The following is a 72,089-nucleotide window of genomic DNA, read 5'->3' as shown; positions in this document are numbered from 1 at the left end:
AATTTCAGAGTTTAAAAAGAATTCTTCATCCCTGTTTGGGGGCATTAAGTGTATAAAATGTAGTTTTGTGATATCATCACTAAAAGGGAGTAGTGATGGACCTGTAAAGAAACAAAGCCTTATATGTTGTTGAAGTTAAGCTGGTATAAATTCAAATGTTATAACTACAGGATATTGAATGTAATCTCCATTGTAATCATAAAAAATAGATCTATAGGATTTACAAAAAAGGAAATTAGGAATTTAAATATTTCACTACAAAAATCAATTAAACACAAAAAAAAGGCAGTAATTCAGGAAATAAGGGACAAAAAACTATAAAACACATAGAATACAAAGAGCAAAATGACAGGAGTGGCTCTTTACCAGTAACTGCATTAAATGTAAATATATTTAACTCCTGGATCAAAATACAGAGACTGGCAGATGGGAGAAAAATGATACAACTATATGCTGTCTACAAAGCACTCAAATTAGGTCTAGACACAAACAGGCCAAAAGTGAAAGTATATGCAGAAATATAAAGGATCATGAGAGATTACCACAAGCAACTATATGCCAATAAAATGGACAATCTGGAAGAAATGGACAAATTCTTAGAAATGCACAACCTTCCGATACTGAACCAGGAAGAAATAGAAAATATGAACAGACCAATCATAAGCACTGAAATTGAAAGTGTGATTAAAAATCCTCCAACAAACAAAAGCCCAGGACCAGATGGTTTCACAGGCGAATTCTATCATTTAGAGAAGAGCTAACACCTATCCATCTCAAACTCTTCCAAAATACAGCAGAGGGAGGAACACTCTCAAACTCATTCTGTGAAGTCACCATCACTCTGACACCAAAACCAAAGACGTCACAAAGAAAGAAAACTACAGGCCAATATCACCGATGATGCATGTACAAAATCTTAATATGAATCCCACTTCCAGTACTTACTGAGTAATGTTAAGCAAGTTAGTTAACTTTTCACGTTGTTCAGCTACCTCAAATTTAAAATGAGGAGAAATCAGCACAATGCGTGGGACAGACAGAGCTCCTAAAATGTATTCATAATAATAGTGAGAATTTTCTTAGGTTTTATCACTTCTAACTCTTTCCACATGCATGATGATAGAACTCAAAAAATGATTTTTGTATGAATTTGAGAAAAAAAGGGTGGTTTGTTCATTTTATCAAGAGTTGATTAAAGAAGGTAATGTGTATTAAACTCTGGAAAGATGACACAAACTTCAGATGTTCTTCCCTCCCTTCCCTGTCTATGCCCTTGATTGATGAATGCCTGTTTCAATGTCCTCCCAACAGATTCCAACACTATTTCCATAATCTTATACACTGCTATTTTTCCCCTCACACCTCACTCTGCTATACATACTGTATATATAGACATATATACATATATATGTATATAGTAAAAATAGTATCTAATATAAATATTTCATATATAATATAAAATTTATAAATATAGTCATATATAAAACATATTTGTATATATAATACATAAAATATTTACGTATAATAAAAATGTTTTTAAAATATAATAGTAACTTCATGACCCATGACCTCAGGATGGACAAATATTTCTTAAAACACAAAAAGGGATAACTAACAAAGAGGAAGATTGATTAATTGCATTTCACTATAGTTAAGATACCATTAAGACAGCGAAAAGATAAGCCACAGGATGGGAGAAGATACTTGAAATATTCAGAAAATATATGCAATAACAAAAACAGAAAGACAGATAACTCAATAGAAAAAGAGGAATTTGAACCAGCACTTTGTAAAAGGATATTCAAATGGCTAATAAACATATGTAACAGTCCTCAATTTGATTAATCATCATAGCACTGCAAATTAAAACTACGATAGGTGGGGCTTCCCTGGTGGCGCAGTAGTTGAGAGTACGCCTGCCGGTGCAGGGGATGCGGGTTCGTGCCCCGGTCCTGGAGGATCCCACATGCCGCGGAGCGGCTGGGCCCATGAGCCATAGCCGCTGAGCCTGCGTGTCCGGAGACTGTGCTCCGCAACGGGAGAGGCCACAACAGTGAGAGGCCCGCGTACCGCAAAAAAAAAAAAAAAAAAAAAAACTATGATAGGTTCTCTCTATGTGCTCACCTCAAAGGCTCAAACAAAGAAGCAGGAATATTTGATGACTAGATCTCTCACCACGGAGTACAGATTGGTACAGTCGCTCTCGGTAACACTTTGGCAGTTTACTAATACAGTTGTTCCCCCTTATACGTGAGAGATGTGTTCCAAGACACCCTGTGGATACTGCAACTGTTGATAGTACCAAACCCTATATATACCATGCTTTTTCTTATACATACCTACGATAAGGTTTAATTTATAATTAGGCACAATAAGAGATTAACAACAATAACATAGAACAATTATAACAATATACTGTAATGAAAGTTATAGGAACGTTGTCTCTCTCCTTAACCTCAACTCTGTCAGAAATGTGGTAGCAACTTCTTCATTGGCAGACACAGCCTCCTCAGTAGCTTTTATATTTTTCAATCCAAACCTATTCCTGAATCTGTGTAACCATCTCTGACTGGCAGTAAATGGCTTGGTGTCACTCATTTCAGGGGACCCTTTACTGGAGTCTTTGAAGAGGCTCAGTGTTTTATGGCACAACAAGTTGCCATCAGCTTGGAACACGTTTTCTGTTCATGTCTTCCATACATAATTTTAATGCCTTTTTCATCTTAACTAAGTACTTATCATGCACTGGACAGTAACTTTGCAGTTTGAGTTGCGACAGCAAAGTAGCATGAATTTCTTTTTCCTCCTTGACAATTTCACAGATAGAAAATTTGTTCTTACTGTAAATCTTAGCAACCTCATCATATGATTTTTTTTTCCTTTCCTTATTAAGTCAAGACAGAAAGACAGATAACTCAATAGAAAAAGAGGAATTTGAACCAGCACTTTGTAAAAGGATATTCAAATGGCTTCCTTTTCACTTAAAGGAAGCATTTTATGGCTTCTCTTTGCCATACCTGAATTGCCAGCATCATTACCCTCTCACTTTGAGGCCATTATTAAGCAAGGTAAGTATTACTTGCACACAACCACTGTGATACTCCAACAGTTAATCTGATAACAAAGAAGTCTACTAAGTGACTAATGGGTGGGTAGCGAGTGTATACATCCTGGATAAGCTGGACAATGGGATGATTCATGTCCCTAGAGGAATGGAGCAGGATAACATGAGATTCTATCGCACTACATGGTAACAGTTAGCAATTTAAAACTTATGAGTTGTTTATTTCTGCAATTTTCCATTTAATATTTCCAGACTGTGGTTGACCATGAGTAAAACAACAGAAAGTGAAACCCTGGATAAGGGAGAACTATTGTACCAAACATAGAACATACAGGTTCCCTATGATCCCACAATTCCATTCCTAGTATATACCATACACAAATGCATAGATACGTTCATGAAAAGACACGCATAAGGATGTTCTCTCCAAAATTCTCTCAAACTAGAAACAACCCAAATGAGTATGCATAGTAAATGGATGAATATGTTGTGGAACTCATAGACGATAACTCTATATAGCAATAAAATGAATGAACTACAATTAAAACAAAAATCACAAATGAATTCCAAAACCAAGTTGAGTAAAATAAGCCATTCACAAAATAGAACACATTGTATGATTCCATTAATATAAATTTCAAAAATAGACAGTTATTCTAAAGTGTTAAAAGTCAGAATAGTAGTTACTCTTCGTGTGGTAAAATGAACTGAGACTAGATATGGCCTGAGGGTGCTCTTGGGTAATTTTCTGTTTTTTTATCTGCTGCTAGTTACAGGTGTTTACTCTATAAAATTTAATTGGAGTGTACATTTATTCTGTTTTTTTTAATTAAACAAAAAGTATAGTCAAACATACAGTTAGCCATGATTCTGCTCTAGAGTTTCATACAAATTCATAATCTATAATATTCACATAATCTATAATATTCACATTCTAAGTAGAATGTTCAGAAATTTGCTAAGCCTTTTCTAACACCATTTTCATTATGCACAATCTTACAGTTTACTGTGCTATAATTTAACAAAAAATTCCTAGTAACAAGAGAAAGGAATATTTGATAGTTGCCAACCACAGAAAAGAGGTTCAAATATATGAGCCATAATGTCTCTGTGAATGAAATGATATGAGATAACATATGAAATATGTATACTTCATCAATATATTATTTGAACTATCGAATGTGAAGGGTATTTTTCATTTTTTTTCTTTTAACTATCAAGCTTTAGAACTGGACCAATGGGATTAGGAAGAAGTGATACTTTATCACAAATGTACAGTGTTATATTGAATACATGCATCTTTTTATTATTCTTGAAATGAATACATAAGACCATGTAATATAATTCTCTTTTAAAGTGGGAATGATCTTCATAATTCACCAGACATTTTTTAGTCTGGCTCTGAAAGCAAATCTCTCTTGGCTGAGAAATTATGTTGGGAATATTTAAACAGCAGCACAGCCATGTGCCTGATTTAATTCTGCACACCTTAATAGAAATTAGATGGTCATACTGGCTATGGCTATTGACGATATAGTATTATCCATTTTTCCTCTGGGCATAATTCCTATTATTACAGAGAAATAGACTCGACATAATAAAAGAGAATAAACTATATTGCCTCTAAGATTCTAACCTATAAAAATTAGTCCTTCTTGTTAAAATAATTTATTTTCAGAAATCTAAATCTCTGTAGGCCTAAGAAATTCCTCAGATTACAGTTTCATTTAGTGGAATTTCTTTCTTTCATGTATACATTCACTGAAGAGATATTTATCAAGCATCTACAATGCACCAGGTACGATACTAGGTTCTGTGAATACAAAATGGATAGGACACGATACCTCAGTAAAAGAGTGGAAAATCATGCCAGCAAGGGAGAATTAGTTTGGACTCTGTGCATGATCTAGATAAGCCTGAATGGAGAAAAGGGTGTTTGAGCTGATTCAAATGTTTTTCTATCCAGTTCCCCCCAAGGGGGATATCTTGCATAAATATAGCACAATATCACAACCAGAAAATTGACAGATATAATCCACTGACCTTACTCAAAACTCATCAGTTTGCGTATATGTGTGTGTTTGTGTATTTAGGTCTAAGCAATTTTCCCACCTTGTAGATTCATGTGGTCACTACAACAGTCAAGATACGGAAGAATTTCATCACAGGGACCCCTCACAATACCCTTTTATAGGCACAATTACTTCCCTGCTCCAACTTCCCCTCTTCCTAATACCTGGAACCACTGTTTGCTATCTGTTCCTAAACCATTCTCTTTAATTTTGTCATTATCAAAAAGACAACCTACTGAATGAGAGAAAATATTTGCAAATGATATGACCCATAAGGGGTTAATATCCAAAATATATGAACAGCTCATACAACTCAACATCAAAAAGAAGAGAAAAACTCGATTAAAAAATGGGCAGAGGACCTGAATATTTTTCCAAAGAAGACATACAGATGACCAGTAAGCACATAAAAAGATGCTCAACATCATTAATCATCAGAAAAATGCAAATTAAAACCACAATGAGATATCACCACACACCTGTCATAAGGGATATCATCAAAAGACCACAAATAGGGGCTTCCCTGGTGGCGCAGTGGTTGGAAGTCCGCCTGCTGATGCGGGGGACGCGGGTTCGTGCCCCGGTCTGGGAAGAACCCACATGCCGCGGAGCGGCTGGGCCCGTGAGCCATGGCCGCTGAGCCTGCGCGTCCGGAGCCTGTGCTCCGCAACGGGAGAGGCCACGGCAGTGAGAGACCCGCATACAGCCAAAAAAAAAAAAAAAAAAAGACAACAAATAACAAATGTTGCTGAGCATTTGTTATTTGGGAGCAAAGAGAACCCTTGTGTACATTGTTGGTGGAAAGGTAAATTGGTGCAGCCACTGTGGAAAAGAATATGGAGATTCTATGGAGATCCAGCAATTCCACTCTTGGGCAAGTATGGGAAGAAAACAAAAAAGCTAATTCGAGAAGATACATGCACCTGAAAGTTCATAGCAGCATTATTTACAATAGCCAAGATATGAAAGTAACTTAAGTGTCCATCAACAGGTGAATGGATAAAGAGGATGTGATATATATATATATATATATATATATACATACACACACACACACATATCATGCAGACAAATATACATACATATATCTATATCTTTCTATATATGGATTAATACTGCTCAGTCACAAAAAAGAATGAAATTTTGCCACTTGTAACAACATGGATGGACTTGGAGGTTTTGATGCTTAGTGATATGTCACATAGAGAAAGATAAATACTGTATATTATCACTTATATATGGGAATATGAAAAATAAAACGAATGTGCATTACGAAACAGAAACAGACTCACAGATATAGAGAACAAACTAGTGTTTACCAGAGGGGAGAGGGAAGGGGAGAGAAGCAAGATAGGGGTAGGGTCTTAAGAGGTACAAACTACTATGTATAAAATGAATACGCTATAAGGATATATTGTACAGCACACGGAATATAGCAAATACTGTATAATAACTTTAAATGGTTTATAATGTATAAAATTTTTGAATCACTACGTCGTATACCTGAAACTAATATATCATTGCAAATCAACTATAACTCAAAAGAAATTTTTGCCATTCTGATATACATACATTTTTCTTGACAGATAAAGATTAAATGATTGTGTATGTTAGTTATGACTTACAATTGGATATTTTAGATAACAATCGTTATTTGATATAGTGCAAAATACCTTAGAAATCATATCATGAAGCAATAAATAAGAGAGTATAAAACATTCCTGCTCTCTTTTTTGTTGAATGGACATTTTGTCAATAATGCTACAAAATCAACAATGGAAAGGAATACATTTTAAGAGTTCAAATCACATCATTTTAAGTTTTTAAAAAATTAACTTCCCTAGCACTGTCATAACATGTGTATGTACGTGCGTCCACATAAGCCACAAAACACACATCCACCCAAGTAGGTATATTTGCAAATTAAAAATTACCACATTTAAGAAGTTATGTTCTGGATTTCCTTAGAAGCCACTTTTAATGACTCTGGAAGCCTAAGAATCTCTGAAACCCTGGGTGATCATAAAATGTTTGCATTTAGTACTGATTGCTTTACCTGCAGAAAAGAAACCTCTTAGAATCACTCAGAAATGTCTACGTCTGATAGAGCATAGAGTCTGAATTCTAAAAGGTATTTTCCATTATTTATAATTTATGAAATGGATAGCTAATAATATCTATAATCTTGGTAGTTCTGAGAATAATACTACAGTCTACACAGTATGACTTAATGAGTATTGGCTGAAAGCCCTGTAAGTATAATGTGCCCTTTCCATTGCTATGAATAACTCCCAAGAAAATGTCACTATTTCACATTTGAATCAGCTACAGTTCTCACTGAAGGCTTTCCTGAAACCATGTCAAGGTATTATTTATATGTAGGCAACTACAGGTTTCTTAAGGAGGCTGTGTGTTGAGATCATTAATTGAGAAAGCAGACAGATGTTTTTATCCTGGTAATTTATAAAAGTACCAATTATTACTTATGATACTGCTTGGATAGGTCCAAATCTCATCTTTGAGAGGAAATAAACACAGCAGGAACATTAGAAACATGCCTGTGGTTAGAAGACCAATCCCTTTTTTCATTCCCAGTGTCACTTTCTATTCATGTATCTCATAGTGCCAGATCTTTTTGTATCTACAATGTTGTTAGATGAGAATTATTGATGTAACCTTATCAACTAATGCAAGTATAGAATACTGACACAGAGGCTTCTTGCTGCTTGGAATACTCCCCAGTAGGAAATCCAGTATTTCAACCAGTATTTCAACCAACACACAATCCAGATTTTCAATCCAGTATTTCAACCAACACACAAAATTGTTCATTATTCTAGGTAAACAGTTCTCTACTCACTTGTAAGGGTAATTTCAACTTTATCAAGCACCTGACCCTCTACACTAACTGATTCAAATGAAACTAAAAGATGTCCTGAATCTCTGTCTGTTAGAGTCACATAACAAATGGAAATCAGTAGAGTATATATTGAATACAGTGGACAAGACTAGATGATATTAATAAGTACAATGGGGATAAAAGTACACTTGACGATGCTGGTGAAAGAGCATTTCTCCAAGAGTGACAATGGTGCAGATTAAATAGTGTTTCCACTTTGCACTATACCAAATAACCTAAAATAGACCAGATGATACATAAACTAGAAGTACAAAATATGTCAGAAATATGCTATAATTTATAGCATTTCAAAAAGCAGATTAATTCCAAAACTTTTAGTTTTGATTCCTACAAATTTAAAAGTGAGTAGGCAATTTTTACTAAGACTTCTTCCATAGCAGTTGGAAATGATATTATCTAATCTCTCACTTTACTGATTCAACAGTTACACCTCATTATCTAGGGTGACATATGTTTGTTCATCCAATTGTGTCCAATTTTGAGAGAAGGAATATCAATAATTACATAAAGACAAGAGGTATAAACAGGGACTGTCCCTGGACTGGGACATATGATTATCCCAATGAACCAGGTTTACCTTTGGATAACAAGCAAGATGGTCAAGCACTAGCAGCAGCTTGAAAAATATCATAGACCATCCATCAATGTATATGAGCTAAATTAGTATGACCATAGAAATAATTTAAACAGATTCTAAATGTTTAACAGTTTGTAAACATTTGATGCTGACTTGCCAGGAAAGTCTGCAAATAACCAAAGAAATCTCAGAAATCAAGACTTTTCCTTAAATCTCACGAAAATGAAGCTTCCCATAGTCCTTTTAAAATAAACAAGGAGGACATAGAGACCTCCCATAATCACTAAATTACAAAGAACAGATGTGAACCATCTTCAGGTAAACGTGCATGCCGGCAGAGAAAATACTATAAAACAGCATGCACAGAACCAGCCAGATTGGCTTTTCAATGACTCATACATGCGTGATTACTAAAGACAGCAACAAAAATAAAAGTGTTCACTTGACTAGGGCTAATACACTTTAGTTACTCTAAATTAACTGCTAATTATGCCATTTTCTTGTGTAATATATTCTTTTTTGACAGCCAAATATAATAAGCCTTTTCCGAATTTATAAGAACAGAGACAACTACTGATTTGTTTATGTCAGGTCGTTATTGATTTGGGGAGTAATTGTTCCTCTGGATAAATGTATTCTTTCTTAAATTATAAACTTTCTATTCAGAATCATTTCTGAAGTTCAGATCACAAGTAATGTTATATTTAGTTACCTTTACAAATCTCTTATGTTAGTATTCATTTTATATTTTGAAATAAAGCAGAGATTTTACATCTAAAGTATGTCAGAAATACAACTTTAAACTAGAGTTGCTGACCAGGCCAACTCTGTTTTCCCTGGTTATCTTCCATAACCACCCCTACGCCAGTTCACACTATCCCTGTCATACAATGCAACTGACCTCACTCTTAAGTATCCTATTACTTCTCATCACGCCAAATTTGAAAAATGGGTCGATCTCTAATGATGTTATCACTTCTTGAAAGAAAAAACAGGTACTGACCAATGGCATGTAGCTAAAATTTGGGGGTGCATCTACATTTGGGTGTGTGTCAACAGAGAGAAGCTAGTAGTTCAATTATTTGGCTGGGGGTGGGAGGAGAGGCTAATCACTTCAGGAGTGATTATGGCATCATGGTTTTAACACTGATTTAAATTTCACATCATAATAGGGCCAAATGTGACTCTGAAAATAATTTTCAGGAATAATAGTGTTTAAAGATAGGATAGCAATAGGTAAGGCACAGATTGAAAGGATAGGGAATTAAACTCAACCTAAAATGAATTATAGGTTGACTCAGGGAGAAAACTATAGATCAATGGTTCGCAAAATGTGGTCCTAAGACCAGTACTTACCAGCATTACTTGAGAATCTGTTAGAATTAAATTCTTGGACATCACCCTAGATCTACTGAATGAGAAATTCTGGAGGAGGGACACTGCAATTGCTTTTAAAAACCTGCCAGGTGATTCTGATGCATGCTAAAATGTTTAAGAACCACTGTTACACAGTTTCCACTCCAAATACATGGAGAAAAAAGTTTTTACTAAGTCAGATGGAGAAAGATAAATACTGTATGATTTCACTTATATGTGGAATATAAAAGCCAAACAAACCAAAAACATAATAAATTAACAAACCAAACCAAAAGAAAACAAATTTGTAGATATAGAGAACAGAGTAGGGGTTGCCAGCAGGGAAAGGGCAGGAGGGAGGGCAAAGTGGGTAAAGGGGATCAGTTGTATGGTGACAGATGGAAACTAAATTTTTGATGGTAAGGTCACTGTAGAGTATGCAGAAGTAGAAATATAATGTTGTATACATGAAATGCACATGTTATAAACCGCTGTTATCTCAATAAAAATACATTTTAAAAAAGTTTTTAAAATAATTTCACTTCTGAGTTTTTAAAATATTTTCTTAAGGGAATATGTAGGTAAAGGCAGCCAAAAAAGAAATTTGTATCTGCATAAAAATTTAAGAAAGTCTAAAGTAACATCCCTAAATAGAAAGTTGTATCATTTAGCTTCAAAGACTTCAGGCAAGCTGGCAGGAGGAATAGTAATTTAGTCCCTTGGGAAAATGATGATAATTAAACCAATCCTTGAAAATTATTGAAATTAAACTCACAATAATTGAGTGCTTAATATAATCATACCATCCATGCTCCCATTTGATCCTTATAATAAAGGTGAGAAATATATAGGGCCCATATTCATAATCTTTTACATTTATAGAGAAATGCATGGATTTATGCCGGATTACACAGCTCTTAAATGACAGAGCTCACAAACCACACATTTCTCATTTTAATTCAAATGTTCTACCTCTCTCTGCTACCCTGACTCCAACCCTAATGGTAGGCACCAACTCAAGAATTTGAACTTCTGAATATGTGAAATTGGAGAAATGACGTCTTCACAATTTTGTAGAAAGTATTAAATTTTAAAAAGTATTCAAATAAAAATGTCCTTACCAAAACAAAACACAACAACAACCACCACAAAAACCCGAGAGGTACAAGGAATCATTTGGAGGTGATGAATGTGTCTATTACCCTGATTATAGTGACGGTTTCTCAGGTGTATTTGTAAGTCAAAACTCAAATTGTATACACTGAATATGTGCAAATTTTCTGTATATCAATTATACCTCAATACAGTGTTTTTAAAAATTTCTTTATGATCACTTAAGAACCAAACAACCAGTGGATACCCTCAGGTAATTAAAATTCAGTTAGGTAAGCAATACTCAGACTCAAACATATATGTGAAGTGACTATGAGGGATACTAGTTAAGACTGTACATATTAAAAAGAATAAATGCTATGTGAATTCAGAGCAAAGATAGGGCTTTCAAATGTTTCATTCAAATTTCAAATTCCTCACATTGGTGACAAAGTCAAACTTAAGCCAAAATGATGACATGTCATTACACTTATGCTCCCAGTAAACAAATATCCAGGACCAGATGTCTTCACAGGTGAATTCTACCAAACATTTAGAAAAAGAGTTAACACCTATCCTTCTCAAACTATTCCAAAAAATTGAAGAGGAAGAAATGCTTCTAAATGTTTTTCATTCTACAAAGCCAGTTTCATCCTGATACCAAAATCAGTCACCACACACACAAAAATTACAGGCCAATATCCCTGATGAACATAGTGCAAAAATCCTCAACAAAATACTATGAACCATATTCAACAATATATAAAAAGAATCATATACCATGACCAAGTGGGATCTATTCCAGGGCTGCAAGGGTAGTTCAATATCTGCAAGATCAATGTGATACACCACATTAACAAAATGAAGGATAAATATCACACAATCATCTCAATAGATGTATAAAAAGCTTTTAACAAAATTCAAAATCCATTTATGATAAAAACCCTCCAAAAGTAGGTTCAAAGGGAGCATACCTAACATGATAAAGGTCATATATGACAAGCCCACAGCTAACATACTCAAAGGTGATAAGCTGAAAGCATTTTCTCTAAGGTCAGGAATGAGACAAGTATGTTCGTTCTCACCACTTTTATTCAACATAGTACTGGAAGTCCTAGCTACAGCAACTAGGCAAGAGAAAGAAATAAGAGGCATCCAAATTGGAAAGAAAGAAGGTAAACTGTCACTGTTTGCAAATGACACGATACTATATATAGAAAATTCTAAAGACGCCACTGGAAAACTGTATGAACTCATAAAGGAATTCACTAAAGTCATTTTGTATATACTTTTGCAGGATACAAAATTATACAAAAATCTGTTGTGATTCTATACACTAACAATAATCTATCAGAATGACAAATTAGGAAAGCAATCCCATGTACAATTACATCACAAAAGAACAAAATATCTAGGAATGAATTTAACCAAGGAGGTAAAAGACCTGTACTCTGAAAATTATAAGATATAATGATATAATGAAAGAAATTTAAGACAACACAAATGTAAAGATATCCTGTGCTCACGGACTAGAAGTATTAATATTGTTAAAATGTCCATACTACCCAAAGCAATCTATAGATTCAATGTAATCCTTATCAAAATACCAATAGAATTTTTCACAAAACTAGAACAAAGCACCTTAAAATTTGTATGGAACAACAAAAGCCCCCAGATTACCAAAACAATCTTGAAAAAGAAGAATAAAGCTAGAGATATCATGCTCCCTGATTTCAAACTATACTACAAAGCTAGAGTAATGAGAACAGTATGGTACTGGCACAAAAACAGACATGAAGATCAACAGAACAGTGAGCTCAGAAATAAACCCGTGCTTACATGTTCAATTAATCTATGACAAAGTAAGCAAGAATATACAATGGGAAAAAGACAGCCTCTTCAATAAATGGTGTTAGAAAACTGGACAGCTACATGCAAAAAATGTAACGACCACTTTCTTACACCATATACAAAAAATTTCAAAATGGATTAAAGACTTAAATATAACAACAAACTATAAAACTCCTAGAAGAAAACATTGGCAGTAAACTCTTTTACATTGGTCTTAGTAATATTTTTTGGATCTGTCTTCTCAGGCAAGGACAACAAAAGCTAAGATAAACCAATAAGACTATATCAAATGAAAAAGCTTTTGAACAACAAAGAAAAACGTCAAGAAAATGAAACAGCATCCTGCTGAATGGGAGAAGCTATTTGGAAATGATATGTCCAATAGGCATTAATATCCAAAACATATAAACAGCTCATACAAATCAATAGCAAAAGAACAATCTAATTAAAAAATAATGGGCAGAGGACCTGAATAGACATTTTTCCAAAGAAAACATACTGATGACCAACAGGTGTGTGAAAATATTATCAACATAACTAATCTTTAGAGAAATGCAAATCAAAACCACAATGAGATATCACCTCACACCGTCAGAATGACTATCATCAAGAAGACAACAAACAACAAGTGTTGGTGAGGATGTGAAGCATAGGGAACTCTCATGCACTGTTGGTAGAAATGTAAATTGGTACAGCCACTATGGAAGTTCTTCAAAAAACTAAAAGTAGAACTCCCCTCCAATTCACCAGTTCCACTTCTGATTATTTAGCTGAAGGAATAAAAAACACTAATTTGTAAATATATATGTACACCCCTTTGTTCAGTGCAGCATTATTTATAATAGCCAAGGTATGAAAGCAACCTAAGTATCAATTCACATATGAATGGATAAAGAAGTGGTATATGTATACAATAGAATATTACTCAGCCATCAATCAGAATGATATCTTGCCATTTGTGACACCATTGATGGACCTAGAGGGTATTTTACTATGTGAAATAAGTCAGACAGAGAAAGCAAAATATTATATGATTTAACTTACATTGGAATTTAAAAAACAAAATAAATGAATTAAAAAAACCAAAGCAGAAATAGACTCATAAATACAGAGAACAAACTGGTGTTTGCCAGAGGGGAAAGAATGAGGGGTAAGGAGTTGAGTGAAATAGGTGAAGGGGATTAAGAGGTACAAAATTCAAGTTACAAAATAAGTTACAGGTCTGTATTATGCAGCATAACGTCAACAATACTGTAATAACTCTGCATGGTGACAGATAGCTACTAGACTTATTGTGGTGGTCATTTCATGATGTATTTAAATGTTGAACCACTATGTTATACACCTGAAAGTAATATAATATTGTACATCAACTATACTTCAATAATAAAAAAGAATTGCTTGTAATTGTGATTGTAAATGAATAAACTGACTTTTCAATTAGAAAAGTAAAATTTACTAGAGCAAAGATATACAGTAAATATAGTCTCATTACCTTTCTACTTGCCATATATATATATATATATATATATATATATAGAGAGAGAGAAAGAGAGAGAGAGAGAAAGAGAGAGAGAGAGGGAGAGAGAGAGAAAGAGAGAGAGAGAATTAGATGATAGATAGTTCACTACAAGCTATGTTGTCTAGTGAAATGCTCTTGTCGAATGAGCACAATTCCTCAAGGAGGAATTTCATTACTGTCTCCTACTGGCACTGGACAAACTCCAAGACTTAAGTCAGACCAAAGTCAGGATGTATATCGACCTTCCAATGTTAATGGGTCTAAAGTTCTCTCAGCCATGGTGCCTATGAAATTGAGTTTCTGAACATTTAAATTAAATTTTAATTTAAATTAAATTTAGTAAGCAAGCAATTTTTGAGTACATTCCATACGCAAAGCATGATGTCAGGTATTGCCAGAAATACAGAGATAAAAATTCTCTGAGTTAGGTCATAAAAAATACCAAAAATGTATGGTTAAAATATCAAAGCCATATTAATACAAAACACTAGCAATATTTTTCTATATTTATTACTGTTTTTCTTTAATATTTATTAATTGCAATATAACAAAAGATCATTTATTTTAAAGACAATCTAGTATAGCTATAGGAAATGTCATTAGTTACCCAATCTTCATTCGACATAAAATACTGTAATTTTTGTGGCCTCCTTTTTGATATTTCTTGACTCATTTTCCTTTCACAGTATTTGGGTGACACCAGAATGATCTATTTAAACTTTCAACAAATACTTATTCACTACTGAAGTCAGAAAGGTATGAAAGATTCCATTTGTTCATTAATTGATCCATTCCTTCCACAATGTTTTACTAAGGAAGTATGAGAGGGCACTATGTTACACATCAGGATGCAAGGGTGAATAAGACAGTCTTGTCTTTATAGATCTTATTGGAGTATGGAAATATAAACAATCTGCCACATTAAAATATGATAAATGCTATTCAAAATTTTATGCATTTATGGAAATCTTTTAGCCCAGGATTCTGTGTTTTATGGGGGCTTAGCAATAAAAACTGCACCTACCTTGAGACCCAAGAAGAAATTAGCCAAGCAAAGAAGATGTATAAAAAATGGTCCAGGAATGGGCCATTACTAGAATGTTGGGTAGGGTGATTCTTCTTGGTATGCACCCAAAGTCCCTGACTACTTAAATTCAAAACTTCCTTTAATTATGTTAATGATTAAAATATAAAAACAAACAAACAAATCTTCCCCTCACATTTCCAAATGTTCTCTAGAGGGAATGAACTACACCATAGTAACCAGCAACAGCAAATGCTCAAAGATGTGTGAACACGACTTACTGGGGAAACAAAAAAGAATCTGTACACAATTTGTGTGCCCTCAGTAATCGTCAAAATCTTAAAAAATGCTACAATGTTATATTACTCTACTGTTATTGTAGTAGTCCTCTTGTCTTCAGAGTATTTTTAAAAATCTCAGATAGCTTTCCTCCACTACAGAACACTTCATACACATTCACTTCATTTACATTCACTCCTGGCAGTTAATAAACACAAAAAACATGCAATTCTCCATTCAAGAGCTTTGAAATATTATGCACATATGAGGGAAAATGTTTTAGAGAACAGTTTGTCTACATGGTATTAGTTTTGATATACAGTATTTATTAACAGCATTTATAAAGGCTAATGTAAGTTAAGTTGAAACAATGAGAGAAGGCTGTAACTCTACAAGGAGATGTTTTTGTGAATCTGCAAAATGGAAGGTTCTCTAGGAACTTACCAATGTTTCAGCAAGAACCAGAGACACAGAGACAGCAGCACCTACCAGGCAAGTGTGTCAAGACCTCAACAAGTGTTTTGAGAATTCAGAAGAGGAAAACATTACTTTGTGCTTTCAAAAAAGAAAGCGCCATGCCTGAGGTGTAATGGGCTGGACCTTTAATGATTTGTGTAGACAGACAGAAAGATCATTCCAGACAAGGGCAATGCCTTTCACAGTAGTAAGAACACCATGATTTCTTTGACCACAATGAGGCTAAATAGTTAGCTGGAACAGGTTCTTTATATAGGGGGAACATGTATCAACTAAGGAGTTCTGTGCTAGAATGAGGAGATGATGACTCCTTCTGTAAAAACATATGTATGAAAGTAGCAGTATGTACTGAAAATGATAGCATGTACTGTTTTTAATTGTAGTTAAGTAAAAGAAAGCTGAGTGTTATCACATCTGCAACTCATTAACATACAGGTAACATCATGCAAAAACCAAATGCTCAAGAAAATAAGAATTCAAAAGCAGAGAATCATATATGGTAACCATGTTGGTGAGAGTTCAGAGAGGATTTTATATGTATAGCATGGAATGGTTGCAGTGATGACAAGATAGCTTCCCATGATATACTCAAGAGTGGCAAACTTAATAAAAGGAACCCCAGTTTCAAATCAATATGGCTTTTATCTCAAACTTATAATTAAGTAAATATAGAGTACTTGTTTGTATATGCAAGAATAAAAAGATTCTAATCAGTCACTACTATAAGTACAAAAATAAATTAAGTGACTCCAATATTTTAATTTCAAACATCAAGTTATTTTTGAGATGCCTGCAGAATGCCATTGTCACTGATTAAATGGAGTGAGGCTGGTACATGGCACCTAACTGGCATTCCATATGTATGTGTAAGTTTAATTAACAAAAACAAAGTGATAACTAATCTGACCAAAAATATAAAAATATCGTAGAAGGGAAACTCTATAAAGTATACTTTTACTAAATCATTTACTATGATGAACCATGTTAAATTTTATAGGAAATATCAACTTCAATTACTAGGAAACTACTTTTCATCCATAACTTGTTAGACAATGTGTTTTTTTCAAATCATCATCACGTATATGTTGTGATGGTTATATAGATGTCATTTGAGGCAGACAAATGACTTCTTTTGGTATTGACTTTGGTGTCAATGCCATTTCTGAGTTTGCCATAAGAAGTAAGAACTAATGTTTTTGATTTTCCTCTGCCAAAAGCATTGACTATGTGGCTGCTTTTTCAGTGAGCATGCTTGAAAGGTGCCAAATCTTATTAAGAATAAAAAATAGGTGGAATAGAGGTAATATTTAAATAGATTTTAAAGTGACGTATTCCATGATCAAAGTTAGTCAAAATTAGTGGCACCTGTTATACAGGATATTCTTACAATGAGTTGTGACTTAGCAATAGTTAGGTAACTCACCATTGAGCCTTTATTTTCAATCATTGTTTACAGCAGCCCTGGTTTACCTCAAGTTTGTCTGAAATTTTAAATCCCATGATAAAGTTCTTTGTCTGCATGTTACAACTTAAACATGGGAAACTGCTGTCACAGCCAGAATAAAAAAGACAAACCTCTTTGTTAGCCCCTCCAATCCCTTGTGATGCTAGCTTGCTTAATCAGCATGGTGATTTTTTCCTTCCCACCTAATCAGCTTTAGAATTCCCTCTTGGAAATCACAGAAAAATTAGTGGAATAGAAATTTAACAAACATCAGTAAAATAGGGTTAGAAACGATTTTTTTTCTTTTACTACAGCCCTCTACACTGAGACTTAGAAAAATAGGTAACTTTCAAAATTTATGTGGAAATAAATATAATGGTTTTTAAAAGAGAAGCTTATAGTCATTTATCTGAAAGGGGCTATAAAAAGTCAATATAACATTTCAGGTCCATATGTATTCAAACTGAGATCATGGCTTTTGCATGTACTTAATATTCCTTCAATGGTTATTAAAACTGACAAATAGCAACAGTATATATTAGACGATAGGTATTTCCCAGTACTTGAAATTTCATCTTTTCTGCCCGTTACCTGGATGTTTAGCTCAAGATTAAATCTGATATTGTGCAGAATTCTGAGGACAATCAAATTATCATGTAAAAAAATGACCTTTTTTTCTCTGTTTTTTAAGGTCAATCAAGTTTTTAATTAATTTAGAGTTATAGCTATGCTATCCCACAAGATTTGCATTACTTTAAGCCATAGTACAATTAGAAAATTAGACCTCAAAAGAATTCTTGCCCTTGGCTTCTCAGATTTCATCTTAAAGAGGCACTGTTTATGGAAGATGATTCTTTTTTGCTTTTATTTAAGCTTATTCTCTTTGTCCTTGGTTTTTAAAGAAATGTTTTCTTTCTACAAGGGGCAGAAGTGTTATGTATGCTTTTTGACTTACAGTATGTGAATCATGTTCTGTTTTTGATTGCCAGAGATTCTCCCAATTTTAGCTTTGATTACTCAGAGAAGAAGGTGTGTAATACTCCTGCATGACCTTTTAGTAATTAATATTTTTATTTTATTTTATTTTGATGTTTTTTCAACTAAACTTTTCTACAGGCTCATGATTACAAGTTAAGTCAAGACGTAAAGATTTTACTCTTGTTCTTAGGGAGGCGATAACTTCATTAATGAATTTTTCAAATAAAATTTGAAATAACACTGAAAAATATAGGTCCTGTTTAAAAATGGGTTAAATATTTCAAATATGTTAATAATCAAAAATAAAGGCAGATTAGTAAGCAAGACAAAATGCAGTATTAATGTTTTATTTGAAGAATATAAATAGTAGAATCTTCAAAGCAACGAAGTATTTGGTTCTTGGCCTAAAATTATTTGCCTATTTAATAAAACAAAGCTAAGTACATAGTCATATTTTAAAAGAACAAATTTTCTCAATGGTAAGCAAGGTATTTAAGTGTTTAAATTTAAATGGTGAGGAGGCTCCACTGGTAAGAACACTTGGCTCATATGTGAGCAATTGTGTCAGAGCTTTAAAGCGTTTCTTGGCTATTAACCTCATAGTAATGTTTCCTTCTTTTCAAAAAAATAGATTGGAAGTACTATCACCAATTGTACCCCAGGCTTGGGATGTTACATTCCCAAAGCAAATTTTATTTGTTATAACAAAGAGAGGGAAGCTTTTACTATTCTACAACCATTTTATCTTGCTGTATGTCATAAAGATGTTACTTTCTACATCGTACTTCCTCTATATAAGAATAGAGGAGAACTAATGATATCTTTCAAATTCTACCTTATTAAGATAAATTATTCATTAATCTGTCATCTAGAAAAGATAAGAGGTTTTCCTGATGTTTATCTTTAAAACAAGGAAAATTTTGGTTTGCATAAACTTTTCTAGGCAAAATAGCTTACTATTGCTATATGTTTCAAGTTTTCCATAAAAACAACTGTATAGAGCTAGGCATTCCTTATGTTTACTTTAGATCTTTACATTGAGCTCTCTTTGGTCAGTACAACTTGGTGTACCTTGTACTAACTATTTTTTAGTACTACTAACCAATATGATTTTCATTTTACATATACTCTGAGCTACTATTATATAATCTACTATGCTACATAGCTATTATTGTAGCTATGGCCAGAGGTTTCCAAGATGAAGTAAACATAAAACCTGTCTTTAAAACTAGCTTATAGGATGTACTTGGATTTGAAACACATAAGTAACCATCACAGAAGGGAGAAAGATTAGTCATAATACACAGATAAATTGCCCTGGGAATTCAAAAGACAAAAATCAGTGCTGGGAATTATGCATCTGAAACATAACTTCACATAGCAAAAGCGTTAAAGGAACATGCTTAACTTTCCATGGATTTATTTTTCCCTATTTTTGATAAAGGCTCAAAGGCTGAAATACAAATATCAAAAAGGGAACTGATTTATAACAATGAGGTCTAGCACACATGTAACTTTTACATATACTTTATGTAGCTAATAATTTTAAAATAAAAAGTCCTCCAAACCTAATCATGTCTTCACTAGTGAAATGTTTACATATTTTTTATTTGCCGTCTTTTAAGATTTTGTTAACACTGACATTATGACAAAATTATTGACTTATGAAGTATATTTATACATTCTACTTTTTATGTTAAAGTTTTACTTAGGGAAAACCAATAGTATTAACGATCATGATAATTAAAAGCTAAACCAGAATATCTTAAAAATCAACACAACAAAAATTACAACTATTTTAGAAAAGGATCCAAAGAAAATCTGTAACCATTTGTTTTCAGAACAAATAAACCTATGAATTAATCAATTGAACCATTTTGGACATTTTAAATAAATGAATGTACCAATGAAAGAATAACATTCCATAAACTTGACCAAATGAGGCAGGACCACAAAGTAAATTTTCAACTTATATTAATCTATCCTATCTCTATCTATTGCCCATCTATCATCTACTTATCTGTGCCTTCAGGCTGTCATAATTTCTTATGAAGAGAATCAAAAGCCTAGCACAGTATTTACGGTGGACTTTGTGATCCACCCTTCCAGGCTGTCTCCCTTGTACATCTTATGATGTTGCTGTTAAGATTCTCTTCTTGTTAAACACAATACTGTGCATTATGAGACTTCAATATTTGTATTAGGGATGACTTTTTTCCTAACTTCATCCCTCTCAGATGGATTGGTTTTGGTCTCTTCTACAGAACCCTTGATGTGACCCTTACTGTTTTCTAAAACCTGTTTCTTATATTCAGTTTCCTTTTCCTGTTACTTGATTTTTGTTTCTGGATGAAGTATGCATTAAATACAATATATTGAAAGTTATAAAAATGTGCCCTCTCACCTACATTTCTCTAGCTTTCTTAAGCCTTTCAGGATATTTATTCCAATAACAGATGAATAATCTTGTTCATAAAACTGCATCATTTTTGGTCTTTCCCTGGTAACATAAGCACTGAACTATGGAGGCTGTACTTGTCTCCCTAGTGAATTATTCACTGCTCAGAGCAGCTAGAAGTATTAAGCAAAAGAGAATCATAAGTCTCCCCACCTTTGTTTCTCTTTCTCTATTTTCTTCTCTTCCTTTGTCAGTCTCTCCCTGCTTCTCTCCTCAATCTGCTTGAAAATGTGCACAGAAAAAAAAAATAATTGCTTATCTGTCCTATATTGCACTCATAAAAAATTTTAACTTATTTTTTCATTGTCCTAACCAGTTGTTTTCACATTCTGGAAAGAGAGTCACTTCGATCTGTTTTTTAAAAACAAAATTTTAATGAACGTCAGTGTGCCAGGTACATGTATCGTATATGAGAAAAAGGGACGATGTCAATGTGTTTTTTTGTTTTTAAGTGTTTTTTCTAATTGTGGTAAAAGTCACATAATACAAATCATACTATTTTAATCATATTTAACTGTACAGTTTAGTTTATCAGGAAAACAAATCTTCATTTGCTGATTGGACTTTTTTTGCTCTCTTCAGATCAAGTACCCACCTTTTCTCTATAAATTCAACTGTGAAGAATCATTGCTTGGTACCTTACTGTCTAAGCCCTTTGGTAATCACAAATGCTTTCTTCAATGTGATTATTCTCCTGATGTCCCCTTGTCAATGTACTAACCATCCAGAGGTCTAGAACCAAGTGTAAGAAAATAATTATTTAAAAAGTAAAAAAGAAAAGGTGAATAAAAAGGTGAATATGTGTGAAAAAGCGTGAAGAAACTTACTGATTCAATTTGGTAAATAGGTAGGCATTTCATATTTTGTAAACTCTTGTTAAATAATAACTTTTTTAGTACATAGACATTTGTGAAGTACAGTATACAATTCATTTAACCCTTTCAAAAATACTACTTGACATATGAGCAAACTGAGACAGAGAGAAGTAATTTACCCAAGGCTGTACAGCTAAGTATTGGAGCTAATTTTCAAATTGAGGCAGTCTGGATCCAGAATCTACACCCTTCAATACTTTATCTACCTGTACATAGCTCTTTACTGTTTAAAATCAGGGTGTGTGGCTCTGGTTTACTGAAAAGCCAGTCCACATGTGTAAAGGTCTTCAATGTACATTAGCACTACCTTGAGTTTAGTATAGAAAAAAATGGGAACATGACAGTAGAAAACATAGCCCTAACTTGGTCCCCTTTGGCTGCTGAACGTCAGATTTCCCAAATTGTTTCTACCAGAGAAGTCAGTCATTCTAGCAGTGCTAAGGGTATTAGACAACAAAGAAAAATAAAGCAATAATTATATAAGAATAAAGCACTCTAAATGTAGGCCAAGGAACCAACGAAAGCCAATAACTTACTGTCAAAAGTGAAAGATTTTTACAAAAGTGAGACAGGCCAGTACAAACTTTTAGAGAAAAATGACTATGATCAGAGCTTATCCTTACATGAGAAAAATAAATGCAGGTCCATTACCTTAAATTTATAAACTTCTCATGAAATGACAGGTATGGTATGGAGGCAGGAAGAATTATAGAGAAAGTAACTGGCGCTACAGGTATCCAAAGAACATTCAGTGCCAATAATAGATAAAAATAACACTAAAAAGCCTTAGGGGGAAAATTAAGAAATATGTAAACAAATTGCTTTTAGTATACAGTTTGAAGACTTTAAGAATTATCTGATACTATAAACCAGATGATTAATGATAAAAGAGGTACTTATGATAGAGTATTTTCTGTGGGTCTCTCCAGTTTCTGTACATCTTGTGAGCAAAGGCAGTGACAGCTATTGTTCTGGACTTCTTTTCAAGAATGGTGGTATTGCAAACAGCTTTGGAGAGGAGATGGCATTGCCCTTGGGATGAAAAGCCAAAAAAAAAAAAAAAACAGGAAAAAAATGAAGCTTCTCTTCTCCTTCAGCCACTTGCTAGAAACTAGCTCAGCACCATGATATGCCTTGTTTTTTCTATTGTTCCGAACTCCCCTACCATGGTAGGCAGAATAATGGTTCCCAAAGGCACCCACATCCTAATCACTGGAACCTGCAAATGTGTTATGTTACATGAAGAAAGAGAATTAAGGGTTGCTAACCAGCCGACCTTAAAATAGGGAGATTGTCCTTGTGGGCTCATTGTAACTGCAGGAGCCATAAAAAGTATAAGGGGGGTCAGAGAAGAGGTCAGAGTATTGCAAATGTGAGAAGGACTTAACTCACCATTGCTGGCTTTGAAGATGAAGGAAGGAATGACAAATTACGGAATGGGAAAAGGCAGGGATATGGATTCTTGGCTAGTCTCTCCAGAAAGGTACGCAGCCCAGCTGACATCTTGATTTTAGCCCAATGGGACTCACATTGGATTCTTTCTCATAAATCTGTTGTTTAAGTTGCTACGTTTCTGGAAATCTGTAGAACACTAATACACCTACCTAAATTCAGTCTTAGTGGCCATGAATCTCTTTGAAGGAGCTTCATCTTAGCACTGTTAATAACACTCATTATGGAATGACAGTTCCATGGCACAATGACTTAGGTTCATTTCAGAGGAAAAGAAGAGCTCCTTTGCAGCTGTTCATACTTTGTCTTTGGGCTCTGAAGTAGCTGATTAAATCTTCATTCTCTCAATGATGTTTACAGACACATTCATTTTGACACCCATCTCTGGTTCGCCTGAACTACTTCTTATCCTTTATAAACACACCTGATTGGCTGAAGGGAACTAGAGCTCATGCTATTCCCTCTGAAGGTCTAGAAAATTTACCTCTTATATCTGGAGAAACCAGTTATTTGTGTTGATAGAGAACTATAGAGCGAATATGCCTAAATTATGATACAAAAGCATATACAAATATATGTCATTAGGTTTTAACCACATGAAATAGCAAATGTAATACTTAGAATATACCTATTATGCAAAAAAGCATATTGCAGTACAGAGGTCATGCACATAATTTGCACAATTCAATAAATTGCATAGCTAAAATTATCTTAATAGTATCAAATAATAATTCAAATAATAATCCACTGACTTGTTCATATTCCCTGCAACTAAGTGCATCGGGAAGGGAATTCCAGGCCAGTCTCAGACTATTTGCATTATTTACCAACTAGGAAATACCTGAGAATCCTTCCAGAATATTCTTTGTGAGTTGCAGGAAGATTTAGAGGAGATCTGAAACTTTTTTCAGGTAAATCCCCCAAATTAAAACTTGGATACATAAGATTCCATACTACCAGTGTATAATTTGATAAATTAATGTTTGTGTTTCACTTTTCTTGAATTATTTTTATTTTTTTAAATTAAATTTCAAAGGAAGTTTATGAAATATTCAACATGGGACTATCTCAAACAAAAACACTCCTAATTTGTGTTTGATAAGAAGAAATGAAATCTTAAATACCAACATTCTGATGGAGAAGTGAAATGTCATAAACACTAATGAAATTGACTTGACTCATTTTTTTTGGTAGTATGTAAAAAGAAAAACTCTTCCCCTCTTTTCTTTCCTTGATCCTTTCTTTTCTGTCTGTTTAACTGACCAAGCTGTGTAAGAAACTATTATTCTGATCTTTAAGAGTAAAAATATTTGTGATATTATGTTAAAAGATAAATGGAATTAAGATTTAGAACAGAGCTAGCTGGAAATTCCCTATTCAGTTGGTAACTCAGTGTACCAACTGCAGATCAAATACATTTGTAAAGGATACACATTCACAGACTTAATAAACAACTATCTTAAATCTTGAGTAAAAATCTTTATTGTAGGAAATTTGCAACACTTGCTATCATGATAAAGTTCAAGTGAGTCAAAGAATTTCATGATAGGAAAAATTCTATACATTTAAGTAAAGCAAATATATGCGTTTAGTCAATTCAATGTCATATATGTAAAATACAGATACTTGAGAAAGGTTGTATGTTATAATCTTGAGATAAGCTTTTTTTTATAGCATTACACTTTCTTAAACCCAAAGGGCCTTATTTTTTAAAGATAATTATTTTCCACTCAATTATTTAAAGTTCCATATTTACAACTATGTAATGATTTAAATTCAAAATGATTTCTTGAATTATGGTGTCTACCAGTTATTCCCCATTATGTCTATAACTTTAAGCCTTAAAAATCCTTCAGATTAATTTTATTGACAGCTCTTAACAAATATCTTATTTCTACTTCATTGTCAGAGAATTAAGGTGTTGATATTGTAATTAGATTATAAATCCAGAATAACTGAAATGATATATTTAACCATTTAATAGAACAAGGAGAGTTGATGGAAAAGAAAATGTTCCTATCTTCTTGCCAAAGAACTAGATCCTATACTTTAGAAGGAAAGAGTCTTCAATCTCTATGCTAATTCAATCTACAGGCACACAAAATGGAACTATGGGTGCTCTATTTTATCTGTCTTTAACAGAGTTTGAACTGATTAACTAGAGCTGAGATGGCCACTTATTCACAGCTCCAGTCTATTTTCTAATTCTTGCCCAAATCAGTTCTCAGAAAGATGATTTTTTTTTTTTTATTATCTTAGCACCCATATATATGACAAAGGTATTTTGGCTTGTAAAGAATGAATATAGCTTCCGTTCTGGTAAGACTTTTAAAAAGATGAAAATCAGAATCAGCCTTACAGGAAATAATTCCTAATATTCTCTGTCCTATTTGAAGAACAGTCGCAAATCATTTTAAAGTCATTGCCCCCAGTGGTGAATTCTTGCACCGTCCTAGGCTTTTCACCTTACAGGATTTGAGAAATCAATCATGTAATTAAATTCAGAATAAAAATGTGCACACCTTGAACTTGGGAAGGAGCAAAGGACACTATTGCACATTGATATTTAATATTTGGTAGCAGTTTGCATGGCGGTTAAAAAAATGAGGGGAGAGAGAGAGATGGAGATTGGGATTTATATATAGACAGTACATAAGCAACTCTAAACATGCTCAGTCCTTTAATCTTAGTGCAATACTAGTTTTAGTAAACTGCTAGAAGCACTAGAAATGAGTGTCCACATAACATACTGAGAAAGGTTAAAAAGTAGGAAGGAAAGATCATTTATCATAGATGCAGACAAACTTGGCTTTAACTGTCCATTCTTAAAGCTTTTAACTTTAATCTTACCACCTGAAAAATGAGGCTAATAACATCTACTTTACAGAGTTCTTGTGAAGATTTTATGAAGTCACAGATTATGAGTGTCAACCTATAGAGGTTGATGTTATGGGAAAAGAACCAATGGATTGTAAGTCAGAACACCCAGATTCCAATTTTAGTTCAGCGACATACTAGCAGCATGACTTGTATATGTGATGTAAATTCTCTGAATGTCATCAATTCTATCTGAAAAATGCAGATAATTATATCTGTTCTATCTTCCCCATAGCTCTATTTTTTTAACATCTTTATTGGAGTATAATTGCTTTACAATGGTGTGTTAGTTTCTGCTTTATAATAAAGTGAATCAGCTATACATATACATATATCTGCATATCTCCTCCCTCTTGCGTCTCCCTCCACCCTCCCTATCCCACCCCTCTAGGTGGTCACAAAGCACCTATCTGATCTCCCTGTGCTATGTGGCTGCTTCCCACTAGCTATCTATTTTACATTCGGTAGTGTATATATGTCCATGACACTCTCTCACTTCATCCCAGCTTACCCTTCCCCTCCCCGTGTCCTCAAGTCCATTCTCTACATCTGCGTCTTTATTCCTGTCCTGCCCCTGGGTTCTTCATATCAAGTGAGATAAATATTTATAAATTGGAAAAAAAGAAAAGACTATCTTTACTGCAATATTAATCATGGCAGAAAAGTAGTCTTCAGAAAACCCTTTACTTTCCAAGGACCCACCAGATTCCTTAGGAAAAAAAGGGCATAGAAAAAAAATCACCTCATATTTACATTCTGTTCTTTACTTTAAAAAACGCTTAAATTTGTGTTTACTGAGATGAATTATCTTTTCTTGTATCAGCTAACTTCATAAAAGAGATTAGAAGGTGCTTATATAGTATGTCTTGAAGTCATATTATATGTTAAGTCATTTTATCCCATGTAAAGAGAAGGATTTTAGTAATAATAGTTTTTCCACTGAGAAGGAAATAATTGTTTTAAAATAATCATCTTATTGCCCAATAACTTATCACGTCATTGTGAAGCTTCACACATTTACACTTTGGATTTCAAGCAAAGTAATCCACTTTGTTTTCCATATTAACTGCAATACACAAATACAGCCCTTTATTATGAGGTATCAGAATTCAGAGATGCTTTTCACCAATTTATTCTAAATCTGATTCTTTAAACAAATCTGTAATGAGAAAATAGTCATTATTCCACAGCATTACAGGAAAACTTCAGAAGTTATATTAGAATTGGTGGGGTTCTTAAACATAATACAAGTTCCTTGACATTGGGCCAGGAGGTAAATATTGATACTCTTTTTCAAAAAGTTCTCTTAGGTTATGATGCATTTTGACTTATTTCAGGAATGTTTAAAATTTACAAACAGGAATGATGTGTTGTCTGGTAGATATTCTTTTTTTGAGGGTGGGGAGGGGAGGCTATCTTTGAAATATGTTTCAGCAAAAGAAAACCAAATATTCAAAAAGCTACTGAGGTTAAACCAGTTTTGCTAATTTAGCTTTACAAGAAAATCAATGTGATTAGTGCTCCACTGCTTGTGCTGCTCTTTGCTGATGTGGAATAGGGCTTTGAAACAGGTAGAATAATCATTCATTCATGCACCCCTTCATACTACATATATTGAACACCTATCATGTATCAGTTGGTTTCTAGTCCCTGGTGTCACAGGAGGAAAGAAAACAAAGTTACTACTCCCATAAAGATTATATTCTAGAAGTAAGGAAGAATAAATGAAATATATTTATGTTAAGTGGTGATATACACTATAGAGAAAAATAAAAAGGAGTAAAGGAGATGGTGGAAGCTAGGGGTGGGAATAGAGGAGGTGGTACTCCAAAATTAAATTACTTTTAACTTTGAAGCAGAATTTGAAACAAAAAAAAAAACCCAGAGCCACTGTCTGGAGAAAAAAGAATACAAAACTGTGTATCATATAACTTGATTACAAACTCAATTTGTCAATACTCATTGTTGAGAAGTCCTCAGAAGTAACAATTATAGTGCCAAAGACTGTTAAAGTTTTTTTGTTGGAAATTGAAAATCCAGGGACTAAATTAAATAATTTATGTATTTGTTTCTGTTACAAGACATCTTTCAGTTTATGTTTTCTATTTTAGAGATTGTGGTCAATGAAATACTGCTCTATGTTATTTGCAGCTCCTGCCATCAAGAAGTGGAGCCTATTTCACCTCACCTAGCATCTGCTCCAGCCTTGTGAGTTGCTTCTATCAGCAGAAGGAGGCAGAAGTAATATCCTCTGAGTCCCAGAGCTTGGACCTCAACGGAACTGCAGTTTCTGCCATTGCAACTTTGGGGACATTGCTCTGAGATTGCCATGTAGTAAGGAATTTTGCCATGAAAGACCACTTGAGGAAAGGTTCCAGACAATTCAGCTGCCCCAACTGAGCTTAGGCTCAGGCAAACCAACAGCTCCTGAGCAAATTCAAGATTGGCAGAAAAACATACCAGGTAACCTGCATAGTCTATAGATAGAATAAATCTCTGCTGGTTGGAGACGGTAAGCTTTGGGGCAGTTTGTTATGCTGCAATAGATAGATAACTATGACATAGATGGAGAAACTGAAAGTGACAGTGTTTAGAGGTTCCAGAGTAGGTAAAGACATTTAAAGGACTGCCATTCAGGTCTATCTGATTACAACTACTATCTATACTCTGTAGCATAAGTTTTCTGAAAATTCACTTCTCTATCATGAAAAAATGATATGAAGAAAGAATCCCTACAATTCTGCCAAGCTCAAAATTTCTAAGATTTTGTGAATCTACGAGCATTTAGGTACATTCTCAGCTGAGTCCCCTGCTCTAGATAATCACACCATCCTAGCAATGCCCAGGATAAAAAGTTCTTAGGTCACTAGATTCAAATTCAACTTGTGTTACTAATGTTTAGCAATCTAACCTAAAATAAATTACTCTGTGTCTATTTCCAAATATGTGAAAAAGAGACATAATATCCACCTGGTAGAGTTGTGAGGAAGAGATGAAGGAGAATAAAACACTTTAGTATAGTGAGTAGTACGTGTACAGGATTATATACACTACAGTACAAAATGCATATGTCTGTATGATATGTATGTATATGTATAATATACACATATATTCATAAGTAACATATCCAAGTTATTTATGAATATATACATAACTCTTATTACATGACACCTGAGATTAAAGATGGTCACAAACTCTTTGATGCTTCTCCCGTTGAGAATCAAGATCTACATTGCCTCTCCTTCAATCCCTTGGAGTTCTGAATCACCATGTAAGACATCAAATTTTTCTGAGACTGTCAGGTTGTGAGGGAGGCCAAGTTAGCCACATGAAGAGGTTCACATAGAGAGAGGGAGAGATGACCAATTTCCCCCTTCGTTCAGCCTTCTCAGTTTAATTGAAAGAGGACAAAAGAAGCTACCTGATGACTCAAGGCTCTGCTGCCATCTAACTGAAACTCTGTGAGGGACCCCAAATGACAAGCACCTAGTTCAGCCCATCAGCCCTGAATATCATAAAAGATAATGTATTTTTTAAGCCATTAAGCTTTGTGGAAGTTTATTATGTAGAAACAGAAAACCAGAATATATGTGGCTCCAATTGCAAAAAAAGAGAATTTTGGAAATTTCTTGTCTAGGTTAATAAACTTATGGCCACTTGGAACAGATTCTGTCTCTTTTTACAAATACACATCCCTATATACATATCTCAATTAACACACACATCTACACTTACACACACACAAAAATATTGTTTGCAGATTGCCCAATAAAATATGGATGTAAAGTGAAAACCAGATTGCAAAATGGAGGATAAAGTATACTAAAAATGACAGCAAATACAAATTTGATTTACTATCAAACCTGACTGTGAACTTTCCAGAAAGCATGAATCAAAAAGGAAAAATAAAAGACTATATATTTCCCATAATTGAAATGGAACACACTGACTACTCAAGATATGTATCATTTTACAAGAAATGAAGGGAAATTCTGTTTTAATGTTTCATTTTATACACACCACTAAAGAATATCAAAAAGAAGATTCTCTGACCCTAATAACTACTCACAATTAGATTTTACATCAAATCCAGAAGCCGTAAAAGAAAATAACATTAAATGTAATTAACAGGTAAAATTTAAAAATAGAAAAATTTGACTTTTTTTCCAAAACATATGAAAAGAGGTAGTTTCCTTAATATTAGAAGGGTTCTTTTTTTTTTAACAACTTTATTGGTGTATAATTGATTTACAATGGTGTGTTAGTTTCTGCTGTATAACAAACTGAATCAGTTATATGTACAAATACATTCCCATATCTCCTCCTTCTTGCGTCTCTCTCCCTCCCACCCTCCCTATCTCCCACCCCTCTAGGTGGTCACAAAGCACCGAGCTGATCTCCCTGTGCTATGCGGCCGCTTCCCACTAGCTATCTATTTTATATTTGGTGGTGCAACCTAAGTGTCCATTGACAGATGAATGGATAAAGAAGATGTGGCACATATATACAATGGAATATTACTCAGCCATAAAAATAGAAGGGTTCGGGCTTCCCTGGTGGTGCAGTGGTTGAGAGTCCGCCTGCCGATGCAGGGGACACGGGTTCATGCCCCGGTCCAGGAGGATCCCACATGCCGCGGAGCGGCTGGGCCCGTGGGCCATGGCCGCTGGGCCTGTGCGTCCGGAGCCTGTGCTCCGCAGCGGGAGAGGCCACAGCAGTGAGAGGCCCGCATGCCGCAAAGAAAGGAAAAAAAGAAAATCAAAGGGTTCTTATAAATTAGAAAATGATATAAACAATTTATAGAAAAATAAATGAAATGGCTTTGAACAATATGAAAATATGCCCAATCTACTAGCTAGTAAAGAAAGCAAATTAAAATGACAGTGTTTTCAAATCTCTAGCAAAGATAAAATAGATTTGATGACATACCACATGGTGGAGGAAGTAAACACATCTTTCATATCATTGCTGACGTGAGTCTCCATGGCTCACTGGAGAGCTATTTTGCAGTAACTCTCTATCATTTTCACCTCTAGGGCTCTATCCTACATAAATATTTGCACACATTTGCAAATATTTTTATATAAAAATGGTCATTAAATAAACACTTTAGTCTAAAATTGGTAGTCTATTAATAATAATTGGTAAAATACTGGCTTAGACAAACACTGAAATTCTATGCAGCATTTAATAACATACAAGTATACATTCAAATATGGAGAGAAGGCTAATATTTCTTAAGTGCATATATCAGAGTACAAAACAGTGACCCTTTTATTTTCTCGTTTGTATAAAAAAGGAACATGTTGAGGGCTGCATATGTACATACATGTGTAGGCACAGGCACGTGAATGGGCTATTTTGGGAAGGATTCATAAGAAACTATTAACAAAAATATTCCTGGAAAATACAATAGGGGAATAAGAATTGGAAGCTGATTCATTTTTTTTAAATTTCTTATTTATTTAAAAAAAATTTTTTTGGCCACCCTGCGCAGCACATGGGATCTTACCCCAAGACCAGGGATCGAACCTGTGCCCCCTACTGTGGAAGTGTGGAGTCTTAACCACTGGACCACCAGGGAAGTCTCGCTAATTCACTTTTATATAACTATTTTTTCATTATTTAAATTTATTTTTACCATGTGCCATTATTTTCTCACTAAAATTAGCTGGGTTGGGGGAAGCAAAATGATTTTTCAATGGCCTACCAATGATTTGCAAGAAACTAACTAATGTGATCCAAGAGTATTACATTTTAGTCGCTGAAGTTTATGTGGTTGACAGCTGTAGTTTTAAACTACATTCCAGGGAGCCCTAGAATTCCCTAGAGATACCCGGTGCCACTGTGGAGACTGATGGGGAGACAAAGTGGTCAAAATTATGCTGGATACCCCTCACCTTCACCCGCTGTGTCCAAATCATTCTTTTATTTACTTTATACATTGAGGCTACACAAAATACTTTGTTTGAATGGAAAATCGTACTGTTAGAAAAGCTTGAAAATTCCTGATATATAGGAATCCATTAATAACACATCCACTAGCTGTCAACTGCGATACGTGAGACAGCTGGAGAGCTCGATTTTAACATACAACTTTCCATAATAGTTAAATGACCTTTTGTGTTATGTGGCAATTGCATATGTAAGTAAAGCCTCCCAAACCTTTTTTTTTTTTTTTTGCGGTACGCGGGCCTCTCACTGTTGTGGCCTCTCCTGTTGCGGAGCACAGGCTCCGGACGCTCAGGCTCAGCGGCCATGGCTCATGGGCCCAGTCAGTCTGCGGCATGTGGGATCTTCCCGGACCACGGAACGAACCTGTGTCCCATGCATCGGCAGGCGGACTCTCAACCACTGTGCCACCAGGGAAGCCCCCCAAACCTTTCTTATTGGAATGTATTCAGACTATGGCACAATATCTAGGAAAAACATTGGCAATTTATGAGCCAAACTGAAAAAACAAAAACAACCTAATGTTTTCTATTTAATGCTGTAAGTTTTCTTGGGTTTTATACAACAGGAGTAATTAAACATCAGCCTTCAGAACTTTGTCACATTTATTGAAGAACCAATTGTCAGCATGTATAACTTCATAGAACACAACTTGATATTTTCTTTAATAAGGAGGGGTTTCAGATTTCAAGTTTTGGCTTCGTTTCTAATGGCTGTGCTTAGATTATTAAATTCCTTCTCTAACTGCAACTAAATATGTCTTCTATCTTACTTCAGTTCTGCCTATTTAAAATGCCTTTGGCTCTCATATTTTATGGCAGAATGAACAATCTGCTTATATGTGTCAGAGACTATGTCTTCTTTCCATCATCAGAAAAAGAGTGCAGTGTGCAGTAGAGAGCATTACTGACACTTGGACAGGAGTTTTTTCTCCTGATGCTCTTATTAGATACAACTTAAACATGTCTCTCCTGCCAGGCATAATTCCTATAAATTGTGACTGCTTCTCCATATGTTTAATGTCTATTTTTATCTAGGCTTCTCTACTGGATTTTCCACTGGATTCCACCCAGATCTCTAACAACTCATAGGAAACGACCCTTTTCAAATGACTCATCTTCATTTCCGGACTTAATTTTCATCAATGTTACTCTCCCTCTGATCCCTTCCACTTTACCACCCCGCTTCATGCCATTTCCTTGGACGTTCCTATCTCTAAGCTAACTGTTGACTTCCTTTGTTCTTTGCTCCACTGAGATCCCAGATAGGACTTGACCCTTCATCTACATAGGATTTTCAAACAAAATTAAAGAGATTTTGAGGCTCTGTGAAGTTCAACAATAGGAAATGTTTTAAATCCAGAATGCTATTCTATATGGACAAAGCCCATACCCACAGAAACCAACTTTCACTGAAAAACAAAAATAAAGAAATGGGAAGGAGTTTTCTCCACCATAAACTATGGCACACCAGAGTTTTACTGTAATATCGACCTGTTCCTAAACCTAACCAATATATTGGGTAGAGCAATGACAAGTAGTTTGTAGGAATGTATTAAACTTTAATGTCTCCCCCCATCACTGGAACCTGAGCCACTGGAAATTTGTAAGCCATACTGGTTTAGAGGATTTTTTTGGGGAAAAAAAAAGATCACCAGAAATAATCAGTTCCCTTTCTGAATGATCGTTGTGAGAGATCACTTAACTGGATTATGAAAGAAGGCAACTTAAGAATGATTTCATTCCTTTCCTATGATTGTTTTAATATAATTGTATATGTACATCCAAACAATATAGCGAAGAATAGAACGAAGGCAAAAAGAACTTCCGATGATGAATCAATCTTTTTCAGAGTCAAAAGCTAACATTTCCGTTTCCCTGAGGGAGAGTTTAGAGAAAGGGAATGGGGTGAGGAGAGACTCAGACATATCAGCATGTTGTCTGAGAAGAGGGAAGATGAAGTGAAGAGCTGTCAGTTGAGATGGGAAAAGAGAGGGGACGTAGAAAATATTCTGGCAAACCAACTATGCTCCTACTATTTTAGAGAAGCCAGAAAACTGAGTATTTTTTCCTCTTAAGAGATAGCTCATCCTTAGAATCCAGTGGTTTTACTTAATTCTCCACCTTTGTTACAGTCAGTTTTACCATCTAATCTTTGCTGTTGCTAATTTGCAACAATGTCACTCCTCTGAGGCAAAAAAAAAAAAAAAAAAAAGGTTAATAAAATAAAATCCAGATGGAATGATAAGGAAGACAGGTTATAAGTGAAGTTAACAATACAAGTGCGTGATGTCCTTACACAAAATCTACAGAATCCATACGTATCTCTTATTAAACCAGATTTTCCCAATGTCTCTGCAACCCTAGAGGGACAATCTTGTCACTTATGTTTCTTAAGTTCCTGAGAGGAAGATCAAGACACCTACAAAAGCCTCTTGAATACTGAACTCTAATTTTCAGCCACTCCCATTCATATCATCAAACTAACATATAGAAATATTAAAGTTCTATTTTGAAGTCTAGGGAGAAAACTTAAAAACCAAAAAATATTGTCTTTTGGAAAAATTTAAAAAATAAACATCCAGGGCTTCCCTGGTGGCGCAGTGGTTGAGAGTCCGCCTGCCGATGCAGGGGACACGGGTTCGTGCCCCGGTCCGGGAAGATCCCACATGCCGCGGAGCGGCTGGACCCATGAGCCATGGCCGCTGAGCCTGCGCGTCCGGAGCCTGTGCTCCGCAATGGGAGAGGCCACAACAGCGAGAGGCCCACGTACCGCAAAAGAAAAATAAATGAATAAATAAAAAGTAAATAAATTTTCCAGTTACTAGATAGTTAAATCTGATCTTCATACCCCCATGTGATTTTCTAATATTTGTTTCATTTATAAATCATTAAATATTGTATGAAAATCAGATAATCCCCTTCCTAGTTTGCTTAAAAGTATTGATTATAGTTATAAAATTTCACATTAAAAATGAAAAAGAGTTGTATTAATGGCCCCTCAAATGATGAATGGAATAAATTTAATGTGTTTGATCTTAATTTTCTTAAATTTTCCAGAGTTGAATTTTATGTTTTTGAATGTATACTCCTTGAGTATTCTCTAGCTTGTAAAATTTATAGAAGTTTCAAATAAATAAGCAAGCTTGAAAAAATTTCAGTTTAAAGTTAAAGAAATCCAAATTCCTTGTATTACTGAATATTGTTTAATAAAAGCAAGTGTGAATCTGTACCAGCTCAAAATATGTAGAAATTATCTTTTCTCAGGTTTTCTTTACACTTCAAACTAAAGTTTAACATCCTGTTATAACACAAAATAACTCCACAATGCATTGTAACACATAATTGTAAAATTTGAGAAGTGTTTAATATAAATTCTATCAGAACAACACATGCCTGCCACAACTAATCTTACAAATACTCCATTAGCTAGCATGGTGAATTCATGAGATTAAAAAAAAAATTCTCTGAGGAAATCCATATCAATGTCTTTGGTACTTAAGATTATTAATTTACTGCTTTCTGGAAAGCTGCTTTCTCAGGTGAAATATGTCACACCATCAGTAGAATTAAATGCAGTATCAAAGTATCTCCCTAACCTCATTCAAACACTTTAGAGACACTTCCCCATTGCCTGATTAACCTTGTCCAGGAGAGATAAATGTTGGCTTAGGTTATTCTGGGGAAATAAAACATCGAATGGCATTTTGCTGTTGGAAGTCTATTATCTGCATAAACAAAATTTCATTCCAGTTTGTCAATACACCAGCCAAAATATATCTGGATGGATTTTCATCAATGGTCAAAGTTATGTTGTAATAAGTTCATTGACCTCAAATATAGCATAAGTGGTGTCTTCAAGATTTATATTAAGGTGGTATCCTTCAGAGGTGCTGAAATTGAGGTCTAATCTGAGACTTGTAGGATTACAGGAAGAAGAGACATGCCAGAAATAATAGAATGACACAGGCAGACAAATCAGACTTTGGTTTCAAATGTGAGCTGCTTTTCAAAATCACAAGGGCATACACTGATTTTCAGGTTCAGATTTCTAATGAAGATGCTTTTTAGTTGGGCAGCTCTGCACCCAGGATGAAAATCATCAGGGATTTATTTGTCTAATGATGGTAAGTCAAAGAGAAATATTACAATAACTTTTTTTTTAACATCTTTATTGGAGTATAACTGCTTTACAATGGTGTGTTAGTTTCTGCTGTATTACAAAGTGAATCAGTTATATGTATGCATATATCCCCATATCCCCTCTCTCTTGCACCTCCCTCCCACCCTTCCTATCCCACTCCTCTAGGTGGTCACAAAGCACCAAGCTGATCTCCCTGTGCTATATGGCTGCTTCCCACTAGCTACCTGTTTTACATTTGGTAGTGTATGTATGTCAATGCTACTCTCTCACTTCAGCCCAGCTTACCCTTCCCCCTCCCCATATCCTCAAGTCCATTCTCTACATCTGCATCTTTATTCCTGTTCTGCCCCTAGGTTCATCAGAATATTATTTTTAGATTCCATATATATATATGTGTGTTAGCATATGGTACTTGTTTTTCTCTTTCTGACTTACTTCACTCTGTATGACAGACTCCAGGTCCATCCAGCTCACTACAAATAACTCAATTTCATTTCTTTTTATGACTGAGTAATATTCCATTGTATATATGTACCACATCTTCTTTATCCATTCAACTGTCAGTGGACAGTTAGGTTGCTTCCATGTCTTGGCTATTGTAAATAGTGCTGCAGTGAACATTGTGGTACATACCTCTTTTTCAGTTATGGTTTTCTTAGGGTATATGCCCATTAGTGGGATTGCTGCATCATGTGGAAGTTCTATTTTTAGTTTTTTTTAAGTAACCTCCATACTGTTCTCCATAGTGACTGTATCAATTTACATTCCCACCAACAGTGCAAGAGGGTTCCCTTTTCTCCACACCCTCTCCAGCATTTATTGTTTCTAGATTTTTTGATGATGGCCATTTTGACTGGTGTGAGGTGATACCTCATTGTGGTTTTGATTTGCATTTCTCTAATGATTAGTGATGTTGAGCATCCTTTCATGTATTTGTTGGCAATCTGTATATCTTCTTTGGACACATGTCTGTTTAGGTCTTCTACCAATTTTTGGATTGGGTTGTTTGTTTTTTCGATACTGAGTTGCATGAGCTGCTTGTATATTTTGGAGATTAATCCTTTGTCAGTTGTTTCGTTTGCAAATATTTTCTCCCATTCTGAGGGTCGTCTTTTCATCTTGTTTATGGTTTCCTTTGCTGTGCAAAAGCTTTTAAGTTTCATTAGGTCCCATTTGTTTATTTTTATTTCCATTTTTCTAGGAGGTACCATGTCCTTGGATTGGAAGAATCAACATTGTGAAAATGACTATACTACCCAAAGCAATCTACAGAGTCAATGCAATCTCTATCAAATTACCAATAGCATTTTTCACAGAACTAGAACAAAAAATTTCACAATTTGTATGGAAACACAAAAGACCCCGAATAGCCAAAACAACCTTGAGAAAGAAAAACAGAGCTGGAGGAATCAGGCTCTCTGCCTTTAGACTATACTGCAAAGATACAATAATCAAGACAGTATGGTACTGGCACAAAAACAGAAATATAGGTCAATGGAACAAGATAGAAAGCCCAAAGATAAACCCACACACATATGGTCACCTTATCTTCAGCAAACAAGGCAAGAATATACAATGGAGAAAAGACAGTCTCTTCAATAAGTGGTGCTGGGAAAACTGGACAGCTACATGTAAAAAAATGAAATTAGAACACTTCCTAACACCATACACAAACATAAACTCAAAATGGATTAAAGACCTAAATGTAAGGCCAGACACTATAAAACTCTTAGAAGAAAACATAGGCAGAACACTCTATGACATAAATCACAACAATAACCTTCTTGAAGGCTACAAAACCCTTTGTAAGACCACTTTTGACCAGTAACCAATGGAATTTTGCATAACGTTTTATTATAAAGAGATTATGGTAGGTCAGTCTCCCAGAGGAAAACAAAATGAAAGGAATGAAATGAAAAGAAATGAAAAATTCTTTTCCTGTAAGTAACTGAATTCATACAGAAGCATTCTGGCTCTGACACTATATAGCACACGATGCATATCCTTAGAACAGGAATGTCCCAGTATTAGGGGGATTAAGTTCAGCCCACATGAGACCATTTCATACTTTGAACAAGTTATTTTCAAAGTGAGAATGATATGTATACATAAATTGCTTAACAATGACTGTGGGAGAACTAGGCTCATTAGCAAAAACAATTTTGTACAAATGATCAAACATCAGTTTTTGACACATTTGCTTGGTTATCATTCATAATATTCATCCATTCATTCATAATGTTCAAGCTTGAGGACAATTGAATTACTGTAAAATTTAGTGAACAAAATAATCAACATGTATATTCCCAAATTTATTCTACACTGAGAACTGTCATCATTTTTATCATTTTAGTTAAGAATCTGAAATTAATACACTTGTGTTTAATTGGACATGTTGAAAAATAATTTCAGCTCTTAACATGGAATTACTCTCACTTTTCAAATATAATTACTTAGTCAATGGATGTTACTCTTCTGTGAAGCATTTTAGTAGTAAGTACAGTCATTCCTTTATTATTATGTAACATACTATATGTGTTTTTCACTTTTTTTTCTACTTCTGAAGCACTCTACCTCCTTTTTCATAGAAAGTTATTTAAGAAATAAAGACAACTATTTATTCTCTTCATTTTATTAATTTGTACTTTAGTGTTTCATTGTGACTGGCTCTCCTCTACACTGCCTTTCAAGTTTGCATAGGCCCAGTGATGGCAGTGAGGGTAGATGCTAATGAGGTAACTAATCTCTCAAAAGGATTGAGGAGAAGGACTGATTTTTATTTCTATTTCTAATGCTCCCAAAAGTAAAATTATTTTTATTTGTTGATATATAATGTAGTAAGTCTATATACTAGAAGAAACACACTATGAAATGGTCCTCTAATTCACACCCTAATCCAAGTGATCTTTTTATTATTTTGGATGCCAAGAATTTCACCTGTTTTAAACCTATTCAGTTACAAACAAAAAAAAAAATTCCCTACAAGTTTCACTTTTGTGTTGTAACACTTGAAAAATGAGTGACTGGAGCTCAGCACAGAAACCCTTTAGCCTGCTAGATGAACCCAAGAGAGGCGAGAAAACAAATAGAAGTGAGAAAGATTTAAAGTATTCAGTTTTATCACTTCTCTAGAGGAGTGGCCCACAGATGCTGGAGTAGGTCAACAAAGAAGTGCTTTGGTGCTTTCTGGCCAGTTATACATGATAAATGCTCTACAAAAAATGTTAAGTTCTTTGTGGATGAGGCATTTGTTGTATCATGTTAAGTGTAAGGTCTCTTTCTTGAAAATTCTCTCTTCTGTGCTTCCCTCTCAATCTGTTTTAAACAATAGAATTATTCTAAACAAGTTTACAATTTTGTAAGTATAATTTACCAATCCAAATGTACAGACTGAGTCATAAAATTGGGAGGGGGAATGGTCCTGTTATTTCCCTTCACTGTCCTCTTCACCATCTGGTATATTACGTATATGCTTGCCTCATTTAATTGTTTACTGTCTGTCTCACCACATTAAAATGAACCCTCACTGAGTTTAGGGTTTTTATATGTCTCATATATGGCAGTTACATAGCCGGTACTTAATAAACATTTGTTCAAGGACTAAACAAAGAGATAAATTAATCAGATAAAAGAAACAATGTTACTGAATGAGAAGGAAGGAAAATACACTCATGTTCTATGTGGCACACTTATCCTGTAAAAAAAAAATCTGGTTGATGTAATAAAACAATTTTAAGTTTTAATGTATATGGAATTGAGTATTTTTAGAAATATTTGATTTGCAAAACACCATTTATATATAATAGTAAAAAGGTAAATCCAATACTGTGTATATTTATTTATTGATGGATTTTTGTCTTTACCTACTGTTAAATCCTTGGGATTTTAAATTGACTATCAACAAATACAAAAAGATTTGAAATGATTTGAAACCAAATTTTAAGTATTTATTTTTATTTAAATGTTAGAAAAATTGTCCTCTAATTGAATATTAAAATTTACACTGAGAAATATAAACTCAGCACATTGAATTTTTCAAGTAAAAATTTATGAGCATCTTCCACACACTAAATTGAAATATTTTCTTTAAAAATGAACAGAAAATACAACTTTTTGGAAAAAGATCAGAAGTTAAATTATGTCACTAATAAGTATCCGTTTTGCATGATGAATTTTACTTCAAGCCCTAGAATGTATAAGAATCAGAGGAATAGGAGATTTTGAACCCACTGACTATAATAAATCTCAGGTTACTCACTTCTCAATGCATGCTTGATTTAGTGGAATAAGGGAAATGAATTGAGGGCGCCTGAAGAAGATCTGATATATGCGAGTGGATCCCTTGTGTTATTCAAGGAAAAAAGCAAAATCGCAAGTCCTCCGTGATATTGGCAGGAGTAGAAGACATCAAGTAAAATCCTTCAGTTCAAGTATATTTTTTGTATGAGAAAAATCCATTGTTTCTATGAAATCTGTAAATATTATTTTATAATTAGGTGAAAATAGCCTATAAAAACACATTCAGAATCAAACCTCAATAATTGCTATTTACTCATTTGAGTTTCCAATCCTTGCTTAGTTTCATTCTTCTAGCACTAATCTTACCTGAGATCTTCAGAATTGGTAGTAGGAATTTGCAAGATGATTAATACTGCTTGGGTATAGCTTGTTAATCTATGTGTGGCCATCTTAAATTTTCAACAAATGTTTCTGGTTTTCTTCCTACACATGCACCTCACCCTGCTTCTAGATACCTTGTAAAATCGTACCCCACATCCTCTTGTGTTTGGGTGAACATATGTGATTATTCTGGCTAATGAGTTAAGACACAGGCCACTTCCAGGTCTTTTAATTGCTGAAATGGTATCCTCCTGAGATTCTTTTCTTATTTTGCATGATGAAAAAGTATCATGATGTTGGCTGTGCTGTTGCCAAGGGTTTCTGGGTGATTACACTGACCCCGAACTTAAACCCCCGCCATCAAAATGTGACGGATATGTAATATGAGTGAGAAATAAAACTGTTATTTTAAGTCATTAAAGTTTGGGTGGTTGTCTGTTATGCAACATATCTTAGATTTTCCTAAGTATAAAATTTTCCAGAATCAATACTTGGGTGCTCCTGTGGTCATTCCCAGGCATGTGTAGAGTAGCTAACAATTTGAATCACCTGATGCACACTTCCAGCTGAGGTCAAGCAAAGGGTTTCATATCATAACAAATGTCCTTTACAGTCTATTTAGTACTGTGTGTTTTGTTTTTTTATTTCTCTGCTTTTTGTTGGCGATTCTGCACAAGTCTCTCTCTAAGCTTCCATATTTAGAGTTTCCTAACTCTGCATCTTCCCAACATCTCACCCCAGATGAAGCCCAGACTAACTAGTTCAGTGAGACCACAACCAGATGCACTGAGATGGCCTATTTCTTCACTCTCAAAATCCAGATATTGAGAAATTGGGACATACTTCCATGTGTACATGGATGTTGGGGTGGGAGATAAGGAGGTAGAACTCCAACTTTGGTAAAAATATATTCCTGTTGAAACTAACAAATCAAGTCCATTTTATACAGCTTGGTTAGGTTCTAGAATTAATGTTTATTGCCAATTAAGTAGGCATGATAGAGGTTGTCCTAACCTATCATTTTTAATATTGTCTCTATGGGAAAATGTATATCAAGTTCCAAACCGTTGATTCACAAATTAACTTCTGGAGCACTACCAGCTTTTAAAATGTGGCTTCCTGCAAGGCAAAATGAGTAAGGCATAGAAACAAAGAGATAATACCCAGGTTTCCTATCTTCTGTGTACAAGGATGGTAGCTTAATAGTGATAAGACTATCTGCCTGAGCAGCCTATAAAATATGTATTTACTGAGCATTCACTATTGAGGTTAAAATTTCTGTCAATTTCTGCTATATAATTCACAACCATGTGGGAGGAATTTAGCCCTAGAAATGAAGAAAAAGTGACAGAATACATGCTGTCACGATCCCGTCCACAGTACATCAGCATATTTGTAATCCAAAGGTCTGTGCCCTGACAATTACTTCCAGTAGATTGGTACTGTAGCAGATGCGGAATCACTGATAGACTGAACTCACTACCTCTTTAGTGTACTTTTTTCTCACACTGACATTTGATTGTTATGTTATAGTGAATATTCATTATTTTGCATAAATCTGCCTGATTGTGCTACTGGGTCAACATGATAATCCTCAATTACAAAAAGGGAAGAATACCAAGGGTAAGGTTGGGGTTTCTATTAAAAGACCAAGTGTACATTTGATATGCACTATACATTTAGGCCAAAGAGTTTAATATTTGGCTATTCATCTTCCTTGGTATGAAATTTCTGCCACTGTGCAGGACTTCCAGAAATGAGAGGAATTAGGAGCTACAGTTCTCATTAAAATATACTTAGTTTAAGCCAGGCAATACTAGCATATTTACAGAATAGAAGCAACCCTGAAAAATAATTGTGTCTATTACAGGTTGTAAAGAAAAGCCAGGACTCCACTGTCCACTGAACATGCTAATTGAATCCAACCTTACAAAAAGATGAAGCAAACAATGTTTTCTCTAATTGCAAAGGTCTCTAGCTGGGTACATATTCCTATTTATCACTTCACACTTGGATAATTCGTGGTGTTTCATACAGATCCTCCTTCTTAGGAAAAGATTCTTAATTCGCAAAATAAGCCCATTGCTTTTTTTATTGATGCCTCAGAGCGTTTTGGCATGAACCCTTGGGGAACAAAGTTTCAATTTATTTCAAGGGGATTTTTTAAAATTCTAGGTTATGGATAACCTCCTCAAATAAGTTTCAGAGCCAGTGATTACTACACAAGTACTTTCCCAGATTAAACACCAGTTGGAAGAAGTATACCCCTTTTATGCTGACAGTCACTTTCTATGAGTTGTCTCTGGTAACAGAAGTTTAGATGAATAAATTGCTACTATTAAGAGTTAAAGTTGGAGGATGGGCATCCCACACTAGAAGTTATACAGGCTGTAAGCAAACAATTACTAAGTTATGAATACGGCCAAAATGTACTGTATTTTTTATTAGACCAATAAAAATATTCTCAATTTCCATTTTGGTGTATTGGAGTATCTAGGAAGAAATATAGGAGTTCTGAGTCACTGGGAGGGGCAGAGCTTCGAGAAAATACCAGTAAGCCCACTGCAGAAGACTTAGGAGCAAAACCAGTGAAGTAGTCCATGTTGATGAAGATCAAGAACATCCTTCATCAATAGAGTGACCACAGTTATTGGGACTCATGAGGCAGACATGCTCGATTAATTCCATGACTGGCTCCCTGGGACAGCAAGTAAGGTAGTACAGTGGTGCTTCTGGGGATTTTAAGAGTGTGAATATCATTCTGGAAATTTTACTTATCATTATCTGATGATTAAAAGACATGTTATCAGTTACCTTTCTTTTTTCTCAATTAAACTTCCACCTAAAAGGCCATGATCAGAATATGAGTGAAGAGGCATAGCTCTAATATAACATGCATTTCTTAGATATATGAATGAGAGTATGAGCCCAAAGAGTATAATACATCTCCAAAGAAGATAACTGGGTATCTTGTTTGTATCTTATTTCTAATAGTAAACATCTGGGAAATGTTATAATTAGGTCTTTATTAGGAATGTATAAGGATTAATACATTTTAAAATTGAGATTAAAAAGACAATGAGTGCTTCTGTTTTGTATATTTTAGCCCTGGAAGATAATTTTATGTGGCATCTAGAACATAAAATAATATCAGACTTACATAGATTTAAAAGCCTGGAAGTAGTTTACATGCTTATATTCAGGAAGCATGCTGGTGTGCCCAGGCATGTAAGTGAAGTTAACTATACAGCACGTAACTTAAACTTATAACACAGATATAAGCAAGTAATATAAAATTTCTCTAGAGTCATATGAAGTCAGTTATAAGCTACAACATTTTTTCCAGCTAATCAACTTGCTGGTTGACCTTTAGAAAGTTGTGATATGTTCAGAACTTGAGTTTAGCATACGTGAAAAAAACAGCCAAATAAGCTTTATATTGTTACACTATTTTGCTATCCAGGACCTACAATATAAATCATAAGGATAGGAAAATGATGTTTGGGAAGTACTGAGTAAATTCTGTGGATGAATCAATAGTTTCCTTTAGATTCATATCTCAGTTATATGTAAACACGTATCTATACAACAGAAACACATTCTGAGATGTACATACAGGTATGAATATTTCATGCCTTGTACTATAATTCTAAATGGCATATAATTAAAGATGATATGTCATGTTCTATCATAATATGGTAGAAGAATCATTATCCAGAAAAGACTCTGCTTTGGTTTAGATACCTCTCTTTTGTCAACATTGCTATACGCATCACCTTTGGAGCCTTAGCTTTTTCTAACTTACAACACTTACCAGTTTTCCTCTAGTTTAAATAGGTTTCTTTTGTATCATTTTCTGCAGTTACTCAAAGATCACTAAAATATAGTGACTTCGGGGATTAACATGCAACAAATTAGGACAAAAATCATTTTTAAATGGAATTTATATTTCTATTCCAATACACGCAAAGCAAGAGTGCCACTTCAGAATGTAGAAACTTCAATAAAATGCCTTAACTCTTTAATAGATATTTATTGTGCACCTACTATAAGCCAAGCACTGTTCTACACTGTTGGGATATATTGGTGGAAACAACAAACACAATACCTGCCTTTACAGAGTTTATGATCCTAGCAACAGGACCTAGACAATACAAATACATATAATAAGTAAAATATTTAGTATGTTAGAAGCTTATAAATGTTGAGAAAAACTTACACAGGTAAGTGGAATAGGGAATATAAGTGGTAAAAGGAAGATGTGATTTTAAATCGGGAGATTAGTGTCAGCCTGAATAAGAAAGTAACATCTAAGCCTAAACATGAGGAAATTGATGCTGTTAGCTACATGGCCATCTACAAGGGGCACATTCCAGTGCAAAGCTCTACAGTATTAGAGTGCTAATGTGTTCAACTAATGGAAAGGAGGTCAGTGCACCTGTTAAGACCTGGGCTAGAGAAAAAGTTGGAGATGATGTCAGCAAAAGTAACAGGGGCCTAAACTACATAAAATCCTATAGGAATGAGAGGACTTTAGCCTGTGCTAAGAGTGAAATGGAGACACAAACTGGATTTTGAACAGACAAGCAATAACACGAACACTCACTTCTATAAAGGATAACTCTGGTTATTGTGTTGAGGAGAGTAAAATGAGGGAAACCACTTGAAAGCCTATTGCAATAATCCAACTGAAAGGTGATTATTATTTGGACCTTGCTGGTAACAATGAAAATAGTAAAAATTGATCAGAATCTGGATATATTTTCAGAAACTTTATGATGGATTAATCACGAGATGAGAATGACAGGAGTTAAATATGACCCCAAGGTTTGGAGACTGAGCGTACAAAAGGATGGAATTGTCATCAAATGAAATGGAGACAATTCTACATGTAGCAGGTTTGGTGGGAATACTGAGAGTGCAGGTTGGGCATGTTAAGTTTGAGGCACTTATTAGATATAAACATAGATATGCTGAGTACTCAGTTGTTCAAGAGTGGAGGTCAGGAAAGAGGTATGAGCTGGAGATAGAAATTTTGGAGTCACCTGAAGTAGATGATAACACCAGGAGCATGAGACATTTTAAATAACTCAAGAGTACAAAGACTGACAATCCTGGGGCACTTTAACATTAAGAAGTGGTAGAAAACAAGAGGCATCAGAACACCAGAGTGACAAGTGAAATAGTATATACACATAAATGCCAAGTAAAGAAAAATTTTAAAGTTATGACTAATTCTGCCAAATGTTTCTTGTAGAGCTGAAAATTGACCACGGATGTGTGAAAAACAAGATGGACTTAGTGGAGTGATAGGGATGAAAGCCTGATTGTTCAGGGTGTAAAAGAGAACAAAAGGTGAAAACTAAGAACAGTTGATTGGTTTTGCAGAAAATGGAACAGAGACATGGGAAGGCAATTGATGGGCAAAGTTTGGTCAAGAGAACATTTTACAGTTGACTCATGAACAACACAGAGGTTAGTGGGCACTGACCCCCATGCAGTCGAAAATCCATGAATAACTTTATACTCATCCCTCTGTATCCAATGTTCCACATTCCTGGATTCAAATAACTGCGGATCATGTGGTATTGTAGTATGTATTTATTGAAAAACATCTGCATGTAAGTGGACCCACAGAGTTAAAACCCATGCTGTCCAAGTGTCAACTGTACTTTCTATTTTTTGTTTAGGAAAAATAACTGCATATTTGTACACTGTTCAGATGATTTGATGGCAGGGAAATATTGATGACGTACAAGAGACTGTGTAAAGAATGTCTGGAGAAATATTTTATTGGTGGTGAGAGGAAAAAATTCTAGAGTAAAAATGGAAAGATATTGCCTAATATCCTATAAATAAGGTGTTGGAGAAGTATTATAGACTCTCCTCTTTTTACCCCAAGAAAAGTAATCTCCACAGAATTTTTGCTTGAAAAGCTCTCTTCCAACTTATTTCATCTACCAGGCATCTTGTCTATCATTCTTAAACCTAAGACTCTATCAACAAAGGTTAATGTGAATCTTGGGGGAATATTAAGCTATGCTCCAGAAAGGCCAAAACTAAGGCAGCAAGAAGTGAGTAGGATTTATAGGCTAGCTCTGGTCAGTGAGCCTCACTAATCAACTTCCATAATTGACTCCTGTACCCACAAACACAGGCAGAAACACACACACGTGCACTGGCACTGGGGTTAACTGAAAGAGACATTTCTTAGAAGGAAAGGTAACAGCTGTAAACAAATTTCTGGAAAAATAAAAATCTTAAAGTTGATACTTGAATAAATAAGACTCTGAATAGACTTAAGTGTTATCTTAAGATAAGACTTAGAGAAGGTTTCGTGGCCAAAGGCAACCATTTTGCAGTCTCAGTTCCAAGCAGTTAGTAGCAGTTAATACAGCAGTGAGTGGGATGGGTACAGAGGTTGGCAAAAGGGATCCAAGCAGATCTCAAAGTGGCACAAAAAGTATGTTCTACAAAAACTAACTATTAAGGATTCCGAAATGGGTGTACATGTATGTGTGTACACAAAGTCATTGAAAATAATCTTATTGCCAATAAAACAAAGATTTGAAAATTCAAAAGAAAAGCCTAATATTAACTAACCTAATTCAATAAAATATTCAAATGGAATTCATTCTAGATGTAAAGATGATATTCAGTATATCTGTTAAAATAATTCATATTAATGAAAAATTGAAATATTGGCATTAATTTATCAATAGAGGCAGAACAGAATTTGATGAAATTAACTTTCAAGTATAATACAAATTCTCAGTAAACTAGACATAGAAAAGGCCAATCTCAATTTCAGAATCAACAGTAAAATTAATTCTACATATGTTTTAGAGGAATTTCCTTTATGTTAGATATGCAAGACATTGCTAAAGGCTCTTTATCAATGCTATCGTGCAACATGGTGCTGGTGATCATATAAATGAAAGATAAACAGGTAAATGTGTAAAGGAAAGGTAAGAAATTTTTTTGTTGTTGCATGTGATATGGACTCTCACATAAAATGCAACAGAATCAAGTAACAGAATAGTCTAGCATATTTGCTGTGTAAAATATTAACTTTGAAAAAAAATCAAAATTATTCCCCCTTATTGCTAACACAACTACTGAACTAGAATACATAATAAGGGGTGGGGGGGGAACGAGACAAAAAAACAATATTGTATCTCAGAATCAGATTAACAAATAATGCACAGGACCATTCATTACTTTTAGTTTTGTTTCTTAAATACTCATGCAGGTATATAAACATGATGTGCACAAAGCAGATCCATGCATCTAGAAACTTGGCATATGATTAATATGCCAATAAAAATCTATTAATAAGGAAGTGATGAACTTATAAGTTTCATGCTTAGTCTCCTTGGTTTTGCCAGTCCACAGCATACCACATGATATCACCCTGCCAGCATTCACATCTCTGAGAGCTTTCTGTGAGAGCCAGACTTCACTCTGTCTGTCTGTAGGGTAATCCCAAAGTGGCCAAGAATCCAACTCTCCCTCAGTGAGAAATAACCACTAGGGTCGTGTTTCACACTAGCTCCCATGTTTCCACAATGGTATTAAGCTACAGTTACACACCTTGGTAGCTTACTGGAAAATTCATCTTTCATTGGCTTTCTTCCCTTCCTTTTCTTGCTTAACCAACACCCTGATTTTTTCTGGGATAGTATCTCAGATCACTTGTACTATCTAGAATCCTTGCCTCAGGATTCTTGTCTGCTTTGGGAGGAACCAAAAGCACAGTAGTGTCCTATTTCTTTCTTCAAAGATGAAATTCAGTTGGATTTATACCCAAATGTCAAAATTAAAATTTAATGTAGAAGAAATTCATGGAGGAGAATATCCCTGTAGCCCCGGGACAAGCACAAAATCGTTATATAAAACATCAGAAAGTTCAACTTGACTACAACAAAATTAAAGATTACTATTTACAATGGACACAATAAACTAAGTTTGTGATGGTAACTGACCAGGAGAAAATATGTACAATGTTTAAAGTTGAAAACTGATCGATATCTAAATGTAAAAAGAATTTCTAAAAAATAAGAATGTTTAGTAGAAAAATGGCCAAACAGGGTGACTAGGCAGTTCAGAGAAAAGTAAAACCAAATAGCTAAAAAAAAAAAAAAAAAAAAAAAAAAAGATGCTCTTCCACACTGCTTATCAGAGAAATAGAAATGAAAAACAGCGAGGTGTTGTCTCTATAATCGTGATCATAGTTCAAAAATTACAGATATTGATAATACTCTTTGAGAGGTTGCAGGAAACTGTGGCCCTCAAACACTACTCACTTGAGAAAACACAATTGTAATCATTCTGGTAACTAATTGACAGGACCTATGAAACTAATTTTGTGTGACTTATGGCCCTTCAAACAAAATTCTGCATATATGGCAGTTTCTTACAAAACCAAACATACTCTTACCATATGATCCAGCAATTACACTACTTGGTATTTACTCAAAGGATTTGAAAACTGTTTCTACACAAAAACCTGCACAGAGATGTTGATATCAGGCTTTATTCCTAATTGACAAAACTTGGAAGCAACCAAGATGTCCTTTAGTAGGCAAATGGTTAAACTGTGGAATATTAGTGCTATAAAAGAAATTAGCTATAAAGCCATGAAAAGACATGGAGGAAACAATGCATACTACTAAGTGAAAGAAGCCAGTCTGAAAGGTTAATTACTGTATGATTCCAAGTATATAACGTTCTGGAAAAGGCAAAACCATAGAGAGAGTAAAAAGATCAGTGGTTGATATGAGATGGGGTAGACAGGGATGAATAGGCAGAGCAAAAAGGGTTTTTTGTTGTTGTTGTTGTTTTTTAGGGCAGTGAAACTAATATGTAATATACTATAATGGTAGATACAAGTTATCATAAATTTGCCCAAACCCATAGAATGTATAACATCAAGAGTGAACCCTTATGTAAATTATGGATTCTTGGTGATCATGATGTATCTATGTAGATTTATCAATTGTAACAAACGTACTATTCTGGTGGGGGATGTTGATAATGGGGGAGGTTAGGCATGTGTGGAGTGCGAGCTACATGGGTTATCTCTGTACTTTCCCCTAATTTTGATGTACACCTAAAACTGCTCTAAAAATAGTCTTTTAAAAAGTCTGCATAGGGACTTCCCTGGTGGCACAGTGGTTAAGAATCACCTGCCAGGGGCTTCCCTGGTGGCGCAGTGGTTGAGAGTCCGCCTGCCGATGCAGGGGACACGGGTTCGTACCACGGTCCGGGAAGATCCCACGTGCCGCAGAGTGGCTGGGCCCATGAGCCATGGCCGCTGAGCCTGCGCGTCTAAAGCCTGTGCTCCGCAACGGGAGAGGCCACAACAGTGAGAGGCCCGCGTACCACACACACAAAAAAGAATCACCTGCCAATGCAGGGGACACAGGTTTGATCCTTGGTCTGGGAAGATCCCACATGCCGTGGAGCTACTAAGCCTGTGCGCCACAACTACTGAGCCTGTGCGCCACAACTACTGAATCCTGCACACCTAGAGTTCGTGTTCCGCGACAAGAGAAGCCACCGCAATGAGAAGCACGTGCACCGCAATGAAGAGTAGCCCCCACTCTCCTCAACTAAAGCCCGCACGCAGCAACGAAGCCCCAACGCAGCCAAAAATAAATAAATTTATTTTTTAAAAGTCTGCATATATGATCTAGAGAATATCTTGCTCAGTTATAAAAAAATCCTAATTTAAATAGCATCAAACTGCAAATATTTGACCTAAAAATGGTGATTGCCCAGAATGTTCACCACTCTGAAGTTTTGATAATGTAGAGCACAGTAACACACATATCACTAGGGGAATAGTTCGGTAAAAGGTTGTAGATAACAGTATTGTTTAGTGGTTAGAAACAACAAAGTAGATATACATTCAACACCAGAGGTAGAACTTTAAAACATAGTGCTGAATGAATATGTAAAAGAATGAGCTATAACACAATAAGTTATATAAATTAAAAACATACACAGCTCTGTACTCATCAAAGATACATAAACACATCCTTATCCAGGGGCAATATTAACCTGGTAAAGTGTTAACTGGCCTGTGAGGAAGAGAATGGGCATGGAGACTAGGAATAAAGGAAGAAAGTATTAAAAAATTCATGCCTAGTAAAATGGGAAATTTGTGGACATAGGCCATCAGGATAGTGTGCCAGGAACTGAAGACTCTCAGTAAGGCAAATCTCTGAATCTAGGGTCAAAATAAAAATAGAAAGGATATTTCCCACCTATTACTCTGTGAAGATTAATTTAGAAAATGTTTAAAGAGCTTAGTATATAGTGAATATTAAATAAGTGATAACTATTATGATAAGTATTGTCGTTATTAATATAGCTGGTGTGCTTTTTTACTATTTAATGGGCATTTTCACCAATGCAGTTTTTCTCCACAAGTTCCTCTAAAATGAAGTACCACACAAAATAGTTAATATAAAGCTCTGATTTACTTTTAGATACATGATGTGAAACTGAGAGGACTGAGAGGGAGGGAAGTTGGAACAAATTCACGTTTTTTAATGAAATAGGAGTTAATCTTCATTAGTGGTTTTGTTTGTTTGTTTTAAATATCTTCAGACGCATTTGAAAGCTGGAAGGTAGACAATGTGGCACAATCGTATTGGATTTCACTCTGGAGTTTGAGTCTAGGTAATAAGTTGAGGAATGAACAGCTTTGTAAATTCAATCCATAATCAAAGCTGATTTGCTGCAGGTTGATTTTCAGAAAAGCAAAACCTGCAGTCTTACCACAGTCAAAAATAACATGATGAGGCAATTCTGTCTGATGGGATCCATGCTGGATGAAATCCCAGATAATACAATGCATTTGTATTATCCCAGATAACAGTATATTTCCCAAAGCAGAGAGCTTGGCTCATTGTGCAAAACAATTGCTGGATCGGTGGCTCTTGTTCAGAAGCCCTGCCAGCTCTGATTTTCGGAGGCCGTCTGCTGAGGACAGAAAACAAACTCCTCCCAAATGTCAGGCAAGGCAGCAGCAACAGTGACCTCTTCTGCCTCTCCCAGTCTCATTTCCCATGTGCAAGCCTGTGTTTGCTTTTTCTAGGACAATTACTATCTATGTACACTTTATCCCTCCTCGTCCCGTAGGTTCTTCCATAGGCATTTCCCAGTGTTCAGTGATTACTTTGGTTGTACCTCACACCTTTACTGAATAGAACACCAAGCACTGAACAGGGTGCATACTTATATTTTATAAACGACTTCAATAAAATCAGTCAGGAAGAAGGTGGAGTTGAAGAAAGGGAAATATTAAAGAAATGAAGAATAAAAAGGATTTAGCATCTTTGGAGTGGCAATTCTACGTTGTAAAGCACACAGGATTTAATTTTAGAGACACAAATTGGAATCTTGCCTTTACTGCTTTCTTCCTAGTTGACCTTACATAATTAACTTAAAATCTCTACATCTCAGTTTACTCAGCTGTAAAATTGTGCCCAACGCTGCTAAAATAATAAAAGTAAATGACATTACCTATGCAAACTGAGTATCATAACATCTAGCACAAAAGAGAATCAAATATAATTATGAACTAAAATGAACAAATATCACTAATTATATGTAATATACTAGTTTGTTTAGTAATAAATAGTAAAATAACTACAACATCATTACTACCTCTTGGTTACTGTAATTAAGCTACACTTTCTCCCAAGGCATAGTTAACAATTCTTCCCCCAATATATTACCTGGCTTTTTGGCCCAGTATTTGTCAAGGAGTATCTTTAAGTGGCTATGAATTCGTTAAGATGCCATTAATATGGAATTTATTCTCAATTCCATGACCCACTGTTGGTCTGTTTGCCCTCAGTTTTCAATAATTCTAGGCAAATTAACTAGGAAGAAAGAGGTATTCTCTGGTTCTCCACTGAGTCAGTCCTGATCGTGGCTTAGTCAAAGAAATAGTAAACAGCCTTTGATTCATTCTACAAATTACTAATGGACCTACTATGTTAGGCACACCTTGTGGCCCTTCCTAAATAACCTCACACTCACGTGGGTCAAGAGTATGGCAAATTAATAATTACAGGATAACAAAATTAAAATATGTATAAAGAGCTATAGAATCCTAAAGGGAATGGTAGGCTATTTGGGGAACATAGAGAACGTTTCATAACCTATGACATTCAAGATTAGAGAAGGTGGACATTTTTACAAAGATGACAAAAAGATGAAAAGAATTATGGTCAGAGAGGGAGACATGAGATCATTAGAGCAGCATGAATAAAGAATAAAGAATAAAACAGACACGAGCATTATGAAGTACTCTGGACTAAGTTCTCTTATTTTACCAGTCTCATCCCCCATCAAGTAGCCATTAATTGCATCCACTTCCCTCACTGAATTTATATATTACTGTAAGAGATTTGAGTTGCAGTTTATAAGTTGGCATAGTAATACATTTTGTGGACATTTATGTAAATAAGTATTGATTTTCATTTTCATATTTCTTATCTCCATAGTCAATAGTTTGACATCTCAGAATTTTTCTACTTCTGGACAACTCAGTAGTCCTTTAATATTGTACTTAGACTGAGTAGTAGACTAAAGTATCCCTGCACATGTGAAATAATGAGTAGTGCGGAGTGTGATTAAGTGTTAGGAGTTGTGGAAGGAAATGTAAACAGAAACCTTAAAAAGGAGGTCGGGTTAAAAAATGAATGGCATAATAAAGTATTAAAGAAATAAGGCAAATGGAAAATGTTTTTAGGGCCATGAAATACATAAAGAATGGCTTTGGATATAAGGTAGATGGATTGATAACATGGAAGAATGACTAGAGTATAAAAGAGCACTTGAGAGATAAATGTAAGAATCTAAGAAATATTTCATGATTGCTGAACTACTTCAACATCTATAAGGATAAAAAAAATCATTAGATCCAGAGTAATGTGAGACTCCAAATTTTCACTATCGTTCGAGCAAATTTCAACTCTATCTACTTTGGGAATAAATGTTGCTATATATACGTGTTTAAATTTTCTTTCCTCAGGTAAAACTAGATTCCTGCTGAAAGATTTAGTCAATAATAATAAAACACACACACAACAGACTTAACTGGGCTAGTGAAGCCCATAATTAAAATGCAAAATCCTAGTTACCCTGAAGCTGCAGGAGATGGATCCATACATTATAAATGATGACCGTCAGGTAGAATGTGTATCATTAATCGATAACTAAACCTTTATGAAAAAAAAGTTTAGGTTGCTAAACGCATTCAGTATATGTTTTTTAACACCCTTATAGTTATAATTCTAACACATCACAAGTTTAAAAATATTTACTAATTTGATCGATGCTATGGTCTGAATGCTTTTGTCCCCTCAGATTCTTATGTTGAAATCCTAACCCCAGGTGATGGTATTAGAAGGTAGGGCCTTGGGAAGGTGATTAGCTCATGAGGCTGGAGCCCTCATGAATCGGATTACTGCTCTTATAAAAAAGATCCCACAGAGCTCTATAGTTCCTTCCACCATGTATGGATTCAAGAAGTCTGCAACCTAGAGAAGGACCCTCGTTCAATCACACTGGCACCCTGGTCTCTGACTTCCGGACTCCAGAATTGTGATAAATAAATTTCCACTGTTTATAAGCCACCCCTCTGTGGTATTTTGTTATAGCAGCCTGAACAGACTAAGACAAATGCTTTCTATACTTACCAATCTGCTAGGAATCAAAATTAATTTACATTCATTCATTTATTCAGCATATATTTGTTGGCTACTTACTATTTATCTTACATCATTGCTGGTCCCAGCAATACAGCAGTGAACACAAAAGATAAATGTCCCTATCTTCATGGACCTTATGTTTTAAATGGGAATTACGTATCTAGTATACATGAAAATGAAGTAGCATTTAAGTGCATTTTAAAAGGATGCCTACATGTTAAGAGTTTAGATTTTTTTTTAAGTACTATGATATTCAAACTTTACATTTCAAGTGAATAGATGAAGTCTGCTCCAAAGTGGAAAAGGAGGAATTTTCAAGTGTTTCTAGGACCATTGAGCTTTTGAGATGGAGTCAAAGGCTTTTGTAAGCGTATTATCTCCACACCATCCATAAATCCATGAGCTCTGAGCACCTCTTCTTCAGCCTTTATATTTAATATATTGGTTTAGCTATTATAACAGAAAGCTTACTGCTTCAGTGTGACTTTGAGTACAAGTCTAGTCTATAACAGGCTCCTAAAACTACATTATTATTGAATAATTGTCTAATTTCAGCTGAAATAGAGTTAATGAAATACAAGGTTTTAACTCTACCTTCAAATACATCGCCTACAGGTAATTCCAAAGAGACTGTATAAAAGACATTCCGGATTACAAAGACTGTCTGGTATTTTTCACATAGGCGATACTGCCTAGTATCATTATTCAGGTACAAAATGAAGTTTAAGTAGGAGAGTGGGGAGTTAATTCAAAGTTGTCACTTTGGTCTTGTATTAATTAGTATTTACACAGATTTTTAAGAGTTTGCCTAAACTATTCTTTGACCTCCTAATTTTACACTTTTTACCAAGTGATTTGAAAGTAATCTTTGGCATATGTGACATCAAAAAGTATAATTTTTGTATATCTATATTTACATATATATATTTATATCTATTTTCGGATAAAAATAACCACTTTCTCAAACAGTACATTTTTACAGTATGTCCTATTCTTCACAAACAGTGGTCTAGTCCAATTTTGATACTAAATGATTTATGAAGCATCTGTTTCAAGTTACAAGCTCTCTTTATAAGAAGTGTTGGAATTATACTGTAAACAGACTTAAATGAGACTAAGGTGTTAATTTCTGAATGAAAGTTAGGCCTGAAAAATTTTCCTATTAGATTAGAGCAAATGGAATGAATTAAGTTCAATGAAAGGTAGTCAAATTTCTATCCAGCTTGAAGTTAACTCACATTATAAAAGAGAAGTTAATAAAAACCACGTTTATGTAGTCATTTGTTGAAGAAATGTAATAGTAAGATGTTGCATAAATTTCAGAGTAAGAAAATATAACAACTCTCAAGGGACAGATAGATACTACAGGACTGGCAGCATTTGGGATTTCTCAGAAAGTATGGCACTCAGACAGTTATGACCTAATGGAATAAAATAATTCTTTTGATCTCCTGAAGAAGATAATTACGACAAAATACTGCAACTGAAAAGTACTGGGGGTGTAGTCAATTTTTAAAACATGTTTATGCTTTTCTTAACAGAATTTTCTTGCTTCTTTAATGTCTATGTATTTAAGCATGATTTGTCATTAAGAGGATAGAAATAGATTAAACTAAAGGACCCAGCTCATTGCTGGTAGGAATGCAAAATGGTATAGCTACTTTGGAAGACAGTTTGGTGGTTTCCTTCTGGTGGTGTTTTTTTTTTTTTTTTTTTGATCAAAACTAAACATACTTTCACTATATGATCCAGCAATCATGTTCCTTGGTATTTACCCAAAGGAACTGAAAACACGTCCACACAATTCCTCTGTATGTTATGACAGTAGATACATGTCATTATAAATTTCTGTAAACCCATAGGATATAAAACGCCAACAGTAAACGGTAATGTAAACTATGGACTTTGGAGGATAATGATGTGTCACTGTATGTTCATCAGTTGTGCTAGATGATGCTGGGGGATGTTGATAATGGGGGAGGCTATGCATTTGTCAGGAGGAGGGATATATGGGAAATCTCTGTAACTTCTACTCAATATTGCTGTGAACCTAAAACTGTTCTAAAAAATAAAGTCATTAAAAAAAACTAACAGCAAGAAAATAGATCAGAATATAGCAATGAAAAGCACACCTATAATCCCTATTCTTCAGGCTCTCTTCTATATGAAACAAACAGCAAGTAAAGAAAGCTCATATCTTTTTTGATCCATCTGTAAAGGCAAATTTTTAAGAATGTAAGTAATTAGCAAATAAAGAGAGACATCTACAAAATCAGGGATACAATTATTTTCAGTATCCGTGTGAGTGATAAGAATTCTAAAGTTTAATAAAGGTAATGAAAATAATTGCTCAACCAGAAAAAAAAATTGTTTACAGAAATCTAGCTTGCACTCATTTCAGTGTTAAACTAAGCACGTTAATAGAGAAAAATGGTGTTTGTGTACAGTCGTATATCTTCGTTTGGATGTAAGAGTCTCTTTTCACATCCTACCAATCCTTAAGCAGTGGTGGACATGGTTGGTAGTGGGAAGGGAGGAGAGTATAGACTCTTATAAAAGAGCTTTAGTGTACTATAAACTCACTTAATTGTCTAGATTAAAAAACTGAGTCCTAGGCCAGCTCTGCTGTATTCTGGTTGTGTGACTTGGGACAAGTCATTTCCCAATTGTGATCTGGAAAGAAATTTGAGCTTCAGGCCACAGCCATTGCTGCTTTGATCTATGGTAAACCAGGTTCCAGGTCAGGGAGACAGTCATTATCTCTACTTATTCCCCCACTCCAACACCCAGCAGAGATAATGGAGAAGTGCCTAAATGACAGGAAAGCAGAGTTCCTTCAGCGATCTCTAGCAGCAAATTGAATCAGCAACATTCTGACCAAAAACTGCTTGACTGAAGTGGATTTCCAGAGGAAACATCAGGTCACAGACAGGTCACCCCAAAATGCCTAGCAATCACTTGACAACACATTAATAAGGGGACCAAGGCCTTGTAGTTATACAGGTGAGGGCTGTAATGCAGGGTTTCCATTTCAGTTATTTTTACCTCTAGGTTGGACAGGTCTAGTGATATTTTTTATACATGCATTTTATTCCTAATCTTTATTTTAAACCCTGGAAAATTAATCACATTTCCAATTACACATGTACTCGGCACCTTTAAGCATTTTTTCAAGGTCACACAGGTTGGAAGGGGTAGCTTCATGATTGGATCCTGTTGGATTCAAAAATCAAGGATTGAAACTCGAGGGTTGAAACTGATTCAACTGATATATATATATATATATATATATATATATATATATATGCGCATCAGTTTGGAAATGCTTATTTTCTCAGATATTATGCTTTCTACTATCAATGAAAAAAATTCCATAAATTGGTTTATAGTCACAGTCCTGATTCAGCCAATGTAATTGCCACTTCAATTCTTCACAGTGATTAATTCACAAGGGAAAGAATCATCATCTCACACTTGCCAACTCCAAGTAATTTATTCTGAATGCCTTTATTATTTATCATTTAATATGGATTTATCTATTGGGTTGTTTTTGTTTGTTTTTGTTTGGCTTAAACAATAGAATGTATTTCCTCATAGTTCTGGAGGCTGGAAGTTCAAGATCAAGGTGTCCATAGGTTTGGTATCTTCTGAGTCCACTCTCCTTGGCTTGCAGATTGCCACCTTCTCCCCTGTGTCTTCACTGGTCTTTCCTCTGTGTACAGCATCCCCAGTGTTTCTTCCGGATTTATCTATTGTTGCACAGCAGTTGTATTTTACAAATTGGCTCAAAAAAAAAAAAAATGAACTCCTAAAAGTAAAAATATAGCTTTTCTTTATGGATATTGTATATGGGCCATCCTCTGCCCTATTAAACTTTGCTTTTTTCCTAAGAGATTTGTCATAGGAAAAAAATAAAAAAGATGTTTGCTAACTTTTTCGCCCAGTATTAAATGTGATTACCCTTTCTAGGTATCAAAGTAATAATTCCACAACATTTTAGAGGAAGAGGTACATTGAATACACAATAAAATGGTTAGATATCCAGAGATCATTTAATTTTCCCTTTTACCAAGAATTAGGCCATCTGACATTGGAGCCAATGTATAACAATGATGCTCTAAACTAAGGAAGAGAGGGAAAGCAATTGTTTGCAGGGTCCGCAGATTCAGAAGAATTGTGGTGGGTGACATAGAGGGTACTTTATATTATTGAACAAAATAATTCCATAGAGTATCCCTTCTCCTATGCTGTGGTGCACAGGTTCTAAAAAGGAAGAAAAATCACTGTGGGGCGTTGACAGTACTAAGCTACTCAGTGTATTTCTTTTAAGCAGGATTTTACTCTGTGCCTGTCAGTTGTACATAATACAATTACCTAACATTTATTGAGCATTCACAGCTAAATTTATTTTAGAGATAAAGTAGCACAGGATAAACAGGACCCAGCAACATGATTGGGTAAAACAGTAAGCTGCAGAGCTCAGATTCAAACCAGTCTGATACAAATTCAGATCATTCTGATGCAAGATGATCAATATTGTCTCTTCATCTGTGTTTCTCTTTGTGCTGTCCTCACAAGTACTGTTATTCCCTCACTGGAATACTTATAAAATGTATCCTTTCTTTCAATAACCACTTACTGTTGGAAAACTGATTCTTTTCTGTTTGAAAGCAATTCCTGTTTCTGCATTAAAAAGACACTTTACAGCAAGTTACCTCACTACTCTGCAGTTTTACAAGTATAATTCAGAGAAACCTCCTCCTTATATTTTCTGAGTGAATCAAAGCATCAAGAAAGATTAAAATAATCACCACATGTGCATGCTTGCTGAACCTCCAAGAGCCTCACAGCATTAGTTTTCTGTCAACAAAATGTATCCTCAAGCAGTATATTTCACTTTTTTACAGACAGGGTAAGTAAAGAGTCCTAAGATGTCTGTGTCAGTGCCAGAAAAACCATCTTCTACCCTATCTTAAATTAAGAATTGTATTTGTCACTACATCTATCTTTAAAAATGAACATATGAACTATTAAACCAAATCACTACTGACATTTAGCAGAAATGAATGAAAATTCTCTGTAGTATGTGAGCATAACTATACCCTGAATAAATATATAAAATAAACAACATAGCAATGATTTATCCATCTTTCTGGGATGGATCAGTGTTCAAAGAAATGGGAATTACTGACTAATTCCTTCTAGTCTTTTACAGGTAGCAAGTGACTTAGGTCTATGTTTGCTTGTTTGTATGTTTTTCTTAATTTCAAAGTTTTCAGCTATAATATTATAATTCAGCTGTAATATTCTTTATATCCCATAGAAGGAATCCCACAAACTACTGCCTTGTAATGTATCAAATTATGCTAATATACTCCTCTTTATTTCTCTCTATGATCATATAAACATAAGACTAAACAACCTTCTCATTATTCCCTTCTATTTTGGGATTCATTTAAAATATACATGTTTTATATTTCATATATCAGGATTTAAAACTAGAGAGAATAAAATCAAGTTCTGGGATTGACCATTATTCTCAATTCCAGATTATGACTTAAAAAATAGAAATTTAAGAAATGAGATTAAGTATAATAAACAAGGGCCATCAATTGTATCCGATAAGTAAAGGTAGTTAACTACTCATTGACATATATCAAGCCAGGGGATGGGAAGACTGGGTGAAATATAATATTTCTATCAAAGTGGGCTATATTAAAGGCCAAGTATAATTGGAACTATAACTTCATCAAGATTTTTTAGTTATTATATATACTCTCAAAAATCACACTGAAGCAAATAGAAATGACTTACTGTTAGGACCTTGATTTAATATCTCAATGGGAAGATTGATTTTCGCATTCATAAATGCACTGCTAATTATAGAAACTGAATAATAAAGGGCATCAGGGCACTTTGAGGTGGTTCTACAAAGAGGTTGTTTTAGCGATATTTGTAAAAAGGCATCTATATTTCCTCATACTAATAGAAGAACTCAAGTATCAGAAAAGGGTCCAACATTCCACAGGAGCTAGAATCCACAGTTAAATGTTTTAAAGATGACATGATGATCTTAGACCCTAAAGAGACATAAATAAAATACAAATAAAAAACACTAAAACATAATGTCAATAGTTTTCCATTATAATTAGTAAAATAGATCTCATGCAAAATTTTCTATCCTTGTTTTTCCCTCTGGTAACAACCTCCCCACCACCAACAAAGCAAAGCAATAAAATACTCAGATTTGTTATTGGAACTTGAGCCACTATCATACTAGCTTCACTCAGATGAATAAACAATTATAACCACTTTAAGTAAGCTTGATATCACATTATCATGTAAGGATAAATCTAATTTAACTGTAAATTTGTTGATTTTTTTAAATTCAAGGTGACTATAGTTACATATGTGCCTTCTATCTACAACGCAGCTGAAATAAAATTCTGAGAGCACGAAAAGGAACAAATCAACAGTGAAGAGAAAAAAATAGTGTTCTGTTATCAGCAGAATAGAAATTCAACAAATTGAGAAAGATAAAAAAACGTATGGAGCAAGCTGGTGGATCAAGTCTGAGCAAAAACTAAACTCAGAGATGAATAGGAAGGTCCAGTGAATATGGGCCTCAGGCCCCTCCTGAGGGTTTTGCTGCTGAGTTAAAATGGACACTTGCTACAGAGAGTGAAAGTGAAATCCTCTTTTTAATTCAAAGTCTGATACTTAGTTTTGAAGGTAAGATATCTGTGTCAGGGTCCCTCAATTGTCATGTCACCACAAAACAAACAGAGGGTTCTGCATTTTTACAGGTCTTCACCTGTGGGTTTAATAGTGCCTTTTGGGATCAACAAGAGGAGGCAGTGGAGAGACATACTGACTCAACATTGTGAAATTTACTAAGGATGGCCATTAAAAAAAGATATAAAAAGCTTCAAAATAAAGGTCTGTAAACTATTTCAGATGAGTCAAATCCATTCCCTATGCCAGAGTTTCATATGGCCTAACAGCTAAGAGCTTTTTTAAAAAATATTGAAACTGAAAAAATATCCAAGAAACTTAAATATTACATGAAATTCAAATTAACTATTAATTGTTTTATTGGAACACAGTCAGTCACACCAACTGTTTATTTAGCATTAGCGGCCATGTTAGCACTACGACAACAGAGAGAAAGACCCTATAGCCTGCAAAGTAAATATTTACTTACAGAAAACATTTGCTCATGGTTGTCCTACAATAAACAAACAAAACAAGGCATAATGGGGAAAAAATGTTTTGTTTTAGCAGCACTATCGGATGCTAAAAGAAAATAGAGAATTGCCTTCAAACTTTTGAGAAATAAGGTAATTCTTAAACTAGAATTCTATAGCTGGAGAAATAACACTCAAATATAGGGGACTCTTAAGTCCTGGAGTATTCCAAATAATTCATTTTTCCCCTCTCCCTGCGAAACACAGGAGATTTTTCGCCAATATTTTCTGTGAGCTCCTGGAGGTAAGTCTCACAATATTGTTGGGGTCCCCCTGTGTTGGGATATCCTTAGAGAGTTTTTAACTCTCAGAGTTAGTTGTTCAGACTCAGCCTCCAGCAATTTGTCAATTACAGTTCAAGTTTTCCTACCCTGGCACTGGTTTCTTTATGGTTTCTGCTCTTGGGCCTGCTCTGGTAAGCCATCACACTCTCTATAATCTTGGAGACAGTGGTTTGCCTCGTGTTCTCCCCTTTCTTAAGGATCCAAGAAGAGCTGCTGATTTTTCAGTCTGTTTATCTCATACACGTTTTTAGAGGGATGGGGGTCTTCCATGCTCCTTACACGTGGAATGGGAAAGGCTATTCTCCATTGATTGTCCAATCTTATGCCAGTACCATGATGGCTCTCACAGCTACCATGGTTTTGAGGCTACGATTTTTCAAGGCTACCACAGAGTTAAAAATATGGATGGGGATAGGGCAAGTTAAAATACTGCAAAGCCAACTATTCTTATCAGGATTCAGCTGGATTTTTGTTGTTATTTGTTTTGGTTTGATTTAGGTTTTTTGAATAAACTTTCCTCAGATTGTTTTAAGCCTTTGGTTAATTTCAGAATTCTGGAAAACCTGGTTCTGATGGTTTTGATTTTCTAAAACAATGCTTTCTTAGAAGATTTTTGGAGGTCCCTAGTGCACCATTTCAGAAGTGCTTCTTCATTGATAGATATTTAGACTATAAATACTTCTGTCTCTATCCCTCCTACTGAGAGTGAATCAATATTTTTTTAGTGGAAATTTCTTAAGATTGTTATTCAGACATGTTTACAGATCTCACCACTTTTTAATAGCATTTATTCCTAAAACATTTTTCTATTTCCCAGTAGTAAAAATCAGCATTTTTTCTTTAACATAGGAAAATACTCTAATAAAAAAGTCATTCTAAAATTAAAATAACCAATTCTTCATCACCAGCTGTCTCATTTTTTTTTTTTACTTCTAACATAAGGTAGCAAATAATCTTCACATTGAATAACACGTATTTATTTGGCTCCTACTAAGTACAAACTACAAAATAAATTATAAGATATGGTACTAGTACTCAAGATCATGTTAATTCATTTAGAATTACGTGATTTGTCTACTAAACATAGGAGCTAACTTAAAAATAATAAATGAAATATAAAATTTAAAATAACAGGTATTAGCAAAGACTGAAATAGAGTATATAACTGGGAGATGAGGTATAATTCCCAATGTCACTTCAAAAGTTACCATTTATTGAAAAAAACCTTTTCTTCTCCTATACAAAGTGATGCCACCTTTTCATGAATATGGTAACCTGCCAAATGTAGAGCCATTTATGTACTCTATTCTGTTCCACGGTCTTCTGCTAACAACATACTGTCTTAATTACTAGACTTCTAACAGTTATCAAAACATAACGTATAAGAATTCTGTGTTTGTTCCTCTTTTAAAAGATAAAAAAGGCCAAAAATATCCAAGGTTATTTTTATATAAATTATCAAGCCCTCCCATGCATTTGTGCACACACATATGAACACATATGCACAGATGCTGGTATTTTAATCAGATTGCTTGAATCTACTGTAGATCAACTGGATTTATCTGGATCAATTAGATGTCCATATGGGAAAAATGAGTCATGACCCCCTCCTTCCACCATATACAATGATGTGTCCCAGATGATTATTGATTTAAATGAAGAAAAACTATAAAGTATTTAAAGATTTTTAAAAAGGTGGAATAACTATGACTTTGGTGTCAAAGATTTTGTTAAACAAGACACAAAAAGTTTTACTCTAAAGATTTTTAAAAATCTAACACATTTAACTACATTAAAATTAATATACCATTAAGACCGAAAAGAAAAAGCCACAGAATGGAATATATTTTTGTAGTCGATATATCTGACCAGGGACTCATTCCCTGAATGCATAATAAAATCCTACAAATAAAAAATTAAGAACACTTTCAACGGGCAAAGGCTCCAAGAGGTATTCAACAAAAGAAGATATACAAATGAAATGTATAGAAAGGTTCTCAATACCTTTACTCATCAGGAAAATGAAAAATAAAACCACAGCAGAATGGTTAATATATAAAAGACGTATGTCCCTAGGTCTGAATTTTCATTGCACCACTATTTGCAGTAGCCAGAACATGGAGGTGGCCTAAATGTCCATCAACAGAGGAAGGGATGGATAACATGTGATACAAATATACAATGGAGTATTCCTCAACCATAGAAAGGAACAGAATGATGCCATTTGCAGCAACATGGATGGACCTAGAGATTGTCATGCTGAGTGAAGTAAGTCAGACACAGAAGCACATGTATGTGGAATCTAAAAAAAATAAGATACAAATGAACTTATTTGCAAAACAGAAGTCACAGATGTATAAAATAAACTTATGGTTAGCAAGGGAGAAAGGAGGGGAGGGATAAATTGGGAGATTAGGACTGACATATACACACTGCTATATATAAGACAGAAAACTAATAAGAACCCGCTGTATAGTACAGGAAACTCTACTGAATACTCTGTAATGGCCTATATGGGAAAAGAATCTAAAAAAAAGAAAGAGTGGATATATGTATACGTATGGCTGATTCACTTTGCTGTACACCTGAAGCTAGCACAACATTGTAAATCAACTATACTCCAATAAATTTTTTTTTAATCTCAGAAGATTATGCTGTGTGAAATAAACTAGATTTAAAGGGTTATATACTATATGTTTTCTATTTCGATGACATTTTTGGAAAAGGCCAAACTATGAGAATAAAAACAAATCAGTGATAGCTAGGGGCTAGGGTTGGTGTATCTTTTTTTTCTTTTACTTTTATTGAGCTGCAATTAACATACAGCATTGTATAAGTTTAAGGTGTACAGCATAATGATTTGACTTACTTATATTGTGAAATGATTACAACAATAAATTTGGTAAACATCCATGATCTTATATAGATACAAAATTAAAGAAAAACAAAAGATACATGAACAAAGAAAACCCAAATTTCCTGGCTTATGAGATATATACTCTTGACCTATCCATATACTACCAAAGAATATAACAGATGGGTTTTCATCTGTGTTCATAGTTAAGTACCACAGTACCCTGTTAAGTTTGAGTAATAATTACATGTTTACTAGTTTTCTCTGTTTCTTATAAGGTGTAATTTTTCCCCCTTTCATCTGAGATCTGACCCATTACTATCAGTCTAATCCAGTTTTAACGTGGAAGCATGTCTTAGATGTTAAGTATTTGCCATGATCCATGATTCGCATTGCTTGAGTAGCTATTGAACATAGTTAACTAGTGGCCATGGACTTTGGGGTAAATACTTATTCTTCTGAATAGATTATCTAACTGGGGTAAATACTTATTCTTCTGAATAGATTATCTAACTAAGTGTGGGGTAAAAAAATAGCACATATAATAAGAATCAAAACTAACATTTATTAACTAGTTATTATGTTCTTGGCTCTATGCTAAAAAATCTCCTTTTAATCCTAATGACAATATTATGAGCCTACTTCCTCTTTTAAAGACAAGGAAACTAATGAATTAAGAGATGGTGGAGTGAATTGGTTAAGAGCGTGGATTCTGGGCCAAACTTCTTGGATTCAAAACATGGCTCTGATATTTTCTTCCATTGTGATTTTGGTAAATTAATTAATGAAACTAGTGAGAGAAACATCCATATTTCAACTACTGTTTTGTTAATATTTTTATTATGATAAAAATATGAAAAATTAACAATTGGTCATTTGAGTGGTATTTATGAAAGTCTGGATATTATTCTATACAAATGCCTTAATTTTATATTAAAAACATTTAATTACCTCTTCCATTATTCTAAAAAAATTTCAAATTGAAAAATATGTATTTTTGTTTGTTGCTTTTATGTATTTTTGCTGAAATAAACTCTATAGATGAATTAGAATTCACCCACCCTCTTAATGTTGTACACAGCTAATTTTAGCAAGGCTTGAAATAGAATTTGTGTCCTAAGACTCCTCAAATGCTCTTTCCACTAGATCCTGTAATTGTTCATTTGATTTAACAGATATTTGATCTACAATAAGCAACATCATATTTATCTTGCTGAAAAGTTAAAACTCTAAAATTCTCTAGTAACTTATTATTTCATTTCTAAAATATCCTTGAGTAACAGACACAAATCCAAGGACCAAAACCAAGAAACTTAATTCTGAAACCAGAAGTAAAGGCTTCTTAAGGACTATCAAGATGTGGAGGAGAGAATTCCATATGTTGTTTTGGTAATGTTAACTTTTTAATAGGTTACATGCCTATAAAATAGAGACTCTTTAAATATAGCCACAGTGCAATATCAAAATCAAAATCAAGGTAAGATTTAGGAAGCAAGATGATCATCACATTCAGTTAATTGGGTTACTCTTTTTAATTTTAGGAAATACTTACATATTGCCCAACTCTTTCCTGGTAAGTTTTATCTTCACTTCTACCTTCTAACATCAATGCTATGGGAAATTTACTCCAATTTTATAAGTGAGAACAATGAAAGCAAAGAGCTTACGTATTTTAAATAAATTTTGTCAGTATATGGATCTGGGACTGAAATCCATTCTTCTGTCATTGAATCACTATGATATAATTGGATACTGAATTGTGTTAGACAATGAGGGAGTTAAGATGTTGCTAGGGATACTTGGATGTCAATGTATAATTTAGTTAAAAATATTAAAAAAAGAATAAGATTACATCTTTAAAAATCACAATAAACCTTATTTGATTGCTGGCTAAACAATAACTCAAATAATTAGATAGTAAAGTGTGTTAATATAGATAAGAGATTTTGACAGAAAATATTAGCCTCTAGCACATTATACTAGAGAACTTTGAGTCACACAATTAGTGTGAAAGGCTAAATAATTGTAACAGAAGATCAGCTGGTGCATTTTGCAGTTATTTTTTCCTTGAAAAGATACTGTAGACTTACTTGAGTCAACTGTTCACAGTACGCTCAATGTAGCTCATATATTGTGGCCGAATCATAAGAGGAACTGGATAACGTTTTTCTGAGACTGGTTATTAATAAAGAAAATAGAAAGCATTGGCAAATCTGATAGCTTTACAAATAGAAAGTGTAATATACAATAAAAACAGTATGTTGAGGGTTAAAATTAGTGCACAAAAATGATTTAAAGTAAAAAAGTGATTTAAAATAGAAAATGTGGGTTACTATACCTAGCGATTACAGCCTAGAGAGTAAATACTCATTTAGTGAGAAAAAACTTGTAACTACAATTATTCAAGGACATCATGAAGAATAGTAAGCAGAACATTTTACAAAAGAGAACTCCATATGATGCTAACATAAAAAAGGGTAAGCAGCATATTTTGTTGTACATGAGAAATCATCATGTTTTATTCCTATAAATTCCAATAATGATAAACCATGAATTGCTCCATATAGGCATGGGTCATATTGGTAGGAAATGATTTAAAATAAGCAGGATAATCTCCTCTGGGATATAATTTGTAGGTCAAGTGTAATAATTTTCTCCTGGAAAAGATGTCTCACAGCTAATTGAGGATTAAAAATAATATCCTACCTTAATTCATTATTAGCAGCATATACCCCAGTGTGACAGTAAGAAATTGACAAACCTTTTCCAACCTGGAAGCTCACTGATATCAGTTTTTGTTAGGGACAAAAAGGCAGAGGAATAAAAATAAAAGCAACTCAGTGGTATGCTGTTCTGGGAGTCAGAGGAGGAAAATCGGCAATGAAGGAGGCAGGGAACTGAGTGTATAAATATGTATCCTAACAACCACATAAGCCAACTTTTTTTTAGATGAGAAAGAAGGCTAAAAGAAAACAAATGTCAAATAGTTCCCAATTTTGCCTACATCCGTTTCTATAAATCAAAGGAAAGACAGTTAACATGTTGCTGCTGCAACTGTCAAGACTTTTTATTTAACATAAAGTATGGATCTATTGTAACAATGTAGACTACTAAAAATGAGGACCACAGAACTTATAATGTATCTTATTTCTCCCCAGCTATAAACTGTACCTAGGCATAAATGTGATGCCTAAAGGATTTGTTACATTTCCCAAAAAGGTCACACTAGAAACTATCCTAAATCTGTAAATTATGTAATCATTTTTTAATCTTTATTTTTTATGCTTGTCTGGGGCCCAGGGAAGACAATAAAGAACATTAACACACTTTAAATGATATACTTACTTAAACAGCAAGTTCAAATGTCTTCTATAGCAATGCTATTATATTGTATTTGATAAAAAGTGATTTCTTTGATGCTTACTGTATTGTATGGCTGTTTAAATGCTAAAATTGAGGATGAAGCCAAAACTCTAAATATTTGCTTTTGTTCAAAACTTAGATGTATTTTTAATACTATTACAGATTTTTAGCAGATATATACCATTTCAGTTTGTTTGAGGGGATATGGGGGGTGGGATTAAGCTAAAAATATTTTTTTGCTAATAAATCATAAGATGTCAGGAACTCTTTCCTCTTTACTCCCTTCTCACACTGAATTCCACTGACTATTCCAACTATACAACTCAACCAGTTCTGGAAATGAAACAGAACTTAAATAAAGGAACACAGATGATAAAGTGGACATGGATTGCATTCACCTCCAATTTCGTTTTATATATATGGGGTATGTTAGAAACACTTATGTGGATCTTCCTATGTTTTCCTTAATAATGGCTCTATTCTTATACATATGCACAAAGACCTTTTTCCTGGATTTCTCTTCCTATTTTTTTTTTTTTTTGGATTGCTAAATCCTTTGTTGACTGGTATTTTGACCTTTCACCTGCTTATGAAATACTCCATTTTGCCTTCATTGACTCTGAAAACCTGTGCCTCTTGGTTTCTTAGGTCTATACATTCTCTTTATCAACCCTAATTTACATACTAAATTTACTTAGAAATCCTCTTACATTTCTAACCTTAAAACTCAATTCTAACACTAAACTTTCTAGCTCTAACTCTTTGTCTCACTACTCCCTGGGCTTACAATTTCCTGTTCGTTTCCAGTGCTCAGCTGACAACAGAAACCAATGGAGGGGCCATGAGAATGCCCTGAGGAGAATGATGAAGAATAAGCAATAGAACTGCCAGTAGTAGGATAAAGTTGATGATATCTGGAGGGTATCAGGTAGAGTTCTACAAGCAGAGGGAACATATGAACCTTGTCATGTGAATAAAATAACATGCCAATTGGTAAGTTTGCCTGATAGAAAACAGGGGAAACTATGTAGTATACATATATGCTTTTCAAGACTAGAATGAGATACATGGTGGACGGAAATCTGAAAAACACATACACATCCAGGCACCACAAGGCAAGTGCACACTGTTTCTAGAGCTAATTAGTTGATATATAGAGGCAAAAGGAACAACTCTGATTAACAGCCAATGGTGTTAACTGCTTTCTCTATGGAAGCTTTTTAATGGAGGGCCTATTCAAAGCTAGAAGCCTTACCACCTACTGGATTAGAGAGGCTAGAATTTTTCTGATCTTACAGGAACCTGAATAAATATGCAACTTATACCTTGATGTGCATTGGGCAGACAAAGCTGGACAGATAGTAAGGTTTTAATTAAGCAAGAGATCACATGTAAGGGATTTTCTAGTCTAAAAACTAGTAGCTCTGTATTTTAAGGATAAAATTAGCTTTGTTTTAAACAGTTTTGGGAAGAGTATGTTTTTTAAAATGTGGTTTTTAAATAGAAAAGGAAGGAGCTTTACCAGGTTATGAGCAGCATCAGCTTGTACTTTAGTCCTCTTTTTCAAAAGCCTTTATGACCCATGATGATTTCTGGTAGTCATACAACAGAGTTGTTAAGATATAACTACATGTGGAAAAACTAATCTTTTAAACTTTTTTGTCCAGATCTATTTTGCATGGGGTTATTTTCTTATGGGGCTTACTGAGAGATGTTATGTATTATAAAACAAACAAACATCCACAGCAAAGGTATGAGAAGACAATGGAATTCCCCAGAGGAACACTAAAAGTGACAAACAGCTGCCCCTTTTTAAGACAGATAAGTTTGTTATGTGATGTGGTTGCTATGGGTATGTTTGGGGTAGATTTGATCACTCTTTGAGGTGAATTTGAGGCATTGCACTGTCTACTCTCATGATGTTAGTGGGTATCCTGAGACCCAACCTGGTTTGTCTTTTTTCCCAACTTTACTGAAGTATAACTGACAAATAAAATGTTAAGATACTTAAAGTATACAGTATGATGATTTGATTTACATATACACTGTGAAATGATTCCCCTCATTGAGTTAACCCATCCATCACCTCACATATTTACTTTTTATGTATGTATTTGAGAACATTTGAGTTGTATTCTGAGCAATTTTCAGTGTTATCAATTATACAGTTATTAACTGTTGTCACCATGTTACATGTTAGATTCTCAGATCTTATTCATCTCATAACTGAAGGTTTGTACCCTTTTTAATACCTTTCCCTATTTCCCCTGCCCCAATCAAGATTAGAAGTTGGAAGTTGGCCAATGGCTGGTACAGCTCTTAGACCTTGCAAAAGTGGCTTTTGTGCAATGAAAGGTCTCAGGTATTACAAATCTACTAAAACACAAATTAAACAGCTCAGGGTGTCTCTGTCTGATTCTCACTGCTGGCACAATGCAACCCCTAACTCCAAGCATCCACTCTGTTGACTAACTTTCAGGCTGCAGAGAAACGCTATCTGTCACTTGCCACATGTCCTCAAAACACAAGACAACTGCATCTCAATACTGTGAAGACCTGTGGGTGGTGCTACTGCTACTGTTGGGCCCTGTTTTATTATAGAATACAGGAAACAGTTAAGTGGTGAAAATGCTTATGTAGGAGAAAATTAGTTTGCCAAATCTTACTCTTAGATAAAATGAATGCTATACATTCTTCTGTAATAATGTACCAATAATCAATTATTGTACTTTGCCTTGTGTTTTAATTATGGTTTCATGTTTATATATGAATAAACACAATAATTGCAATAGTAAACAGGGAAATTCAAAAGATTGTGACATTAGAGAAAAAGAAATACATAACAGTTTTCAACTGGCGAAAAATGAGTACTAAAATTGCAAATAGCTTTAAAAATACAGATGAAACTGTAGAAAGTATTAAAGTGATCTGAGAAAATGTTTTAAAAACTCATATCTCAAGGTAGGAAAAAGCTTAGAAAGACAAAATTAAGAAATTGTGAAAAAGACTTAATATTGTTTTAAGAGAAAAATCTACGTGAGATTGATTTACGTAATAGGATTGACCTACTTCTGTAATATTTCTGTGATAACTTATGTGACTCTATTATCACTTATACATGTATAAAATATGTTTTTTCTTTGTTTGTTTGTTTTGCAGTACGCGGGCCTCTCACTGTTGTTGTGGCCTCTCCCGTTGCGGAGCACAGGCTCCACCGGATGCGCAGGCTCAGCGGCCATGGCTCACGGGCCCAGCCGCTCCGCGGCATGTGGGATCTTCCCGGACCAGGGCATGAACCCATGTCCCCTGCATCGGCAGGCGGACTCTCAACCACTGCGCCACCAGGGAAGCCTTAAAATATGTATTTTTGAATCTAGGTATTATTTTTAAAACCTTATTGACAATTCCACTTCCTAATACAGAAGAGGAAAATTTCTTCAAATTGAAATTAGATTAAAACACTAAAACTGCAATGACACAAAATGTTACCTAGCATTACTGATACTACAAGAAAAAAATGCAAAGATCTTGATTAGGTCATCATAATTAGTGATCTGCTGCAATGACAAGTATTA

At 34.5% G+C, this 72,089-nt stretch overlaps 1 long non-coding RNA gene across 1 annotated transcript; it reads left to right on the top strand.

Annotated features, from left to right (window-relative positions):
• Window positions 1-41,113: 41,113 nt before the first annotated feature.
• On the top strand, window positions 41,114-49,684 carry LOC113623628 (uncharacterized). Its single transcript, XR_003434000.1, has 3 exons — window positions 41,114-41,126; window positions 49,133-49,135; window positions 49,566-49,684. It is a non-coding gene; the product is annotated as an uncharacterized LOC113623628 (long non-coding RNA).
• Window positions 49,685-72,089: the final 22,405 nt, after the last annotated feature.

This window comes from Aethalodelphis obliquidens, unplaced genomic scaffold, assembly GCF_003676395.1.
Source record: "Aethalodelphis obliquidens isolate GAN/ISIS:26980383/991018 unplaced genomic scaffold, ASM367639v1 scaffold11, whole genome shotgun sequence".
Classification (NCBI taxonomy): Eukaryota; Metazoa; Chordata; class Mammalia; order Artiodactyla; family Delphinidae; genus Aethalodelphis; species Aethalodelphis obliquidens.
Note: the sequence above shows the minus strand (reverse complement) of the source record. Positions and strands in the feature narration are given on the sequence as shown.